Genomic DNA, 72089 nt, shown 5'->3' on the forward strand with positions numbered 1-72089 from the left:
TTGTTACTTACAATGTTCTTATCAATGGGATTTGCAAAGAAGGAAGGTTGGATGAAGCAATCAAGTTCTTGAACAACATGCCATCATATGGTTGCCAGCCCAATGTAATTACCCATAACATTATTTTGCGGAGCATGTGTAGTACTGGGAGGTGGATGGATGCTGAAAGACTATTAGCTGAAATGCTTCGCAAAGGGTGTTCTCCTAGCGTTGTTACTTTCAATATCTTGATAAATTTCTTGTGCCGAAAGGGTCTACTGGGTCGAGCTATTGACATCTTGGAGAAGATGCCTAAGCATGGTTGTACTCCAAATTCCTTGAGTTACAATCCATTGCTTCATGGATTTTGCAAAGAAAAGAAGATGGATAGAGCAATTGAGTATCTGGATGTAATGTCGTCTAGGGGCTGTTACCCTGATATTGTGACCTACAATACTTTGCTCACTGCATTATGCAGAGATGGGAAGGTTGATGTTGCAGTCGAGATACTTGATCAGCTAAGTAGCAAGGGTTGCTCTCCTGTTTTGATCACATATAATACAGTGATTGATGGACTTTCAAAGGTGGGGCAAACTGAACGTGCAATAGAACTTTTGGATGAGATGCAAGGAAAGGGTCTTAAACCAGATATAATCACCTACTCCTCACTTGTAGGAGGGCTTAGTAGAGAAGGAAAGGTTGATGAAGCAATCAAGTTTTTTCACAACTTGGAGGTATTGGGTCTCAAGCCCAATTCTATTACCTACAACTCAGTCATTTGGGGACTTTGCAAGGCTCATAAAACCAGCCGTGCAATTGATTTCTTGGCTTATATGGTATCTAGAGGATGCAAACCTACTGAAGCTACCTACTCCATTCTCATTGAAGGCATAGCTAATGAAGGTTTAGCGAAGGAGGCTTTGGAGCTACTGCATCAATTGTGCGCCAGAGGGGTTGTGAAGAAAAGCTGGGCAGAACAGGTAGCAGGCAGGATGTAGTCTGTAATGCATTTCATCTTTTTCTCTTGGATGACTGGTCACCGGTGGCTTATGCCCCTGGATTTTGTTAGCCTCAATAGTAATGACTCCTTAAGATTCTGAAATCTATTGGTTTCTTATTTGCTTTGCCGGAAGGAGAGAAATCATAGATCAATTTTGGTGGATAGTCATGTAATCTTGTTGTCACTCTGTTTGATCTTTGGGTTATGCTTCCTCTACCTCTCATTAACATATATGCACTTGTTTATCTCTTTTTAATATGAGTTATATATACTTCTGAAAGTTGCATCAGTCTCTTAGTTAATATTGATGCGGTAATCATCTCAGACACTGCAGGAGTTTCCTGTGATGACTTTTGCTAAAGTATATATAGTCGTGTTCCACCATATCGTGATTCTATTTTATATTAGGAATCTTCAGACTTATCATTTTATTTTTACTTATAAAAAAAAAGATTTATCATTCTATATCCATGAGCATAGAGCATTTGCTTGGTTTACCTCTAGATACTCTGTATTGGTTGGAGGTTACACGCATAAGATTAATATGATATGCGTCTTAAGCTAATTGTTGCTTCTCATGGTATTTAAAGTATCGTATTTAAGATACGGATTGCTTGTATTGAAACGTTCTCAAGTACGAGTTAGGTGTTATTTGCAGCACTCCTGCTGGTCGGTTCAATTTCAGTTTGGCGTTTTGTGTGTGGCATTAGATGATTAGAGACTATTTATTATATTTTACTTGTAAATCAATCATCTAATGTCACATCATGGGATGATGAGAAAATAGATGATGAATAGATTTGTTGTGTATATATATATATATATATATATATATATTGCCAAAACAATTCCTAGACGTGTTGTGCTGCGATCATGTTGGTTTATGTGTGTTTTGTATTTTTATGGCATGATAATATTACAGATTTTACAATAAATCCTGCAGCAGCGTGATTTCTTGGCAATTGGCATGCTGATTTTTGGTAGCTCTTGCCAACTTCTTGGTGTGCTTGTCAATTTTTCTTATTTTTTATTTTCTGATGTCTCAGAGTAGGTAAAAATTATTGCTGGTCGACATCATTTAATGGAAGGTGGAAGTGCGTGTTCATGTGTAGCTTCTTTTCCCTGCTGATCCCTCTGCCAGCACTGGCTGGATGGTTGGAAATTCAATTATTCAACGGCTAACATTTAAATATTCACCTATCCAAAAAAAAAAAAAAAATCTTAAGATATTTTTCAATATATCATTATTCATGATATGTTCTCAAATCTTACACGGAAGTATTCGCGTTGAGAATAATGAGAGAATGATTAACAAAAAAAATAATGCGGAGCATTATAAGTATTTGAAAAGTTTTAAGTCTACACATAAATTTTACACAGATTTTCATGTTGATATGATTTTTGTATGTTGAGATAATCTCAAATGATTTATAAATAGTAGTAAAAAATAGTAAATAATTTATAATTAGTAATAAGTTGAGACTACTTCACTTAAGGGTGAAAACTGACAGTTATAGTTTGGTTTCGGTCCAAAAATTAAACCGAATCGACAATTTTTAAGCATTTTAAAAACCGGCCGGTTACGAGAGAGAAAACTGGTGACATAGGTCTCAGCGTGAATTCGGTTGGTTCAGATGTCCTATCGATGGCGTGATGAGAGAGAGAATGGAGAGAATGTCACGATGAGAGAGAGAATAGTGTCACACTGTCGCATTTACATCATGATGAGAGAGAGATGAGAGGTGGGATGAGAGAGAGACGAGAGGTGGCCCTGCTGCATGAGAGAGATATATATATATATATATATATATATGCATTGCTGCTAGGTGAGAGTCGAAGAGGAGTGAGAAAGTGAAGAGAGAAATGAGATTGGAAGAAAAAGAGGAAGGAGAGGGGCCAAAGGTATTCAAACTCTAATTCTAAATGAAAATGACATCATTTTATTTTAATTTCTTTTCTAAACAATATATATAAAATGATTTTGTTTCATTTAAATTAAACAACATTTTATTGAAAATATATATATCATAACGATTGGTTCAATGGTTTGAATCAGGTTCAAATTGAGACGGAACTTATCAACATCGATTTCATCAACTTTTTACTGCTGGCCAACCGATTCTCTATCGGTTTAAGCTGATTCACGTCAATGACAGCCGATTCCATCAGTTTCTGTACAGCACTAAAGTCTTCACTTATCAAATACAGCCAATTCGGCAAATACACTCTAAAATAAAAATAATTTTACCGACCAAATTAAACTACCTCAGATGTAAACTTTTCACAGTAAAATTTTTGTACGGAGCAAGTGTTTTTTCTAGCATTTTATTCTCTGATTAGTCTTGGCTAGGCTCATCATGAGCATGACGAGCCTTCTAACCCAACACACGACTTGTCACAATAATCCACATGACGTGCGAGTTGACACACTTGGCAGGAAGATGCTACAGATGTATTCTACCCATATTCTTCCTTTGTGAGCAAACTCCAATATCCGATATTAGGAAAAAAAAAAAAAAAAAAAAAAAAAACCTCCAAATCCAATATTCACCACTTGTGTGTAATATTACAGGATCTATTTTCTAGACTGACACTAAGACATAATATCTAAGTACTATGTAGTATTGTATAATATGATTACCTAAAACAACTACCTATCTTCTTACGTCGGATCAATCCATATTAAATTATTTTTCGATATGAACTCGACATGAATACAATGCATCTATTAATTAATGGGTTGACTAGGATGGATATCAACCGCCCTAACCTAGGTTTGGAATGTGATTGCTGAAGCCTTTTCAAGCTCGATCTACTAAGAGCACTGGTACTGGTGTCTTTAAAATGGAAGAATATTTCAAATTTAAATGATTTGAGGTTAAAAATGCAGCATTAAATTTGGTAAATAATCAAAACTCTAACTTTGAGTTTACTTTCATTTCTATATTTAAAAACATACTAGTCATGGTCTATTCCCATTATTTCAATTCAAAATCACTTTTTCCACTGTTCATAGTCTATTTCCATTATTTTATTACAAAATCACCATAGATGGATTTTAGATTAATGTCATCACGGTTTAAGTATTAATTATGATTAATTAGATTGAGAAAAAAATTAGTTAAAAAATAATAATTTAAGTATCAAATTAAATTATTAATTAATATATAGCCAGTGTAATTGTAAAATATAAAAAAATAAATTAAAAATATTATTATTAAAAAAATAATATTGTTTTATCATTTTGACTAATTTAATGTGCGGTTATAGGTAGAAAAGTTTTAGATTTATAAAAAGTATATATTTTTTATCAAATTTTGAAGATGATTTTAATGAAACTAATGACAATACTCTTAAAAAAGTTTGGAATTAGCTTTCAATTAATTAAATTCAGTTCTCTAGATTGAGATTGATACGGCATCTTTCCCATATTTTGGATGACAATAGCAAATACTGCATATATATTTGTCTTATATTCCTGGTTGATATGATCCTTTAGATTTTATTATTGAAGAGGTCCAATGGTGCAAAGACAACCATGCACATTCATGCGCACAGAGATTCTCTTGTCAAACCAAAATCAACCAAAAACGACAAATATGAAATGCTCATATGACCTTCTCTCCCAAGTATACCGACCATTGGGCCTCCTTTTCTCTCTTCCACCTTGGGGTCATTTTCCTAGAAACTAAAGGATCATATTCCATTTTGCCTTATATCATCCAACTTCTCTACCACACACTATAAATCCTCAACAGAAACAAGAAAATGGAGATAGAGAGAAAAATCCCCACGACCCTTTGAATTTATGATCATTATCCATCTTATTCATTTCCAAACTTGAAATTAAGTTTCTTTTCAAAAAGCTCTCGAAAATCATGGAGAAAATTACATATCCCAGAAGCAGCGCAGATAATGAAGGGTTACTTTCATGCTGGGGCTGTCTCAAGCTTAAGCTTCCATGGACACGACAAAGATCAGCTGTAAGAAGTAGTACTTGTACAAGAAAGAGAGGTCATGGAGATAAACTTGGTGGCAGATTTAGGTACGACCCTTTAAGTTATGCTCTGAATTTCGATGAAGGTTGGGACAATGACGATGAGGAAGTTTTACAACGTGGATTCTCTGCAAGATATGCTGCACCTTCTTCAAAAACGCCTGGAGATTAGTACAAGGTTTCCTCGAGAGCAGGTTAATGATGCCGTATAGTACTACTACGTTTAATATTGCTGAACGAAACATCAAACTGTATTGGGTTTCGATGCTTTGTAATTTTCTTTTCGCTCAAAGAATGGAAATTAAAGGCAATACAGATTACGTACGGAACAGACATCTTTATGGTACCTATGCATTAATCATGCAGTTTCATGAAATTTTGTTATGACCAGTAGCATTAATTATCATCTGCGGCCTGCAGATTGATTTTTCCTTGATATGTATATGATTATATGTGTTAGAAGGATTTGGCAGTTGGCACTTGGATTCTCTCTGTATCTATATATTTATCTAGCGTTTGTGTAGCCCAGTTTTGTGAGATCAATTAATTTTTCTTTGAGACCGACAAATGTTGGATAAAGGTAAGCAGTTATGTTCATGTTCTTCGATCCTGTGCTTGTGGGGAGCAGTCCTCTGCCATGAATGGACGTTTTACCAATATATTACTGTTACTGGGTTTGTACCTATGCGTTAATGAGTGATCGTCGAGCTATTTGAAGTGTAGCCGGAGATCATTGCACGTTGTTTGCAACGATTTTGAAGTATTGGTTGTATTAAATGGGTAGGAAAGATTAAATTATTTTCACTGTGCCGATAAGACATGCATGTACAAACTACATTAGAAATGATTTGTACAATATAGACAAGTTTCACACAAATTTTTATAAAAAAATATAAAAAAAATATTTTTTACTAGTGAAATCTAGTTTTTAAATAAAAATATTATATAATTGAGATTTATATCTAACATTACTCAATTCATATATATGAAACAATGCTATTTTATAATTTCATACATATTAAGAAAGAAAAATATGTAACATTACAAATTCTTTATTCAAGAAATGATTTAGTTATAGAGAGATTTCATAAAAATAAATTTATAAATTGATGTGACTTCATATAATACGTTAGATTTATTTCTTTATTTGATTTACCTTGACGGCTATGATATTGACAAATGGGAAAAATGATCATTTTAATAAACTTAATTAAAGGCCATATTAAAAAAATGAATTATAGTTTGAAATATGTTTTATGCATGTAAACTTAACCAATTTTGTTTTTTTTTTTTTCCAAAAAGTATTTACCTAGTCCAAGTTCCTATTGTTATGGTTTCAAGATTCTAATTTTTTTTTTTTTCTAAATCAATTGTAATTAAAGGATAGACTGTCCAATAAAGTTTAAATTCTAAAGTTTGTTGATTATGTCCGAGGCCAATGATGAAGTACTTGTCCTCATGAGCATATATAGTGAAAGCGACCTTTATCTGATGAAACTTAACCCCAAAGATTCAAAAAGTAGACAAAAATAAATAAATAAAGAAAGAAATAAGGAAGGTTTTCTTTTAATTGAAAATTGCTAGCTAACCCTTGTAGCGCAAGAGTTATCTCACCGTAATTTAAGTAAGTCTTTTTAATTTGTTTAAAAACTTTTAAAAAATATTTTAGAGATTTTAAGGTTATAGTCACAAAGAAATATCATAAAAATATATTTATAAATTGATAAAATTTCATATAATACGTTAGATCTATTTTATAATAAAAATTATTTTATATTTTAATATAATAACGTCAAGTCAAATTAGTTTGTATGAATTTATTTTTGTAAGGTTTAATACATTTCTGATATCTTTAATTCAAAAATTCTGAAGATATTTACTTGAAGTATAGAAGGTATTTTCAAGTGAATCATTCAAACACTCTGATGGACCTGTCTGGAAATCCCCCTGAATTAGACAAGATTAGATTCTATCACGAAATGATGATTGCGAGCAACTGAGCACGTGAGATAAGAAGAAAAATCTAAAATTCAAATTCAAATTATGAACACAAAAAAAGATTTTTTAATAGGAATGATAATATATATACAATCATTTTAATAACAACATTTTATAAAAATGTTTTCAATTTAAGATAGAGTCTTTCTATATGACATCTACTGTGTAGTGGTGCACTCAATGCACACGCTACTTGGATGCATCTGAGTTTTTGTTTTTTAAAAATCAAGACGTATTTTGAAATTGTATGTTTTGTTTCATCCCATTCGAATTCATGCTGCAAAACTCTTGCTCCATCGCAACCCGCGTATGCTTCTACAACCCAGCACTTCCCGGCCATGCTGTCTCTCTCGTCAGTGCCACCGAGAGGCACTCCTCTGTCTGCCCAGCGCCTCCACTGTCCCGCAAGCTCATTGAACGGATCAAACAATATTTGAATCCCGCGAACCCCCCTTCCTCGCCACGAACTCGCGTCCATCAGCTTCCTCTTGCCAGCGCCACCTCGCGATGCTCGTACGTCTGCCTAGCGCCGCCGCTCCCCGAGAGTTGATTGAACGGACCAAAGCAACGACAGGACCGACTGTTCTATTTCGCCAAATGGTTTGGTAGGTAAATATTGTACTACCAGTTTCTCATCCATACATGCTATGTTCTTCATGTGTAAATCGATATGTGATTTTTGTATTTTCTGAAATGGGTATGCTTAGGGCATGGAGAAATTTCTAGAAAATTAGGGTCTTTAACTGCTCTATTCTCTCTCTTTCTCTCACCCTGAAACAGAGGAATCAGAGTCACTTAGAGAAGATTTTAATGTCACACCACCAGCTCTGAAAACGCCCTTCCCCTTCTCCCTCTCTTTTCAAGATTGTCCCTGGTCGGAAAATTTGTTTGTTCTGTGTTTGCTTGGAAGAACCATCTCTAGTGATGCCCTTCTAATTCACTCACCATATTTTAGCTACCTCTGTTTCCTAGATTTGCTTGGAAGAATGCATGGATAATGCCTTTTCATTACTGAACTAAGTATCTAATTGTACAGAAAGAACTCTATTCCAAGATATTTTACACTGCAAAGATCTCAAAACAATTGTTATGGATATGTCTAATGTACAGATTTTTCATAAAGACATTGATCTCTCATAAGAAAAAAGGATTTCTCATAGAGCACATAAATTTATTTATTTTTATGCATAGATCTTAATAAACTCTGATATTGTGTGGTCATTGAGATGTGTTCTAATCCACTGAGACAAAGAATATGGAAGCCTCTTTTCATAACTAATAACAGGGTTGTATCTTACTTTGAAGCTCACATCCATTGTTGAGAAGGTATTTTTTTGTTAGTACATTTTTTGAGATTCTTGTCTGCTACAATGTGTTTGATCTTTTCATTATTAATTTTTTTTTTTTTTTTTACGTAAAAGTAAATTTGTTGAGGAGGCCATCTATTGTGTAGAATATAGATTGGCCAGACCAGAATATGGCCAGAATATAGAATTTGTTCAGCTCAGCGCAGGTACCTGAGCTGGTACTTGAGCTGAGCGTTTGGACTTTGAGTTAGACTTGATAACATCAGTTTGTAACGCTAATCTTTTGAATTAAATATTTTCATATGAGTATTCGAATGTCCAAACTGGAATTCTTTTGCAACAGACCCACTCTTGTTGCCTTAATTGGTTTTGGCTTGGATTTAAGCACTGTGAATCATATAGGAAACAGTACAGATATGACCAAAGCTTCAAAAGATGATTGAATGGTCTAGCATGAGTGAATCATGAAAAGGAATCATCATACCTTTGGTGTTATGTGCATGTTACAATAGCGAAGAACAGGATAGGTGGAGCTTGGAACGCACACTATTCAATCTCATGGTGCCACTCTTGCATGGAATCACATTTATGATTGGTTTATATTGCTACTTCTTGCCGTGATAGAAGTAGTTGTATATATAATTGGCCCATTTCACCGCTTTGTGGGAAAGGATATGATGATAGACCTCAAGTATCCCATGAAAGGCATCACAGTTCCTGTATGGTCTGTTCCGGTAAGTTCTCTGTCACTGTTTTTTATTTCTTTAATAAAAAAAACTTTTAGCTTAATTTTCATTAAATTGAACTGGCTAGATTCTGTTAATTAGTATTCTGTTTTCATCAACTTTGCAATGCAAGTTTTTGTAAGATTTATTTTAGAAATCTCCTCTTGCCATTTTCCTTCTCTTCTATATTCATAGGAAAAATATCTACGAGGCTAAGAGGGGATCAGAGAGAGGCGATACTATGAAGATGTGCTAAATGCTTGGAAAATTTGTCATCTTGCAAGACAATGTGAAGTTGGCTGGATGTATACATTATATTACAACTACTTCTTGCTACTGTTATTATTATTTAATCAATTTCTATGATTGGAGCCATGATCGTTATCAAAATTGAAAATTCCATTTGTTAGATATGACTTTAAAGTGATGAAAAATATTGATTTCATGTTGAGTTGAGCTTCCTGCTGTCAATGTAGGGGTTTGATGCAATGTTTTGAATACCGTACCGGACAGCGTACCGGTCAAGGCACTGGAACGAAATATTTCAGTACCGGTACTGTTTCGGAATAGCGTTTCGGGATAACGTTTCGGGATAGTCGACCTATAAATAAATTATATATATAAATATATATATATAAATTATATTCTAAAATAATAGTCTATATATAAATAAATTATATACAAATACATATATATAAATTATAAATAGTCTAGTCTGAATTGAGGGTTAAAAAATAAGTTTGTAGTTTGAAAAAATGAAAAAAAAAAAAAAAACACAGGCCGAAATATCGGCCGGTACCGGCCGAAATATAGGCCGGTATAGGCCGAAATTGAGGCCGGTAGCCGGTATTTTGATCGGTACGGAACAGGTATAGTACCTGTACCGGCCGGACGGCCGAAACGAAAAATTTCGATCGTACCGGCTGGTACGGTACGAAATTTAAAACTTTGGTTTGATGTGCATACATAGGATGAAGATTGTTTATCGTGATATAAAGAGTGCAAACTGCCTTGTGAATAAGAATTGGACTGTCAAGATCTGTGATTTCGGGCTCTCAAGGATATTAACAGAATCACCAATGAAAGATGCTTCATCTGCTGCTCATCAAAGAGATGGAACATCTAGATCGTTTAAGAGGGGAATGAGAAAGAGTTGACAATGTTAATTCAGTGTATTATAGTGTTAAGACAGTGTTATATTTCACTTCATAGAAAATGTATGTGAATTTATTGATTCACAGTTTTTCCTTGAAAGAGTAGTCCTGGTCTTTATTTGCTTTTCTTTTATTTTTCCTTTCTCATATTATTCCAAAACTAAATACAGACTGTATTATGTTATTATTATTCCGTTTGCATGAAATCGAAAACTAGATACAGACTTTGTTGCAATCTTGATGTAGCCAATCCTTCTAGTTTTATTATGTTGGGTAACTAAATATGTTCTGATTGGGTGCCAAGATTATGAGGTCAAAGAACAAATTCAAATTGTGACTAATTGCATATTTTTTTAAAAACCAGTACTATCAACCTGAGAATGCAAGTGAAGTTAGGTTCATGTTGCACCATTAGCAACAATTGAATCAAAACCGAAATCATTCATGAGATGTGTACAAGCGATTTTCATTACAAAGGTTAATTTAATGAACCTACAGGTACCCTTTTTGTACAATAAGAGTACCATTATAGCTGATCTATTCAATAACGATATATTCCATACATCGTGCTATTTACATACAATTTATCCAGCCAAACCAAAAGTATTACAATTGTGACAACCCAATTTTAGAAATTTGTTTGCTACAATAGGGAGAATATTTTTCATCGTATGTCTTGCTTGTATCTTTCTTCTGCAGCCAACCATTCTTTAACTTTTGTATCAAATGGAAGATTCATAATCCACTAGAAACACTAGACTGCAAAGACTTTTCTTCCACCTGGCTCTTCCATATCTTATGCACATGTTCATTAATTTTAAGCATAACCTGAGCATAAGAAAATAAAAATCAAACATAACTTACTCCGTATGTGTTCAAGAATACTATAGTCAAATGCCATATCTTCAATAGACCATATAGAATGCAGGAACGATGATCTGCATCATACTTGGACCAGGTGTTGTGAAAACATAAACAAAAGCTCACCTCATTAAAGTGATGCCTTCTTCAATGTTTAATTAACAATTCCATCAGTGGCACTATAAAACATATCCATAAGCATTGTCTTCCATACAAAACCGCAATAGTTATTAGTTACTTCAGTTAATTGTATTATTTTCAGTAAACCATTTTGAAACAAGTTAAATGGACAGAGAAACTCAAAATGACTGTAAAGGCAAGAGGCTTAAATCCACAACAACATATTTTGCAGTGATGAATATTGATGGAATGATACATTGGGAGATGCAGTCAAATGAGAAACCTAAAGCAGTTTTTTGTTGGAGAAATCAACACAGCGGAAGGGATAAAAGTGGTAATAAAAGAGTACACTCTACACACTCAGTGACACCAAGAATTTAACGTGGTTCGGCAACTGCCTACATCCACAGAAAAGAGCTTCACTATTCAATAGTGGTACACAAGAAAATATTACAGAGGAGGAGGATCACACTCCACTCAACTCAAGTCTATTTTTTCTCTCAGAGCTCTCCAGGCTCTCTCTCTTTTCTCTTCTCTTCCTTGGGTGTATTTGAGACTCCCGCCAGAAGCCTCAATTTATAGATGCATTGCTTTACGTATGAATGCATTTATTGTTGCATTCAATGGACAGTTGAGAGCTGGGCGTTGGAGGTTGAGCAGCAAGCAGCCATTGTGGACTGCTTGCTTGGGCAGGGAATTCAACAATTCTCCCCCTCCATGCCCATTTACCTATATGCTATCCATCCCAGCTATGTCTCTGCATAGCTCAAGCTTCTCACTTGTAACCACCTTCGTCAGCATGTCCGCTGGATTCTCTTTCGTATGGATCTTCACAAGCTTCAACAGCTATTGTTCCATCGCTTCGCGTATCCAATGATAGCGGATGTCAATATGCTTGGTGCGGGAGTGGTACATTGAATTCTTGCTCAAATCTAGAGCACTTTGACTATCACAATGTACCGTGTAGTCTTCTTGACTAACCCCTAGTTCTTGGAGGAAACGCTTCATCCACAACATCTCTTTTCCAGCTTCCGCTGCGGCAATGTACTCTGCCTCAGTCGTAGATAAAGCAACACACTTCTGCAATTTAGACTGCCAAGAGACAGCTCCTCCTGCAAAAGTGAAGAGAAATCCTGAAGTAGATTTCCTGCTATCCAGATCTCCTGCCATATCTAAATCTGTATAGCCTTCCAAAACTGGTTTAGCTCCCCCAAAACACAAGCACATCTTTGATGTACCTTTTAGGTACCTGAGAATCCACTTGACTGCTTCCCAATGATCCTTTCCTGGATTTGAAAGGAATCTGCTCACCATGCCTACAGCATGAGCAATATCTGGTCTGGTACAAACCATTGCATACATCAGGCTTCCTACTGCTGAAGAGTAGGGAATTACTTTCATTTCTTCAATCTCTTTCTTTGAAGAAGGACACGAGCTCTTGCTTAACTTGAAGTGGTTAGCAAATGGAGTATTGACTGGCTTAGCATCTCCTATGTTGAAACGTCTGATGACCCGTTCAACATATTTTTGTTGTGATAGCCACACCCTTTTGACATTCCTATCACGAACAATCTTCATGCCCAAAAGTTGTTGTGCTGGGCCTAAGTCCTTCATGTCAAAGAACTTGGATAGTTCCTTCTTTAGTTTGTTAATCTTGGACCTATCCTCACCAACGATTAACATATCATCAACATAAAGAAGGAGTATGACAAACTTGGCATCCTGGAACCTTCGAACATAGACACACTGATTTGCAACAAGTCTCTTGTAACCATGACTCATCATGAATGAGTCGAACTTCTTGTACCATTGCCTCGGCGCTTGCTTGAGGCCATAGAGACTCTTCTTTAGCTTGCAGACTAAGTGATCTTTCCTTGGAGCTTCAAACCCTTCTGGTTGCTCCATATAGATTTCCTCCTCCAAATCTCCATGGAGAAAGGCTGTCTTCACATCCATATGTTCGAGTTCCAAATTCAAGCTGGCTACCAATCCGAGTATGACTCGGATTGACATCATTTTTACCACCGGGGAAAATATCTCGTCAAAGTCGATTCCCTTCTTCTGTTGGAATCCTTTGACAACCAATCTGGCTTGTGCTTTATCAGCTTTCCTTGGCCATCTTTCTTCAGCTTGAACACACATTTGCTCTTTAGGGCTTTCTTTCCTTCAGAAAGTTTCACCAACTCATAGGTCTGATTTTTCTGCAAAGAACTCATCTCTTCTTGCATTGCCTGCACCCATAGGCTTCTATCAGCATGAGTTTGAACTTCCTGGAAGCTCTCCGGCTCCCCCTCATCAGTAAGCAGAATATAGTCTGATTCCGGATATTTCATCGACGGAATCAATAGGCGGCCTCTTGCCGATCTTCTTGGTTGAGCTTCATCAACCAAAGGAGGTTCATCACCATCTAACCCTTGTGGTGGTACACCAGCTGCTGGTGGAGAGGGTTCTTGCTCCCCCTGCTCGACACCCTGAGCTTCTTCTTCTGCTTCTGGATCTCGATCCTGCATATCCTCATTATCTGTGGCGAACTGTAATGGTGCAGGATGTGTATAGGAACTAAGCTCTACTGACATCGAGGAAGCTTCAGTTCCTATATGCTGGTTTTCATGGAACACAACGTCCCTACTTCTGACAATTCTCTTTGTCACTGGATCCCATAATTTGTATCCAAATTCTTCATCTCCATATCCAACAAAGATACATGGAGTTGACTTGACATCGAGCTTCTGTCTCAGCTCCTTGGATACGTGTGCAAAGGCTTTGCACCCAAACACTCTCAGGTGAGAGTAAGAGACATCTTTTCCAGACCAAACCTTCTCAGGAACTTCAAATTCCAGTGGTGCGGAAGGTGATCTGTTGATCAAGTAACAGGCAGCACGAACAGCTTCACCCCAGAATGGCTTTGGTAACTTAGCCATACTGAGCATGCATCTTGTTCTTTCAATGATGGTCCGATTCATTCTTTCGGCTACACCATTGTGCTGAGGGGTATATGGGACCGTCTTCTCATGTCGAATACCGCGATCAGCGCAGTATGCAGCGAACCTTTTGGAAACATATTCTCCTCCATTGTCCGTTCGCAGGCACTTCAACTTCTTTCCCGTCTCTCTTTCCACTAAGGTGTGGAAATTCTTGAAGTGCTCGAAGACCTAATCCTTTGACTTCAAAACATATACCCAGACCTTTCGTGAAGCATCATCAATGAATGTCACGAAATATCTGTTACCTCCCAATGACTCTTCTTCCATGGGACCACATACATCAGAGTGTATCAGACTCAACAACTCTGATCTTCTCTTCGTAGAGGAATTGAACGAGACTCTGCGTTGTTTGCCAAACAAACAGTACTCACAAGAGTTTAACGCTATTCCTTTGGCAACCTTGATGAGTGCCTTTTTCGCAAGCGTATCCAACCCTTTCTCACCCATGTGTCCGAGTCTCTTGTGCCACAGATTCGGTGATGCCTCGTCTTCTGCTGCATTGAGGCTATCAGTATCAATTTTCACATAAGTCTTGTACAACGTACCGCAAATATGTCCTCGGGCGATAACCATGGCACCTTGTGACAGCTTCCAAGTGCCATTGCTGAAGTAGCTGTCATAGCCCTGTCGATCAAGGGCTGTTCCCAAAATCAGGTTGAGCCGAAGGTCAGGAATGTGTCGAACATCTTTCAACACCATGGTACAACCAACGTTGATTTTTCTCTGCACTTCGCCAACTCCCACGATCTTCGAGGAACTGGTGTTTCCCATCCTTACCGTACCAAAGTCTCCTGCTTTGTACGTAGTGAAAAATTCACTATGGGAAGTGGCATGGTATGATGCTACTGTGTCTACCACCCACTCAACATCATGGCTTGCAACGTGCAGACACGTCTCGTCACTGGTGGAGAGTATTGCCACATCTCCCGAAAGAGTGACAAGGGTTTCACCATCTTCTTTCTTCAGCTTACTGCTTTGACCTTGCTCCCTTAAAAACTTGCGACAGTTTTTCCTTATGTGGCCTTCTTTGCCACAATGGTAACATTTCATGTTACCCGTCTGCTGGTTCCTGCTACTGCTGGACCTTCCACGTGGTTGAGACTTCCCTCTGTTTCTGCCTCCACTTCTCCCTCTATCATCACCTCGAGGCCTTTCTCTACTCTCGGTGACAAGGACATGAGTTTGATTCATGCTTGTCTCTTTTCGTCTGGCCTCCTCATTAAACAGGGCATCCTTAACCATCGTCATGGTAAGTTTGCCATCTGGAGTAGAGTTACTGAGGGAGACCACCAGCGTCTCCCAACTATCTGGTAACGAACTGAGAAGTAGCAGGGCTTGTTCTTCATCGCCAAGGTTCAGGTTGACGGATCCGAGCTGGTTAACTAGGTTTTGAAACTCGCTAGTGTGCTCGGCAACAGAGGTGTCGCTCTTCAACTTCAAGTTAACAAGCCGTCTCATCAAGAGGGCCTTGTTTCGAGCAGTCTTAGCTTGATACATATCCTCCAACTTTTTCCAGAGGCTATATGCATCTGTCTCCTGGGCCACGTGGTGAAAAACACTATGGTCAATCCATTGTCTGATCTGACCGATAGTCTTCTTGTGCATCTTTCTCCACACTTGATCTGTAACTTCATCTGGCTTCTTTCCTTCATCTTCCAAAGGGTCAGACAGATCTTTACAGTTCAATAGATCCTCCATCCGAGGCCTCCAAAGACTGTAGTTTGAGGCAGTCAGCTTTATCATGCCGCCTGATGCTGAATCCTCCATGGATTTAGACTGATTCTAAATACAAAATGCAAGTACAGGATCTTTGAAGTAGAATATCGCAAAACGGACAACACCGTTGTGTCCGGAACGCTTGATTTTGTTGGAAACGAGTCTTGTTTCGTCAAAATTGGACTCAGATAGCACAAGGAATGAGCAAAAGAACCAAAACAGGAACACTGTCGCGCGTGCAGCACGTGGCGCGACTAACAGCGCGTAGGCGCGTGTTATTCACGCGCCAAGACCTCACTGGAGTGCGTGGAACGCGTAGGCGCGTGTAACTCACGCGCTTACTGGAGTCAGTAGAAACATCAAGCGCTTGAACTTCACGCGCAAGGGCCTCTCTGGAGCGCATGTGGCGCGTTCCGAGAGTGGGTATCACGTGCTCGTGCCTCTCCTGGGCGTGTGAGGCGCGTGTCGAGAGTGAACTCACTTTCCGATATTCAGACGGCGCGTGGAGGAGCGTGCGGCGTCCTTCCGGCCTCTGGTTTTCACCGCTTTTCTTGTCTCGATGAGACGAACACAGTGGTATGCTCAAATTTAAAAACTGAGCTACACACTAAAACCGAGTTTTCCAAAAAAAAACTCTTCCCAACAATCGCTCTGATACCACTTGTTGGGGAAATCAACACAGCGGAAGGGATAAAAGCGGTAATAAAAGAGTACACTCTACACACTCAGTGACACCAAGAATTTAACGTGGTTCGGCAACTGCCTACATCCACAGAAAAGAGCTTCACTATTCAATAGTGGTACACAAGAAAATATTACAGAGGAGGAGGATCACACTCCACTCAACTCAAGTCTCTTTTTTCTCTCAGAGCTCTCCAGGCTCTCTCTCTTTTCTCTTCTCTTCCTTGGGTGTATTTGAGACTCCCGCCAGAAGCCTCAATTTATAGATGCATTGCTTTACGTATGAATGCATTTATTGTTGCATTCAATGGACAGTTGAGAGCTGGGCGTTGGAGGTTGAGCAGCAAGCAGCCATTGTGGACTGCTTGCTTGGGCAGGGATTTCAACATTTTTGCCGGTAAATACTAGCTTTAAAGAAAAGTATTGACTTAAAGATGAATAAATTTTTTTAGCATAATACTGCTTCCAGCATTGGCATATATATATAGTCCTTTTGGGAAAAGAGGAGAAGTTAGACGGTGACCAACAATAGAATCTAGCTTCTTCTCTCGGTTGAGATCTAAAACCCATTTCCCCGCTTCCGATTCTACATTTTCAGAGCTTTTCCTGAGTCAAGAGAAAGTTCTTAAATACGGAGATGAATCAAAAAATTTCTAGAATAGAAAACTTTGATGAGACACAGACAAAGTGAAGATGAAAATAAAAAATTTCACAGAGAGAGAGAACAGAGAGAGTAATTAAGTTCTGCACAATAAAAAAAAATGCAGCAGAAAATTCAAAAGGGCCAGAGAGAAACGTGGTAATGGACGAAGTTTCACACGGACGAAGTGCTGCTGTGGTAATGGCAACTTTGTAGAGGATGAGTGACGGGAGTGAGGGAGAGGATGGGCGAAGGGGAAGAAATTTGAAAAGGGCCAGTGAGAAACGTGCGATAGATAGGGAGAATGAGGAATAAAAAAAAAAAGTCACCTTAGAGAAGAAGAAGAAACCTTAGAGAAGAAGAAAAAAAAAAGAAGAAATCTCAGAGGAGGAGGAGAAGAAGAAGAAGAAATCACATGCGAACTTGAAATCGCACTGCAGAGGAGCTCGGGGCTTCAAGGGAGGAACTCGAAATCGCAGTGTAGGGCTTCTCGGGAAATCACGTTGCAGAGGAGTTCAGGAGCTCAGGGGGGGGGGGGTGGGGGGAGAAGAAGGAAAGAAACGGGAAGGGAGAAGAGGAAGAAAGAAACATAAGGGAGGAAGAAAGAAACGCGGGGGGTTGGGGGAGAGGAACGAAATGCACGAAAGGGACAAAAATTCAAAATGAAAGTGGCTTCTTCCGTTTGGGGGGGAGAGGAACGAAACACACGTCATGTGTGCAAATTGGATGCAGCAAACAATGGCTGCTACTTAAAGTTTTCCTTTAAGATATAGTTGTACGAATATAATTTTCTTTCTAATATTACCCTATTAAGTTATAAACATTATTTTTTACACATCCATTATATCGTTGAATGTGGATATCAATTACGCTAAAAAATGATTGGTATTTTGATTTTTTTTAAAAGAAAAATACTATTCTGCCGCCCCAAACGTACCACTCGGTGAAATTGTTTTTTTTTTTTTTAACTTAATGATGAAGGAAGTGATTTTAAATGTATTGATGTATTTTTTTATTTTTTAAAAATATTTAAATATATTAAAAAATGTGAATAAAAAAATACACAAAAAAAAGTTACTTTTACAACTAACGGTAACACCGAGTAATACTACTCAGACGACAGAGTAGCACCACTCTTTTTAAAAATTACAATGTCCCACTATAAATAATGCGTTACCACCCTGGCTTAAGTGTATCAAAACTCTTTAACAACAAGAGATAACAAGAGATAAGTTTCAGTATCTTTTGGTTTGAGCTCGAGTAATTGTTCAGCAGCATAAAATCCCAATTCTAGATTCCCATATTGACTTCGACACCCGACGATCAAGCGTGACCAAATAAACTCGGCGGGTTCAAAGTCCATTTTCTCGACAAAATCATTTCAAGCGACCCAACATGCAAGATGGTCCATTACAGGCTTAGTCTTATATTCCTTTTGCATCATCTCCAAGTAACTGAGTGCTTCATTGACCATCCCAGACTGGCTACAAGCTGATAGAACACCCACAAAAGTAATCTGGTTTGGCCTAACTACAGGCTCCAGCTGCGCGCTAGTCTCGTATATATCCTCGAAGAGCTGTAGTGCTTGCTGATACCAGCCTTGCTGAGAAAAACCTGTAATCATAGAAGTCAACGATATCATGGTTCTTGTATCCATCTCCACAAAAGCTTTACTCGCTTTCTCAATGCTTCCACATTTACTGTACATGTTAATTAGTGCAGTGCCTACTACTATTACTATATCTGACAAAAACCCAGTTTTAAGGGTCTGAGCTTGAATTTATTCCCCCTGTTCTTGGGCCACCAATCTGCTACATACAGTTGAGATACTTGAGATGGTGAATAGATCAGGTTTCATCCCTGAACGGTTCAATTTAAGGACAATTTTTTTTTTTTTAAGGACAATTTTAAGTGGCCTCGTATCCACTTTTGTGTGCTGAAAGATCATCCCCCACAAAATCCATCGTTGAGCGTGGCCTGCAATCATTGCATTCCATGTAGCCAAGCTAACAGTTTCCATTCCATCAGACGACTTCTGAGCCTCTCTAATCCATCCACATTTAGGTACCGTTTGGATATTAAGTTGAATTAAAATAAATTAAATTCTTTATAAATAGTAATAAGGTGAGATAGCGGAATGAGTTTTATAGAGCCATCTAAGATAAATTTAGATGTATTTGAATGTTAAGATAAATTTTAGATATATTTATAGAAAGTTGAAAAAAGTTATGGATTTCACATATAAAGAAATGTTGAGTTAAAAAAAATTATGAATTTTACGTATAAAGAAGTTTTAAATTGAGATGTATTTAATGATTTGAGAGTTAAATATTTAAATATTAAAATTAATTTAAAATTCGATTGAATTAAATTGATCTCAGTTCAAACTCAACTCCTAACGTGGCCTTAAGGTATAAATATATGATAGAATTTTTAATGGGTAGATATGATCCATAGCCTAGTTTACTGCTTAATGAGTGAATTTGGGCCCCTGCACCCAAGGACAGTGTTGTACAACACAAGCTCAAGACACTAGTCAGCATCTCCGTGAAAAGCCTTAAGATCATTGGTATTGAGTTCATCAAAAACTTAATTAAATGTAAAATTTAATAAATTTCATCAAAATAAGACTATATTAGATTAGTCAAAGATATAAGTGTGAAACTTTAAGCTACAGTAAATAGATAGGTTTTTTCAAATTTGAAGGGTTACTATTCACTCATCAAATCTATTTTTTATTCACTTTTAATCTTCAAAAGTATTTTTTATTCATGTTTAATCTTCAACCGTTTTGTAATAATAATGTAAGAATAAAATTAAATTATTAATTAACATATAATTAATGTAATTGTAAAATATGAAAAAAATAAAATATTTTTATTAAAAAAATAATATTATATTATTATTTTGATGAATTCAATAACTAATTCAATGTGGAGTTATGACTAAAAAAATTTTAAATTTATAGAAATCATGTACTTTTCATCAAATTTTAAAGATAACTTTGATGAAGTCAATACCAATACTCTAATTAAACCCCTTGCAGCTTCCCCATTGAAAATTGAAACTTAACCCCAAAGATTCAAAAAGTAAACAAAAATAAATAAAAAAGAAAGAAAGAAAGAAGGTTTCCTTCTAGTTGAAAATTGCTAGCCAGCCCTTGTAGCGCAAGAGTTCTCTTATTGTAATTTAAGAAAGTCTTTTTTAATTTGCCTAAATTTTTTTTTAAAATATTCTAGAAATATTTTAAGAGAATTGTTACAGTTACAAATAGATCTTACAAAAATAAATCTATAAATTAACATGATTTCATATGATACATTAGATCTATTTTACAATTTAACGTAATGACATCAAGTCATATTAGTTTGTATGAATTTATTTTTATAAAATCTCTGCAAATAAAACATTTCTGATAGCTTTAAGTAGAAACAAAAATTCTGAAGATATTTACTTGAAATATAGATGGTATTTTCAAGTAAATCATTGACTCTAAATACTCTAAATGGACCTGTCTGGAATTCCCCCTGAATTAGAGAAGTTTTAAGATGCCATCACGAGATAATGATTGCAAGCGACTGAGCACGTGAGATAAGCAGAAAAAGCTAAAATTCAAATTCAAATTATGAACACAAAATAGGATTTTTAATAGGAATAATAATAAATATACAATCATTTTAATAGCTCTTTAGATAATCATATTTTAAATTGAGAACATTTTGTAAAATAACTTATATAAATAACATCATTCTATAGAAATCTTTTCAATTTAAAATATAGTTGTAGAAAAGCTTGTGAAAAGAGTTGTACATGTATAATTTTCTTTTTGATATTACCTATTAATATAAGAGAAAATCTAGTTTTGTTTTTTTTTTGGGAACCCCAATTTTATTAAAAAAACCCACACTTGTGGTAGAAGAAAATCATGGTAACAAACCTGACACCTAGGAGTTACATATAGACATAAACACCAAACCCAGACGTCAAACCAATATAAACCGAAAACTATTTTATACAAACCAAATAAAAATTCTATCATGCTCTAATATAAGGTAAATCCTATCTATCAATATGCACAAGACCACGAAACCGACCTGGACCATAATTATCCCCAAAAAAATCCAAAAACACCCACTTAGTATTTTCTTTGGCCAAAAAATCTGCCATCATATTCGCTTCTCGAAAAACATGTCACACCTTTGCATTTAGCAAGAAGAGACACTCTTGAGCTTCCTCCCAAAACTCCCAAAGATACCAAAACCTGCACACTCCAGACAAAACCATCTCACCACAACACTAGAATCCGACTCCACCAAAATATTTTGCAAACCCAATTGCCAACACAGCTTCAAACCATCAACAAGAGCTCTACACTCAACAAGTATATTAGTTGCCTGACATAATGATGTGCAAAACCTACCAATATCCTGCCATTAGGATCCCAAATGCCCTCCCCCTCCACCTCCAGAAGGCCCTGGATTTTCAACAGACCTGCCATCTACATTAAGCTTGAAATACGCCACCTCAGGCCTAGCCCACGCTACCCACTATAGAGTTTAAACACCACAAGAACTACATGACAATTAAACTCTTGCAGCAACAAAACATATTTCGAAGTCAACTTCTTAAAATGTCGAAGTGAGCTGGAAATTTTCATGAAAAAATCCTTTAACTATACGGATAATAACCCTCCAATCAAACAATATTCCCTCCATCTAAGCTGCACATCGAGCTCACCAAATCGCCTAAAAAATAATAATAGGAACAATACCACGTAACCACCCCACTTGAGAATTTGACGTTGCCCTCAACCCCCAAACATTAAGTACTCCCTGCCACAACCTCACTTGCAGCAACCGAACCCCGAAACTAGCTGCAAAAAAAATCTCAAACATTTCTTGCCCCTCACCATCACAAAGCACATGATCTAAAGTTTCAACCTTAGGTTCCACACAATAATCACATTTCGAAACTATCGGCACACCTAGCCCCTTAATAGCCTTATCAATTGGTAAAGCATTAAGCCTTGCTTGCCAACAAACAAGCGACATTTTTTTTTTTCCAGAACTTGTCGCTGCCACAACCTTTTCCTCCTAATACAAACTGTACCATGATGCCTAATTAGGTCCACGCAGACTTGGTACTGAAATTCCCATCCGCCGACTGCATCTGTACAAAAACATCATCAGCTTCTCTAAACCAGACTTGTGCACATCTAATTTTCTCCACCAATTCATCACTTAAGCTCACGTAGCTTACAAAAATCCCACCCAACATCATTCCTCAAATTGCACAGCTTGATACCAGGATCACCGACCACGCCTATTGCATCACCCACAACCCCATCTCCCAACCAATAGTCGAACCAGAAACTGGCATCCCCTCACCTAATTAAACATCTTGTATTACTCAAAACATGAGGTAATACCCGCAACGACCCCTTCCAAAACTGAGAGCCTCTAGTAGATGAAACTAAAGACGCAATATGAGAATTTCCCACATATTTAGCTTTAAAAAACTTAGTCCAAATAGACTTTCCACTCAACATCTTCCATGCAAACTTCATGAGCAATGAAACTTGAATTTCCGATAAGTCAAGAAGGCCCAAACCTCCCTTTGCTACTAAGTAGAAAAATCAAACGCCAAGAAACCCATTTTCGCTTTTTCTTCCCCTCATTTGAGCCCCAAAGAAAATTGGAGAAAATTGTCTTCAACCCTTTGAGAACACCTTTTGGCAAATTATCCTCGAAAGCAAATGTATCGGCATACTATTCAGCACATGTTTTAAAAACACAATCTTCCCACCAAACGATAATAGTTTACTCTTCCATCTCGCAAGCTTTTTCTGAACTTTGGCAAGAAAATGATCAAACATTCTTAACCTTAATCTCCCCACATGTAATGGCACACCCAAATAAATATAAGGCCAAGCCCCTTCCGTAAAACCAGAAATTCCCATCGCTTCTTCCTTCCTTGTCAAAGAAAAAGAAGAGGAAAAATAAATTGAAGATTTATTCGGGCTCACCAATTGTCTACACATATGCTCATAGGATTGCTAAACACGCATAATATTCTAGATGGATTGCTTCTCTCCATTAGAGAACAATAGAAGATCATCAGCATATAATATGACTAATCACCGTTCCACCACACAGATTGAAAGGCTTAATATTTCTCCCCAACACTTCCTTACAAATCATACGAGATAACACTTTCTTCGCCAAAATAAATAAATAAGGGGACAATGGATCGCCTTGCTGAAGACTCCTAGACTATTTAAAAAATTCTTTCGTATTTCCATTCAACATAGTTGAATAAACAAGAGAAGATATGCAATTAAAAATAATCAATCACCCTTTCTCACAAAAACCCAACCTCCGCAACACTTCCATCAAGAATCGCCAACTTAGATAGTCATAAGCATTCACCATATCAATCTTTATCATCACATTACCTCCCCAACATTTCCTATTCATCCCATGAACGAACTCCTGTGCAAGAGTGATATTATAAAAAATGCTACGCCCAAGCACAAAAGCAACTTGTTCCAGAGATACAATTTCTTCAATAATCGGTGTCAATCAAATCACCAAAATCTTCGCTAAAATTTTGTAAGCCACCAAGCACAAATTAATAGGATGGAACTGAGTGAAAGAACTTGGTACATCCACTCAAAACAATATTAGTTGCTCCAAAGAAATTAGTCATGGGCATCACCTCAAAAAATTCACACATCAATTTCAAGCGATCATCCTTTACAACGTCTCAAGAAAGAATGAAAAAACTTGCCGAATAACTATCCAGCCTCGGGCTACCATCCTATGGAATCAACCAAAAAGCATCCTTTACTTCCTCCATCGACGGCATCCTCCACAGCCTCTCATTCGCCAACGCAGACACCCCCAGCTCAAGCAAACTTAACGCCTCATCATCCCATTCAACAGGCGAAGTTGTCAAAAGTTCCTGAAAGAAATTCACAGCACCAGAATGAACATCCTCTGCTGAGTTGAGAATATGTCCATTGGCTAATGATACCCTCTCAATCAACTTATTTTTCTTTTTAACACCCATCGACGCATGGAAGAAAGCTGTGTTCGAATACGCATGGAAGAAAGCTGTGTTCGAATCCCTTTTCGTAAGCCATTTGATCCGTGACTTTTGGCACCCCAAAACCTCCTCCCTATGCAACCATTGAACATGTCTTTATTTATAACATAATAATTCCTGCTCTAATTTCGGAGAATAATTTGAAATGAACGAATCCTCCAATGTCAACAACCGTGATTCAATACTTTTCAGCTCGGAGTCCACTCTACCAAACACCTCCACATTCCACTTTTGTAAAATTCTTTTTAAAGTCTTCAACTTTCCACTTATCTAGACCATAGCATAGCCCTCCCTCGACTCACTCCAACATCCTCTAACAAACAGCAAGAAATCCTCATGCATGCCCCACATTCTCTGAAATCTAAAAGGTTGAATCCCACTTATTTTTTCACGTTGCAAACTGGTTAACATCAGACAATGTTCTTGGAAGATACAATACTCGAGCATCCACAAAAACAGAAAAAAACTGAGTGTTTACAAACACCCTGTCCATTTTAGCCTAAACACGACGATCTCTTAACCTTCCATTACATCAAGATAGTCGATGACCCTCACAAGGCAGCTCAACAATTCCACAGTCTTGAATACATGTATTAAAATTCGACTTTGCACGTGGAGCCCGAAATAAACCACCCACTTTTTCATCATCACTTCGGATAATATTAAAATCCCCCGAGACAAACCAAGGCAAACTCTCCGTATCAAGATTACACAAATAATTCCACAACTCCCTCATTTTCTGCTGGAAACAACTAGCATAAACAACAGTAAAAAGAACTCGAATATCTCCTTGCACCAGCCAACCTGTAGTTGCCTGATTAGAAATTGAAACCACCTCAAAATCAAAATCATCTGCCCAAAAAAGCCAAACTTTGCCACCAACGACAACACTATTAATAGAATTTGGAAGATGCATCTACCTTGCCCATCTCCCACATTTATTAGCTAATAGAAAAAGTTCTAAAAGTGCAACCACCAAAGGACGGTATTTATTCAAAATACGCCAAAGTTTATTTTTCGACAAAAGAATTCCTCTAATATTCCAAGTAAGAATATTCATTACCATTAATGATTTTTATTCGAACGAGTAGTCTTTCTCAAGACTACTAAAGAATTTTTCTTCTTCATCTCCTTGATTTTTTTCAAAGGCAAATTCATTTCCAAATTTGACTCATAGCACTTCAAAGCCATGTCATCCACTTCCTTATCAAATTCCTCATCAAACAGCGGACAACACAAATTCTCCCCTTGTAGATCCCCATCAACACCCATGATCCCATTCCCACCCAATTGTACTAACTCACATTCTAGTGCTTCATCAATAAACTTCAATGAACTCCTTGGCGAAGGCATTTCGACAGAGTCCCCTGCAAATTCAGCTTGCTCTTCCTCATCTTTTGTAAGATCATACCAACTACTGCCATTCTCATCACGTAGGCCCACATGAAACCTACTCTCCATATCCACACCACTCATCCCTTCCACCTCCTTATCACCAACCATTGGCACCTTTACAGAAAGAGACTCATTTTCACAAACCAATGGCACATTCACAGGTTCCGCAATCTCCCCTAGTTGGCAATGTTCAAGAACCTCCCCTTTTGGATCCACATACAACACAGATAAATAATTCTTCTCAGCTTCACTCCGACGTAAATTAATCCCCTGCAGCAAGGCCTCACGTTGCACGTTTCTCTCAAACGGCACCTCAAACTCTACCAATTGTGGATTCTTAGCAGGATGTTTAACGCTTACAACCTTCCATACCTGTTTGGCATGGTCTTTACCCCCTTACTCTTTCCACCAGCTTGTATAACAGTTTTCTCAGAATGATTGCGTCTTCCACATCTTTGTTCTACATGTCCTTGCTTCTGACAACAGATACAATATGTAGGCAACGCCTCATAAATCACCTTTTGAAAATGACTATTCTTAAGTCCTGAGACACCAAGCCAGAAAGAGTGTCTTAAAGGCTTCGAAACATCCATTTCTACACAAATACGTGCTGCCTCCGGACGCGTCACACAAGCCGTAGCATTATCCCTCTTCAAAAACCTTCTAGACCCTCCACCAATACTTTTTCAAAATTAATACATGAAAATAATTCGAAGGCAGACCCAAGAGCGCAATCCAAATTGGAACCAACGGCGAATCATCTTCCTCACTGAAATTCGATGTCCAATGGAACACCCTATACGGCACTCCCTCCTCCATCTCCGCATTTCCCCTTGACATCACCGTCACAAAATCTTCCTCGTTAGCCAATTGCACCAAAACATTCCTGGGATTCCAAAGCTGACCAACCACCGACATCGATTTCAGCCCCCACCAATTTTTAATAAAACTCCTCACATGATCGAGCGAAGGGCGACATCTCAAAAATTTTAAGGCCACCAAAAATCTTAAAGGCTTTGCCTTCTGTTTAATCTCCACTTTGGAGAAGACGAAAAACATCTCTCCATCATTAAAATGTGGTTCACGTAGAGGTATATCAACCTTTGATAAAATTTGCGGCCTGGAGACAACCACTTCAGCAAACTACGCCGCCCTTGAAGATGATTTTCCCCAACCCCTTCCTATCTTTACCTCATACAATCTTGAGGGCCACTAGGACCTGTCGCCAGCCCCTGGTGGGCGACGGAAGCCACCATAGAAATCCTAGGAGAATCGACTATTTTGTCCTAGTCCAACTTCACTTGAGAGGCAAAACCATATATACAGAGAAAATCTAGTTATAAACCTTATTTTTTACACGCCCGGTACACCGTTGATGTGGACATCAACTGTGCTAAAAAATGATTGGTGTTTTGATTTTTTTAAAGTTACAATGTCCCACTATAAATAATGTGTTAACACGCTGGCTTAAGTGTAGCAAAACTCTTAATGTAAACATGCCTTTATTAGTGAAGAGGTACACACCTTTATGTTTGAAGTCACAATATTTTTTAATATGGGGATGACTTCATTACCAATAAAAAGAGCTAATTGTACATATCATGTCATTAGCGCAATTGAAATGCAGTTTACAAAGTGGATTGAGAAGTCATCCCCATAAAAAGAAAAGAAGATGTTAACCCCAAAGGGTAGTGGAGTGTTCTTGGAGTGAGCCGTATAAACCAGACGTCTTGAGTTCGAAATTCTACGTTCACGCTATCATGCATATATACAAGCTTCAAACTTAAAAGAAGCAAGAGTTCTGAACTTAAACTATGATTTTTCATTTAAAGATTATAAGATACATTCGTTTAGTTTCATCAACAATCTAATCCGTTAATCCATAGATTGGCTGGCGAATCAATAAACTAAGATAAGTAGACTTTTACCCCACTTACTTCCTCTTTCTCTGTAATTCTTCTCTCTTTTCTCTCTCGTCGGCAGGAGGGAGGAGTGGTCACTGGAATGAATGATTGAAGTGCAGTTAGATCGGCTGTAATCCTAACCTCATTGTTGTGATGTCTGAGTGTCCTTTTGGATCAATCCCAGATTACCCTCTGCAACATCATCTTTGTCACAGGAAACAAAATCAACGTTTTTTACTCTTTGGATTGGTGATCTTTGATATGCTTGAATCTTTAGTTGGTTTCCAAATGATTTCCTCGAGATTGCAACAAAAATTCTTGTAAAACTGCAACAGGAGAAAACTTCCTTATCATGATCTGAGAGCCAAGAAACAGTAGAGGCGAAGAGACTGGTCTGTGTGGCAACCTGACGTGTAAATTAGATGACACTGACCTTGAGATATTCACTAGCATCTCCAGCTGCTTTCTGAATATCCACCATTAAAAATGTCGGAGCAACTTCAAAAATCTTCAGCCAAAACAGTTGAGTTTAAATTTAATATATTAAGAAAAGAGCAGAAAAGATCTAGAAGGTCATCAAGATGGAAACCTTACTTCCAGAATAACTGAGAATTGACTTTTCTTATTTGCTGAAAGACTTTCCACTCTCATCTGAAATTTAGCACAATTTTAGCATACAAAGATTGGAAGTACTATAGGCAGGATTATTATCCTCTCGTAATGAGCTATAATCTTTTTTTTTTATAAGTAAAATAGTAATAATGAGCTCTAATCTATAGAGCACGATTATTACCACATGAATTATAAATCTATAGAGCAGAAAAGAAGGGACAATATGACAATCATCAGTAGACTGATATCAGTCAAAAAACAAAATTAAAAAGAAAAGAGTGATCAAAGCAGAAAAAACCAAAAAAGTGAGTATCATAACAATAAATTAATGCTGAGAGGTCTACCTTACAGGCACATTTGCGAGTTTTAAAACCCATTGATTGAGCAACAACTTCCATACTTGATAAAACGACCTTTGCGGGCTTCTGTGAAACGAAGCGTGTATGATGCTTCATAAAGCCCTGTCACACAGAGAGAGAGAGCGAGAAATTCAAACAGATCTGATGGAAGTAGAAATCATTTATCAACATATTTCACAAAACATACACTCATTGACTGATGGAAGGTGAAATTGAAGCAAACAGAGATAATAAGTATAGAAAATATTAGCCGCTCCAATTTTGTGTGTGGTTCCTCGTCCGTCATATATGGGATACTTGTTCCCAAGGTCGATTGGCAACATTATAGTAAAGAGTGCAGGTTTGACACCTATTTTAGAACCCATAGCAATGTCCAGTTTTATTTACTATTTACCTAAGAAACACGTAGGTGTAAAGGTTGTTTGCCTTTAATAATAAGTTACCACCAAGTACAATTATCATCATTGTCTCACTTACATGGTTCTCTAACATGCTAAGAAGCACTAATACAATGATAAAAACATCTGTTGATCTGAATTCACAATTGGACATAGATATCCATGTCCATAGTAGAGGTTTCAAGAAGTTGGCTGTAGGACGCTCTTGTGCGTGTCTTCAAATCACCGCTCAACATGTAAAACGATGGTCTACATAATCTTAGATTTTATTCACCCCAAGAAGGAACTGTTCAAGTAGGTATCAGATAAAACTGAATCATAGCAATTAAAATTTCTTAACCCATACCTGGCCACGATCAAACAGCGAAGCAAGGTTTAGTCCTTGAGATAAAATTATCAAGTCAAAGGCATTAAGAATCAAAGGACCCACGCCATCCTTCCCACATGGCTCACATGGCTTCTTAGCCCTTTGTTCCTACAGTTATCATGATTTCGAGAGTGTTAAAAGAATAAAGCATATGATTGCCAAGTCAATGCACGTAAGCAAGGAGCCCCGAGTTGGACAATCACATGCACTCGTGTGTGTATCGGTAACTTGAATGCGTATAGTATCTATCAATGAATTAATTTAATTTGAAACTGAAGAAGAGGATAAAATTTAACAGCATAAACAGTTGTATCTTGACTGATGGTCATCTAATCTGTCATATGGTCATTGGTGATTGAATAATGTTCCCAACACATACAACTTCAACTAAGTGTATAGAGAGGGTATACACTCTCTCAGGGCAGAAACTGATATCCTGAGGGTGAAATCAGTAGCACTATAGACTCAGTAATGACAGCATGACTTCTTGACATTCTCATAAGTTCCAGGGGCAACTAATATACAACATATCAGCATGGGTCCTGCATACACGCCCGCATACCAATACACACCAGGTCAACCTCCTCGCAACACACTAACAGGACAAAACTTATTTTGAAAGCACAAGGCTCAATTGTAAGAATCTGACCCAAGAACGAGAATGTGAAAACAAACTAAAATGAAGGAATTGATCTCCCATCTCTTCATATAAATTAACCACAAACCAGTGCTCTCAACAGTCATCTAAGACGGCATCAAATTACACATGATGTAGAACTAGTCTTTTTTTGCTAAGTATGATGTAGAACTAGTTAATATCACCTCTACACCTCCAACAAATCAAGAAGTCAAACCTTACCAAGTCTATTGTTCACTTCTCAAGCTTATCCCCCAAAACTTGCATTGATAGGATGTCATTAAGTGTTGGATCTAAAGATTCATATTTCTTAATGTTCCAAAACAGCATGAACACCCCACTAATTTTGAGCACTTACGGGATAAGATAGCTCCTATAAAAAATCAACTTGAGATTTGGTAAACTTGATAGGAATAGCAGTGTTCATATTCCAAATGGGCTTGGATTTAAATTGAGAAAAGTAGTGTGTAGGAAAAACTAGTCTGTTAAAATCTGATTTTTGTATATGTATAGAACTCTAGAAAGTAGCGGGAGGAATATAAATCAGGAGAGGAGGATGCCATCTAGAAAAATATAACTGCAGCAGATATTGGATTGAGTGGGTGGGATGGTAGAGATCAGGAATGATCTGTCCCCATCCTACCCTTTGCGCTTCATGAGTAGGAGCAATGATGGGAACCAAAGTGGGCCTAGATTTAAAGATCCTTTGCAAGTTCCAGATAGGCCAATTACAAGATCAAGAGGTAAGAAGATCAAGAAAGCAATGCAAGGATTGGTGCAATCCACTTGGAACGAGTCTAGCAAGAAAAGAAAAGAAAAGAAAATTTGAAAAAAAAAAAAAAGAAGAAGAAGAAGAAGAAGAAGAAGAAGATAAGAAAAGATAGCATATTCAAAGGTTGCTACATAATTACAATATATGTGGGCAAAGCATCCTCAAACCCAATTATTTTAGACTAATTCCTATAACTAATAAAATAAGCCCCCTTAAAGAAATAAGTAAGTCCATGGCCTTCAATCACATAATCACAATAGTAAGCCCTAATTGATTTTGGCTTTCTTGGGTGAGTTTTCAAATTGATTGTGGGTTCAAGGGATTTCATTTCCACGGGTTCATATCAAGCAACACTTATTGTAAGAGAATTTGGCAACAAACTTTCCCAGTTATGACACAATAAAAAAAAATGCAAATCTTCATGACAACAGCAATGAATAGCATATTAAATCCTAATCAGAGCAGACATCATAAAAGGGAAGAATATGTAGCTTTTGAAATCCTTACCAACCTTTCCATCATAAAAAATGGCATCTAGATCATCAAGGTTTACATCTTCATATTCCAGAAGTCCGACAGGAACATAACCCTTCTTAAACCATTCATCATTCCTGATCTGTTCAATAGTAATACGCTGCACAGGACAGAAGGAAGTTTTCAAAAACAAACCAGAGCCAAAAGTAACTAGATCAAAGAAGTCGGCTGCACTGTGACACTTTTACTGGAATTACTAAGATCAGATAGAGGGAACTTACTAGTGAGGGAACCAATACACTAACAAATGTATGAAAAAATGACCCTGTACCCAACATTAGTTATCCAGTGTGATAAGGCAATGCGAATAGGAAACAGATCATTCAAATAACATAAAATGATTAAGCCATTTGATAGGAGATGATATTGTCATGGTTCACCAGGTAATATCATGATAATTACCCTTTGATAGGGGAGAACGAAATTGATGTTACATCAAACTGCAGCTAAATCAGAATAGCTAGGGTCAATTATGGCCCTCCTAGACCATAAAAAGGGGGGATGCTTTATGGTGATTCTGTTGGTATTCTACCATTATCGCTGCTGCAGTTAGACAAGGTATGGCACAGATGATTTTCAATGATGCCAATCAGTCCAATTAGTGACGCCAATTTGGCTCCATCTGTCACCTAATATGACTAATAAATAATGTTTCAAGCCTTCCATTAAGGAAAAGGAAGTCAATCTGTCACTGAAGAGCTATGGATGCTACAGCCAGTCTATTTTTCTAAGCATTTTTATCCACCCTTGATCGAACAGTAATCCCTTTCCCTTCACAACGTGAATTGGTTTTTCAAAGGAAAAGCATAAAAAAGTGATGGGAAGAGTAGAGAATAATAGAATGGGAAAAGTGAAGATGAAGTCAAAATGGGCTTTTCTCAATGCAGGCTTAGAGTTCGGGTCAATCACCATATAGAACAAGTCAGATTTCTAATTACCCAAAGCATTGGTGCTGTTGAGTATGCGAGGAGAACAGTAACAATAACATTCCTCCTTTTGCCTTTATGTTGCCCCAACAACTCATACTATCATGCTTTTTACAACATTTCATCGACTTGATTCCAAACCATATATTGACAATCGCATCTGAGCTTGTCCTAATTATCAGATGCAGCCAAGAGAAAGTGCAAATGATCATATAAAAAGCAATGTCTTGTCAAAGAGCCAATACTTACAGTTCGAGGATTTGGGTCTAAAATTCTATGAATCAAGGATTTTGCTTCAACTGGAAACCAAGATGGACATGAAAATTCTGCTTTCTCAATCTGCAGAAAACAGTTAAAAAGAGATACCGATATGAAAGTCTAATAGCTTTGAGGAAATGCACATTAGAGGAAGCAGGATATCTTCAGATATGGACTGACAAATGAGATGAACACCAGCACTCACAAGGAAGTGCACTTATAACAACATTTAGGGACAAACTAAATTATTGACCAGGGAACATTTTTTACTTTCCTTGCCAGCAAATATTGCAGTCCACAGGACTGCTTGATCACTATTTCCGCAATACAAAATAACCTCTGGCAATTGGACTATTATTCACTCCATATTGTCAAAGTACACAGTTTTCATGATCAAAGGAAATATTGTTTGAAGACTTTTACACTCATTATGAGAAAAACTTGCTGATTACAACTTGCAAAGCCACTTATCTACATGGATAATCATTAAATGGTACTCGTGGCAATAGTCCATGCCTTACTATATAGCGTGGTGAGATCATACTCATCAAATGGAAGATATCCTGCCATCAGAACGTAAAGGATGATGCCACAGGACCAAACATCCGCCGCAGCACCATCATAACCCTTGTGACCAAGAACCTAGAGCAACAAATGAAGATAATCGATAGACAAGCATGCATTTAGAAATATATAGACTTTTAACTCAGATTATGTTAAACCCAATTTAGAAGCAAGCTACCCTTATAATTACCTCAGGTGCTATATAGTTGGGAGTCCCACATGTTGTTCGAAGGAGGCTAACTCCCTATGTGCAAACATTACCAAGTATCAACCCGTTTCATATCAATTCTGACATATATGTTATATTTGAAAGGGAAAAAAACAGAGATACTGATAACTTCAACAATAATCTTACTTGTTCTGGAAATGCACTCAAACCAAAATCTGAAATCTTGATGTTTTCTTGAGAATCCAGTAAAAGATTTTCAGGCTGTAAAATGAAATAAAAAATTGTAAGATTTTTTCGAAACTAAAAATCTACAAGTGCTTTCCAAATGCCAGCCAAGAAAAACCTTCAAGTCTCTGTGGAAGACTCCCTTGCTGTGGAAAAAATCCACACCATCAATGAGCTGCTGAAAGTATCTCCGGGATTCGGCTTCACTAAGTCGTCGATGACGTACCTGCATAATCATTACAACATCATCACTTAATACAAAAGTGAAAGAAAGACAATAAATCATTTAAAAAAAAAGAAAAAGAAAAAGAAAAAGGATCAGTCCATCTATGGCCGTTGATCTAATATTAGGCTACTTACTATTTTATCGAACAATTCACCACCTGTAATGAACTCTAAGATTATATAAATCTTAGTACGGCTTGCAAGAACCTACACAAAAGAACACTATAAGTCAGAGAATGCATAAGACACTGATGAGAAAAAATAATAAACCTCGTGGAGCATTAAAATGACTATATCGTTGATGCCCACAAAGAGAACTTTATAAAACAAATAGTATATGCATACCTCATGAAGACGAACAACATAAGGATGTCTGACAAGCTTCATTATAGATATCTCCCTCTTGAGCTGAAAGATTATAATAAAAAGACATCTCCCTCGTAAACAAAATTTTATTGATCATAAGAATTCTTATAGGCAAGAGCCCAAGTATCCGGGAGATATGCAAGAACATCGCCCACGACAAATGAAATGCAAATTTGAAGCAGACTCCTTCTTAGTCCATTTATGTATTATTTCGTAACTGTTGCTCAGGAATAAAAACTCAAATCGAATGAAAGTATAGATCTTAATTACACTTTTATGTGTTATCTGGAAAATTCAGTACTCGAGCCCTTGTTAAAACTTGAGTGCTGGTCACTGAGCTGGAGAAATTAATCCGATACTTCACAATATTAAGCACACAAAATCTCTAACAGACCAGCTACCATTGTTTATTTGGGTCCTGCTAAATTATTATGTTTCTGCAAGCAAATTTAAAGAAGATTATCTAGACCGTCCGATTTCGTATGATTTTTCACAGAGAGAGAGGCATAGTTCGTCAGAGAATTTCAGTTAGGTTGGTTTGAAAAGAAGAGCAACCTGGTCAATCATCTTGCGCTTGATAATGGTATTACGATCGATAACTTTCATGGCTACGCTCTCACCAGTCTCCGTGTTCTGAGCGAACTTCACCTTGGCAAAGGTTCCTTCGCCAATCGTCCTCCCCACCACGTACTTCCCTATTTTCCTCACCGCCATCTTTCTATCTCTCTATCCCACTCCCAATGTTATATTTTCCCCCCCTCGAACTCAATCTCAGTATTCGCAACAGAAGAACGACATACTTCGCTAAGAAAAATGCAGACGAAACGAAGATTTTCTCAGCTTTAATTAATATTCAATCTGAAGGACTTCTCCTTCGCCGGAGGGTTCGGATTGGAAAATGTGATTGTTAGGTCAGAAAGAGAGGAAAAGCGAGCCGTAGAGAATTGAAATCCAGTGAGTCTAGCGAACAACGGAATAACGAGAGGAATGCAAAAGGTGACAGGTATGCGCGGGGGGGGGGGTTGTGTTAAGAGTGTTCCGTGTTGGGGCCTCCTGTCCTGTCTCTGAATTTATTTAAACAATAAATAGTAAATCGTACGTTGTCTTTCCCTTTTTAGAATATACTATAATCGAAAATGGGTCATGCTACAGTCACATAAACTTTCCACAAAACTTTTTACCGACTGGGAAGGATCCTTACGTGGCATGCCAGGTGAATTAAAAAAAAAAAAAAAAACAACACGAAAACCAACCCATCGTCCCTGTCCTCCAAAACAGACTCCATGCTTAAAAAAAATAGAAAAAAAAAGAAAGAAAAGAAAACAGACCCATCGTGCGGCCTCTCCCGCCGTCATTAGAATTCCTCACCGGCAGACCTCGAGTTCTGGCGCCGTCTTTTGGATCTAGAACGCCTCCCGCCGTCCAAAACTATCCCTCTTCCGAGCAGTAGTTTTTTCTCTATATTTTTCTCCATTTTTTCTCAAAGCAAACAGAACCGATCACTTTTAGCAACATGTTATCATGAAAAAATAACTAGGGGCGGTCATAGGATCAAGATCTTCATATTCTCAAATTCCTAACTTTTTTTTTTTTTTTTTAAGGAGTTTCGTACTTAAACATCAAAATATGAATCCTTTTAAGTAAATATATGGTAGATTTTAGAGATGGCATTGAAAAAGTCTAAGCATTTGAGAGTGAGATAAAAATTTTATAAAAAGTAGTATTATACATCAGCCCTTGAAGCATTGCACTCTTTAAACACCTTATAACGTGGCGTCAATTTTTCCCTCCCCACTCGATTCCCTCTCGCTCACTGTCTCACCCAGTCTCGCCGTGCACCACTTGCAGTGTCATCGCCCACCACCATTGGCTCCCTTTCGTGCCGGCAACCTCCAGCCACATTCAAACCTCCACGAAAGCCCAACGCATAGTGCCCCCATGCGAAACTCAAAATGGGTTCTCCTACACGGTTTGCTGCTGCTATTGCCGTCGTCGTCAACCTCCAACCCCACCGTTGAGCACCACCGAGCCCCTTGACCTTCCCCTAGTCCCGTTGAGCACGACAGCCCTCTCCCTCTCTTTCCCGAAATGGGTTTCACCCATACAGGGTATGCCCCTTACCGAGCTGTATGTCGCCACCCACGGCTCCAGTCACCACCTCGAATCTCCCTCAGCCACCACTAGCTCCACCACACCTCCTCCAGCCCTCCATGCTCAGTCATGCCTCTCATTTGGCCTACGGGGGGTACGAGTGGGGGAGAGAATGCGATGCGAATTGCGAGTGAGGGAGACGATGGCGATTCTGGGTGGTGGGGGTGGGGGGAGAGGATGGGCAAGGGGTGGGGACTCGAGTGACATGGGATTGAGGAGCAAGATGGGTTTTGGGTTTTGTTGTGGGGGTTTTTTGGTCATTTTACTTGGGGACACGTAAGGTGTGATCCGGATGTCCTAAAATAGGGGGCTGGTCCCAATATTATTTCTTTTATAAATAATAGTAAGATAGTTTATAAATAGTAGTGAGATAATTTGAGTTGAATATTTTTTAAGTTTTAGAAAATGAGGGAGAAAAAAGTTGAATAAAAAATATTATAAAGTTAAAATATTATTAAAATATTATTTTATAATATTATTTTTATTTCGGGATTTGAAAAGTTGATTTATTTTTTATTTTTTGTTTGAAAGTTTGTGAAAATTGTAATAATTAGTGTAAGGGGATTTCTCTCCCCTTTTAAACCCAGTAGGCCTGTAAATAAAAGCTAAAGGAAGTAAAACCGAAGGCCCAACCTAGAACAAACAATCTCCAACCTGACCCATGGGGTAGGGTTCTCTGGTCGCAACCTGCAAGAGAAAGAGTGTTGCAGGGGTTAAGACTTGTCTATTTGAAGGCCTCTCAAGTAGTATCCAACTCTCAAGTACCCGTCCGCATAGTAAGCGTAATATGCGGGAAACTCTTGATTTTCTGATAGGAAAGATATCAATGGACCACCAAAGATATTGTCTGAGAAGGAAATCGGAAAACTACTCTGCATTAATGGCACTACTACTCGAACTACATGCCACATTAATGACATCGTTGCAGAGCCACGCCTCATTAAAGAACTTTGACACAGGGAACAGTACGAATGACGCAGACTCCATGGGGCAGGCATTATCTGTCCCCTAGGCTTATAATATAAATAGCAGGTCACAAGTACGAGAATACTCTTTCTGATCCCTAAACTTTTTTTTATTTATTTACAACCTTTTAAGAATATTTATTAATTTTGGCATCATAGACTACTCGGCCCTGAGGCCGCCCTTTCTTAGTTGTATTCTTTCCATCTTTTGTAGGCCAATTTCAGAAGACCTGAATTGTCGGAGCCTGACCCAAATATTTGCAAAACACGATGTTAACAAATGTGTTTGGATAATAAAATGAAATGAGATAATATCTGAATAATAATAAACTGATTTGAGAATAGTAATAAAATTGTTTGAATTGAGATATTTTATGGAATTTTGAAAAATAAGAGAAAAAAATTGAATAAAAATATGAAAGATGCTTCTTGAACCGAGGATTGGGACCATAATCTTGATTCTTGATCTATTGTATTTTTTATTTTTATTTTTAGTTAATAATTAATGCAGTAATTATAAGTGAATTGGTATTTTTTATGTTTTAGTTTTTTTTAAGATGTACAAAAAATAGTTGAAAATAAAACAAAAAAAATAAAAATAAAAAAGTTGATTGACACTTCTCGGTCCACTCTCTTGATCCGAGATGCATTGTCTTAAAAATATTATAAAATTAAAATATTGTTAGAATATAATTTTTGTTATGAGATTTGAAAAGATTAAATTATTTTTTGAATTTTATTTGCAAGTTTGAAAAAGTTGTAATGATTATATAAGAATTACATAAAAAAGTTGAAAATTTAAAATTAAAAAGTATTTATATTTGTGTTGTTTGAATATTAAAATAAAATGAGTTGAATTGAAATGCGATGCTCCTACTATCCAACCATGCCTAAGGTTGTCGATTGGTGACATGTCATCCTATCAATTTAGTTTTATTTTCACTTCAATTCTCTTTTTTTTATAATTAAAAAAGTATTTATAAATCTAAGTAAAATATAAATTTTGACAATACTAACATAGGGTAATGCTAGCGGCCGCCCATGGTTTACCATGGGCATACAACTAGTAAAAATATATTTTATTTATTTATTTATTTTCTTTTATATATTTTTATAATATCTTTAACCATTATGAAAAAATTTAAAATATATATAATTTTACTAATAATTACTTCCTTAACTATTAAGTAAAAGAAAATACTCAAGCAATAACTTTGAGCGAATAACATTGAGGAGCTAAATAACATTTTTCACAAGATTTATTTATTTATTTATTAAAATTGGATCATACCATATTCACAGCGGAGATGATGCACGCGTGATTCCGTGATAGTATTCTAGCAATTCTACCGCGGATTATGTAATAATTTGATAAAATTATAGTATTATCATTATTTATTTCTTTTTATATTTTAATAGAAAAATAATAGTATAACTATCAAATATATAAATTAAATATGCTCATTTATATATTTTATTTATTTTTAATGATTAATGAAATGATTATTAGTGAATTTATATTTATATTTATATCTTTTTTAATAATCCAAGATGTTTAAAAATAATTAAAAAAAGTAAAAAATAAAAAGATTCAGTATTAGTTTAGTTGGCACGTTTGGTAGTTAACCTAGCAGTCCATTTTAAATTTTAATATTGTACTGTATAGAGCGGGGCTAGATTCCACGTGACGTCTGTCTCTCCTACGTTGGACTTGCGAGTTTCTGTTATTCCCTGAAGTCAAACGAGAGTCGGTATAACAACCAGGATCTTGAGGAAAGCCATCGCAGAAACTCGGTTCCCAAACTTCCAAGGGCAGCGTAAGCAAGTTTCAGCGGCTGCACAATGCTCCAAATATGGCAATGGAAGTGGAAAGCAATAATTTTTACACTCCTACTTCTCAAGCTCCTCAGTATCTTTTACCCAATCTCTGTCTTACCAATAACATCCACGACGCTCCCACAATCCTCAAATCCCAGGTTTTCCTGTGCCCCACCGCACCACTCTTACCCCTTCTGCAACACCTCCCTCCCCATCGAAATCAGAGTTCAATCCCTCATAGCCCTTTTGACTCTACAAGAAAAGGTCCAACTCCTATCCAATAACGCCTCTGCCATACCCAGGCTCGGCCTAGCTGCTTATGAGTGGTGGTCTGAGTCCCTCCATGGCATAGCTTCAAACGGTCCTGGTGTCTCTTTCAGTGGCCCAGTTAGAGCCGCGACGGCATTCCCTCAGGTTTTGCTTTCCGCGGCTTCTTTTAATAGAAGTTTGTGGTTTTTGGTTGGGCGGGCTGCTGGGGTTGAAGGGAGGGCCATGCACAATGAGGGTCAGTCTGGGTTGACTTTTTGGGCGCCGAACATTAATATATTCAGGGACCCCAGATGGGGAAGAGGGCAAGAGACGCCGGGCGAGGATCCGATGGTGGCGAGTGCTTATGCCGTTGAATATGTGAAGGGGTTGCAAGGGGAGGATCTGGGTGGTGTGGATGGTGGGTTCATGGCATCTGCTTGTTGCAAGCATTATACTGCTTATGATTTGGAGAATTGGGGGAATTTCAGTAGTTTTAGCTTCAATGCCATGGTAAGGAAGAGGTTCCATTTTTTTTATGTCACCCTGGATTGCTGTTGGAAAAACTCAAAAACCTATCCGAGTTTCGGCTTCCAGCACAAACTCATGGGTTCTTTGTAGGTAACTATTGAGTTATTGTTCAAAATAGCATACTGGGTTTTCTATTGTAGCCTTTTATGGTCTTCCTGTAGTAAGAATCAGGATATAATTAGTGTTATCGATCTCAGTCTATTGAAGTTCTTTTAATTGAAGCCAATCTTGATCATATGCAGGCACATCTGACAGCGCGAACACAGTTCTTCTTGATGTTGAATTTAGTAAAAACAGAAAGTCCTGAATAAAATACACTGAAAGCCTTTTTGTGGTAATGAAGCGGAGGATGTGATTTGGTTTCCTTTTCTTTGTCCTGTGCTGGCTTTTGCTATTTTTCAGGTCTCTAAGCAGGATATGGAGGATACATACCAGCCGCCATTTCAGAGCTGCATTGAAGAAGGCAGAGCCACTTGTTTGATGTGTTCATATAATGAAGTCAATGGAATGCCTTCGTGTGCACATCGTGATCTCCTACAGAGAGCTCGCAAGGAATGGGGCTTCAAAGGGTATGCACTAACATCACAAGCTTGTGTTTCAAAGTTGCCATCTTAATGAATTGGTGATGTGAGCGTTGTGTGTAACGAACTTTTTATGGAAATTTCAGATACATCACCTCAGACTGTGATGCTGTTGCTGTAATTTATGAAGATCATAAATACACGAAATCTCCTGAAGATGCAGTTGCTAATGTCATTAAAGCAGGTCAGGTTTTCGTGTAAATGGTGTGATTAGATTATAGGAAAAAAAAATTCACAATGGGTATGCATTTGAAATTTGATGCTTGTTAATGATCACTGTACCATTACCAGATTCTAGAGGCATGATCATGACTTACAACCCCAAGTATCTTCATTTCCAAGAATTGACTCCGGTGAAATGAGTGGTTGCTGACAATTTATATATTTTACACGCATTCGTGTGTGTTTGTATATAAACTCAAAAACTATTTTGCTTTTGCACTTGAAAAGGTTAAAAATTTGGTGTGACTTAAAAGAACTGAGACCTTTATGTATCTTTCTTTCTTTAGGGGTTGGGAAATTGAAAAAAAAAACCTTTAAAAATAAGTTCTACTTTGGCATATGCTTGCAAAGAGTTTGAAGTAACTGGGTTGGCCAATGTAAGAGATGACGATGTTTTGAGGCTAGCCTTGATGTTAGAGGCAAGCACCTCTTGTGAGCCTTCATCACGAAAAATTAGCCGTTGAATATTTGCTTCTGAAATCAATAAAAAGCACATATTCCTTGAGGAAACTAGTCTTTAGGTTTATCACTGAATGAGGGAGGAGGCCCGTAGGTAGATAGAAAGTTTTTGTGACCATATCCAGACGTTTAATCTAAGGCATGTTCGTTGGTGTCAAACATCCCCACATTTTTTATTCACAAGCAAGGAACGTTTTGTCTCTCTGATACTTTAGTCTTCACACAAAAAGTTTCTGAAAAAGCTTTTGAAACCAGGAATGGATATAAATTGTGGCACGTATTTGTCACGATATACCCAGTTGGCACTTGAGCAAGGGAAGATTCAGGAGGAGGACATAAACCGAGCTGTTTCAAATTTGTTTTCAGTACAACTTCTTCTTGGCCTTTTCAATGGAGACCCTGCTAAGGGTAACTATGGGAATTTGGGAAGAGAAGATGTATGTACTCTGGAACACCGGAACTTGGCACTAGATGCTGCAAGGCAGGGAATTGTGCTTTTAAAGAATGAGAATAATTTATTGCCATTAAATCGAATGGCTATCACCTCCTTGGCCATTATTGGGCCTTCAGCAAATAGTTCCAGCCAATTGGGTGGTGACTACACAGGTTTCTCTGAAAAAGATAGCTTGTCTCCTAGTTTTTTTTCCCTTAAAGTTTGAAGTCAATTTTTAATGGGTTTCATAATGCATAGGTGTGCCGTGTAATCCAACAAGCCTTTTCGAGGGACTACAACACTGCATCAAAACTAATTATGCTAGTGGTTGTGGTGACACACGATGCAATTCCAGTAAGGGGTTTGCAGAAGCTGTTCGAATTTCCAGAGAAGCTGATGCAGTAGTTGTGGTTGCTGGGCTTGATCTGTCCCAAGAAGATGAAGGGAGTGACAGGGCGAGCCTTCTCCTTCCTGGTAGACAGATGGATCTCATCTCTGCAGTTTCTACTGCAAGCGAAAAGCCTATTATTTTGGTTCTACTTGGCGGTGGACCGATTGATATATCATTTGCCAAAGTAAACGCACGAATTGGAAGCATTCTCTGGATAGGATACCCTGGTGAGGCTGGTGGGCAAGCGGTTGCAGATACCATCTTTGGAGAGTTCAATCCAGGTTTGTCACTTGAATGGTGTCTTAAAAGTTAATATTCACTTATTTTTGCCATAAAGAGATTTATTGACTGATGTTAGCAAAAAGCAGGTGGACGACTTTCGATCACTTGGTATCCTGAATCATTTATCAGTGTGCCAATGAATGACATGAGCTTGCGACCTGACCCTTCACGTGGCTATCCAGGACGAACTTATCGGTTCTATACTGGAGAGGTGGTATATGAATTTGGATATGGATTGAGCTATTCCAAGTACAGCTACAAATTCATGTTGGTGCCGGACAAAGTAGTTTTATCGACTGATACCAGCAAGGCTGGTCCTAGTAAAAGAATGACTAGCCAGACATTAGATGGGATCGATTATATGCCAGTTGATGAGATAACATCCTGCAATCATGTAAAATTTGAAGTGCAGATCTCAGTCTTCAACCACGGGGATATGGATGGCAGCCATGTGATAATGTTATTTGGTCGAGCATCCGCTCCAATTAGGGGAGCCCCACGGAAAACTTTAATTGGATTTACCCGCGTGCACACAAAATCTTCGAGTGCTGTCCAATTGATTATGGGAATTGACCCATGCAAGCATTTTAGCATTGTAAATGATCATGGACTAAAGATATTACCTTTGGGAACTTACCTTCTTATGTTGGAAGGGTTGGAGCATTCGATATCTATTGAATTGTAACAAGGGACTCAAAACTCTTTTTCAGCCGGTCAGGCGACTTGCAGCCACCATCTATTGGGATGAGCCTTCACACGGCTTATGATCAGGACATGCTTTTCTGTGGAATTGCTTTCAGTTCAGAGGAGATGAATCTGTACTGGTGCATCAGCTTTCTTCTATTGAATGTTCCTTGTACATCCTCTTTAGCAGCTGACAAGAAGATGGAGAAAGAATACTGTAATCATTAGAGCGGTTCAGGCAGAATCCTTGCATATCTTTTCCCCAATTTTCCCAGAGAACACTGCAGCCTTTTAAATCTTAGTTTCACAAATTGAGGTTGGTTGTTATGCTTGTGTTGTAATTGTGATCAATTTGCTTTGTTGTAGGAACTATAAGAAAGTTGGAGGGTTCATTTCTAACTTCTTGTTGCAACCGGCATTATTTTCGTAACTTCTTTCTTTCTAACAATAATGTTTTTCATTATAGATTTTGTCATCTCCACCAATATTTAGTGATGTTTTTATCTAAAATATACCATATCAACCAGTGTTATTGAAAATAATAAAATTTAGAATAAAAAATATTTTTCATTTCTTTAGTATTTTAAAAAAAAGTTTACGGCTGTGTTTGGTTTAGCTGAGTTCGGTTTAGATTTAGACTATTTTTAATATTTAAACATCCAATTTTCAAATCACTAAACTCATATCAATTCAAAAACTTTTTACATGTGGAACCTATAACTTTTTTCAACTTAACACCTCTTTACACACCGGATCCATAATCTTTTTTAACTTTCTATAAATACATCTAAATTCATATTAATATTTTAACATATTTTAACATCCAAACACATTAAATCCATCTTAAGTGGATTCCACATATTTCACTCTATCATCTCAATTCACTACTATTTATACAATAAGTTCGTATAAAAAAAAATTAGTTCACTGAGACTGAAATAACTAGAATAAAAAAAATCAATTTGGCTGATTATTTTCTGGGGCGCTTCCAAGCCCAAGAATTTCTTCTTTTTGTTAAAACTCAACCGCCAAGAGTTTCGGTTCGGTCTTCAGTAGAGTGAGAGTTATAACGGCATTTCTATCCAGAGCAGCAGAGCTCTCTATTTTGTCAGGACCCATTGAGCCTACGAACAGAAACTGAGTCTGTCAACATGGTGAAAGCTGTGGTTGGAGAAGAAACCCAGCTCAAATCGATCGAGGATCGTCTCAGCCAATCCCGTTTCCCCGTTCAGGCACTCTCTCTACTCTCTCTGTAATTGTATATATGAATATTTGTATGGATGTATCGGATTGTTGGAATAGATGAATCTGAGAATTAGGGTTTTGTTTATATCAGGTGGGGCTGGTAATAGGCAAGATCAGCTCGCCTTTAGAACGAGGTTTCGTATTCGATTTGGTCCCAACCCCACCGAACGACGCCGGAGAACCCGCGTGTTCCCTCCTCGAGACCGTCAAGGACGAGAAGAAAAAGGGACCCAAACCCAAGTCCCAGGCCGCCGATTCTCCCTCTTTGTTCATTGATGATGATTGGGTCGCCGAACATGCTCGTCAGGTCCAACATTTGAACCATTTTTCTAGTTTTATTTAAATCTGAACCACGTAACGTTGCTTTAAAGGTTTGAATTTATTTTTTTTACCGTTTTGTTAATCGATAGGATTTTTGTGAGCCTTGCTTTAGCTCTTATATCGTTTCTTAGGTGGCTAGAATGCTAGTAGGTGGAATGAAGGTGGTTGGCATCTATATATGGGTCACCAACGATGTTTTTAAAAATTCAACCATAATGCTTTCTCAGGTAATTTCTTTTATTTTTCTTTTCTTCTTCTCATTCATCAAGATTTAGTTATAACGTGTGGATTTGTCGATCCACTTTATTAGTACTGTAGTTGTGGCCTTGTTATACTGATGATCGTGGCATAGCATGCCTGCAAAGGTGTACAATCAAAATCGGGCTATCATATAAACTGGATAATTATCATCCTGTTGCCTTGATATTTGGAATTCTTTGTTTTTTTCTTAGCTCTAGATACTTATTGAACTTTCATTTAATTCTTGCTACTGGTCTTTTAAGTAGAAGATTTATAATAGGTGTGTACATATAATGTATATAACATTATAATTAATAAATATTAGGTTCTGATCATATGGTATTCTAGTTTTTCACAGATTGTCTCATCGCCATATCTATCTTATTGTGTTTGTGTCCTGTGTCCATATTGATGCTTCCTAGCTTAATAACACTTAACTAAAGAGCTCATGCAGAGTATAAAGGGAGTTGCAGAAGCAACACACCTACTGCAGACTGATCGGGAGGAAAGACTGCTCATCCATATTTCTTACAGTCCAATCAGGTATTTAGCATATATAACTTAATATATCTGTTTCTCTTTCTAATTGCACATATAATTAATTTCTTAAGTGGTTTTCATGCTGACAAAATGATTGATTTGTATAGGTGGACGTGTCGAAGTTGCACATGGACTTCAAATACCACATCAAGCAGCCTACAACCCTGTGATTTCAAAATGGGAAGGGTCTTAACTTCCCTACAGACTTTCAAGTGCACCTATAATTTTAACCTGAGGTAACATTTGCATTGTCTTCAATATTCTATATTTTAGTTATCAGTGATGATCTTTCTTATTTGATTGTTAATATGGTCTTTCATAACTCTTGGCGATCAATATTTGGTTTTTGGATATTCATGTATCATTATGGTATGTCTAGTAAAAATCTTCTCTCTCACTGTAATTTAATTTTCAGACAGTTTCTTTTTATTATTTCCTCGATGCGAACTGGTCATGTACTCTAAAGGTCATGTACTCTAAAATGAGATGTAATATCATCTTTGCAAAGACAATAATGAGGAAAGAACATGTCAATATTGAAGTCAGTCATGAACTGATAAATGGACCCAAATTAAGTCAATATCTAGCCAAGGTGTGATTATAACCCATCTTGGACATTTTATCATCTACTCTACGAACTTTCAAAACATTTAAATCAAGTCCACTGTATATAAGTTGTGGTTGACGTCAATGTTGAAGTTGGACCAAGTTCTTTCTGCGTGTAAGCTATGCTGACTGCATTAGCTGGTCTTATAAGCATTTCTTGTTCTACAATATCAGGCAATCATAGTTTCACACCATAGTTCAGTCGTAAATTTTCAATAGTATTTTGGTACTCAGTAATTATCCTGAAAACTTGTGATCTGATTCATAGTAGGACCCATATGTCTTATTTATCTCTCATGAGTAAAGCTCTCTTTTCCCAGATTGCTTGTATGTCATGAAAGTGCATCAAATTTACAAACATTGAGTGATATTCTTCGTCAAGGAATTTCTCATCATGCTAAAGAGCTGAAAGATGCCAAGGCAGTGATTGATGGTAATTTGGTAAGACAAACTATGATATACCATATTTTTATTATAAATATCTGTCTTCGTTTGCTTGCCTGTCTATTTATTTTTTTGATAAGTAAAAATATGTCTTCGTTTGTTTGCATGTCTTCATTTGATAAGTAAAAATATATGTCTTCGTTTGATTAGCTGTCGATGCATGAGCTTGCGCCATGGCTAAGAATTGTCTAACACCTTCATCATACTCAGTGGAATGCAATCTGTCTTCAATATGCATCCAAGCCTTATCCATCTTATGCAGCTGCCCAACTAGTGGGAAAATGCTAATTAGGATAGCTTTGGCAGATTGTGCAATGACCTTCGAATAGAAAATTAATAAATATTAGTCTTCTATCATCCAGAGACCAGCTTTGTATCTCAATAACTCGGAACTAAATACGCATAGTTTTGTATAACAAGAACATCATCATAGTTACAACATCAAATTAGCTAGCTGGATTTAATTAGTGTGACGGGACTGGCTTAAACTAAAGAAACAACTTGCTGCCAATGAACAATCCTTACTGCATGTTGATGATCTATATGAGTCTCAACTTTAAATAGGAATTGCGTACTAAACATTCATCAAATTCTCCTTTATACTGCAACAATCAGAACCGGAAGTAATAGGTTGAAGTGTATGCTGGAACAAGATCATAATATACATGCCATGACTAAAACCTGCATGTTGTGTATGACATAGTAGTATGCATTCAACTCAAATGATGCAAAACACCTAGTCTTTTTCAGCCCACGCTTAGAAACACAGAATAGGTGGCCATAATAACTAGGAATTCAAGCTTTTCCAACTTGGGGAAGCAAACTATGTATGCATGAGTGAGAGAAATGCTAATTTAAGATTTTGTCAAGAAGCCATTGCCTCTAATGCTCTAAACACAAAACATGAACAGAACATTCATGGACGCCGCTATTCCTTAACATACACTTCAAGGTTTCCTACATTAATTATCAAGCACGGTAATAGTAAGCAAAAGCTGAATCTGTTGGAACTTATAATGACAATACCTATGTGATAACCAAAGCTGATGCTCACATTCGACTTACAAGTATAAGAGCTAACTATAGTTGTGGTAGAAGTATATGAAACTAGATCCAAGTCGATATGACTAATGATTATTTACCATTAGTCAACTCGACTTGGAATGTACAATATTCTACATAAGGGGTTATGTTGGGATAACGTAGCCTTGAGAAGCAGTAAAGCATTGCAGTGAGAACCATATTTTATTCCTGAAGCTAATTCAATAGATAGTGTCATGTCATGACGTGCCACCATTGTGGATAGTTTGAGAAGGGGCAACAGTTTACAGACTCTACTTCCATGTAGGTAAAATTTTAAACACCATTGTAATTATTTTTTAGTATAACCATATCCATTTTAGTACCATAGCCTACTTTGTCCATGGTAGGGCTCCCTGTGAATACTGTCACCTCGGTTTTCAAGTATTAATGAATTATCTAAAAGTCTTTTTCCCAACTACCGCAAGATATGAAAATGACTACAATAGATGTTTACATAATTTATAAGACTTAAAGTGTTTCCCCATCCAGCCTGGCAAAGTTGAATTTCTTGATATTTTCAAAAATGCCTAAATTGGATAATACTTACTAAAGACTACAACTCTTGGCCTTACTTGACTAGTCTTTGGGTTGCCTTGAACTGAAATGGAATTTCCATAAGGGCAGCAAGTGCAAAGGCTGCTTGCTTTTTTAATGCTTCTGTGTTTTCAGACATGACTTTTGTGAAGTTGACAAACTGCACGTGGGAGTAAAAAATAAAATTGAAAAAAGGTGTCATATTTTTGTCCACAATGAAAAGGAATAATTCAATAGGCAAAATGGAATCAGATATCCATTCTCCAGAGGGAGTACTCAGCATGTGAAAACCTTTTGCGGTGTTAGTTTCATACAAGTAGGATTAAGGGATTTGAGTTTAGAGCTGGTAATAACCAACTGACATGGCAATGAAATGATTTTTCTTCTAAAAGGATAATTTTTAGTCGATAAGTCAGTCATCCTCTAAACCCCAAAAGAGACTATCTCAACTAACCAAAGGGGACCATATCTATCAACTGCCTGTGTCTTCATACGGCATGACTGTTTTTTTGTTGTATCTCCTAGATATCTTTAACCCAAATGCAAGGTGCCAAATAGACCATAGATAAAATGCAAAGTAAAACTCATCATGTTTGACTTGAGTAATAATAATATTAAATCAAGTTTAAAAAAACTATATACAACATAATTTTCTAAAGAATAGAGCTTTGCTCCTATTGAAAAATCTCTATTTCATATCATTTCAAAGAATGAATCTTTGTTCCTATGGAATCATATCATCAACTATCCCACTATATTATTATTAAATGACAACTACTGTTATAATACCACATATCCACTCATTCGTGTTATCACGAAATAAAAATTAAATAATATATCATTAAGTTAAACTTGTAAAAAAAAAAAAAGAATATATCCTATTAAATGCCTAATAAAATAAAGTATTAAACAAAAGTTAGTTTATTTAATTGGATTACTAATAATTATCCACATAATTTAGTTTTCCTAGTGTAGAAATAAAGGATAGTACTGATAAAAAAAGAAAAAAAGAAATAAAGGATAGTAAGTGATAGAAGATTTAAATGTTCAACCGAGTTTTTGGACACTTCTTCTTCTTTGTATGTATGGGACATGAACACCATATATAACCACAAGATAAAGAAAAAAATAAAAGCCATTCAGATTGTGTTCTCTCTTTTCAACATATTAGCAAGTACTTGAAGTAATTAACAAAGACATGGAGAAGAAGTTCAACAAAAAGGTAAGAAAACTTAAAAAAAGAATCTTTTGGCCCAGGTATTAGCCAAAATATCTCGATCCTTATGTAAGAGCATCCATGGGTTCAATATTTTGCATTTTGTGGACATATCACTGAATTTCTTTACCGTGAACCTCAAAACTTCCCCTGATTTCTAACAATCCCAAATACCAGGTTCAATCCCACTTGACTGCCTTCATAACCTCTCTTTATTAGAGAGACTAGAGTACAAAATTTGTAAATCTGAAGTAGCAACTTGATAAGCTCCTTTCCAAATAGGCAACACAAAAAAACCAGTGAATTAGGCATAGCCAAAAACATTTGAAATAAGTAAATAAAGGGCAGACCTCTCTTGGAACCTTAAAGCATAAGAGTTGACCAAATCTAAGTCTCACCATCCTCGTACATGTGACACAAGCCAATGTAAGCGTCTTCTTCACGTCATAAAATTCTCATATAACACAACTTAAAGCCGCAGACCAAACCACCTTGCAAGGAGCAGCACAGGCAAATTACTCTCCCAAGGAAAAACTCAAACTGTAGTTGCTCAAAATGCAAGTACAAAAAGATCTAAACTGAATCTCCTTACTTTTAGAGAGTCCCAACAAATAATATCCTTGCGAGGATCAAAACCAACAATAATGTAAAGAGTTCAAAAGACAACATCCACTGACTGTACCCACCAACTTAAGTAAAAAGGAGGGCTCCAACATGCAGCAGAACGATCCAACAAGCCTGAACAAGGACTTGGCAACAATTTCATGACCAGCAACCAATTTTATAGTTAACTTTGAGCATGCATGTTGTCTTTGATGTGTTTTCAGTTTCAATCCAGCACTGTGTCAAAGCTTACACAAGATGAACGCAGGCAAAGACGGACAGGAAAGGAACTGTGCTTCATTGGTTAAACAAATTCACTATATATCCAAGTATTTAACCACCCATCACAATTCAATCCTTTGGTCAGAGCTGACGTAATTGCAAAGTTGTGGCAACATAGAAACACTGACGGAGTAAGAGGGACTTGAGAGAGAGAGAGAGTAGCAAGTCGTAAAGGTATATAATAACCATATTCATGAATTGACCTCTGCACTGTTTTATGCTCTGTTGTATTCAATCAAATTGAATGCAAAATCACTTACTCCAGAAAGAGATGACTACCAGAACTATAAACAGAATCCACAACAACAAAATTCAATCATATCGATCAAAGAAGTGCAAAAAACACGACAGCAGTATCTCAAAACTATAAGCAGAATAGATGGAAATAAGATTAGAAAATCCATGCAGCAGAATATGAGGAAAATAAAACACGGCAAAATCCATGGAGCAGAATAACAAGCAAGAGATTACCACCAGGAACGGCATGTAAATCGAACCCTCGATTTGCATGAAATGCAACAAGGAATATGGGAAAACGAAGCCACAAATCCAACAGAAAATGATGGAAAACTAAGCCTAAAATCCAACAGAAAATTACATGGGTTAGAGCAATGGATTGAAAACTTACAAATGATGGGTGTCGGGGTCCGCGCGAGGAAGAGCAAATCCACGCGTGAAGAGGAATTCCTTGGTGGAAGCTGGGCTGCGCGAAAGGGAGGTGGTGGGGAAATCGGGGTTGCGCGGGAGGGAGGGGGTGGGGAAATCGCAGCGAGAGGGACGAGGGAGATGAATTGGGTATGCGAGGGAGGGGGTGGCGATTTCGTCTATGTGCGACAGGGAGGAGGTGGGGATCAACGGCTGCGGGAGAGGGAGGGGGTGGGGATATTGGCTGGGGGAGGGGGAGGGGGAATATCAACTAAGGGGGGAAGACAGAGGGCAGGGTTTCTGATTTGCAGGAAGATTCCAAATTCTATAGTTAATTTGGAAGAGGTGATTATCGCGGGGGCGGAGGAATGTATAATCACCTAGCTAGCGACGAGAAACAGTTGCCGGATTTAGGCAATATTTCACCCTAAAAAGTTTTTCCCGAGAACCAACAAATGGCATTAGGATTTTTGCATTCCATGATATAAACTCGTGATGAAAAATTGCTTTCTCGCTACATAAGGTTTCTTCCCACCAAGATTTATCCACCACTACCATCTCATGGAAAAAAGCCTGGTCTTACTCCCACCAGCTGTTTCCATGCCAACAGCCCACTTTTTGCCACTAATGTATACCGCTTTTTAAAAGAACCCGTGGCAAAAGAAGCTATTTGTTGTAGTGTTTATACACTCGCACATACTTCAGTATGTGGACATTTCTGTGATACAATGGATTAGCATTTCATCAGTTGCATAAGTAACGCAGTTTGGAGAACTTGATCCTTCTTGGCTGGTTCATAGAATTGTGCTACTGCATGGTAGTTAATATCTATAAAATTGGAATGGTATTATGGAAAGGCATTTATAAGTTGACTCTGAGAGGGAACGAGCTCCGGGGGTCCTTTGTAAGTTGGACATGGAAAAAGCGTATGATCATGTAAACTGGAATTTTCTCTTGTATATGCTTAGAAGATGCGGTTTTGGTGATAAGTGGTGTGGCTGGATAAGTCACTGCATTTCCACCGCCCGATTCTCAGTGCTTGTTAATGGACAGCCTTGTGGGTATTTTCCGAGTTCTAGAGGTTTGAGGTAGGGGGATCCCTTATCTCCCTTCTTATTTGATATTGTTATGGAAGCATTAAGTGGCATGGTGGAGGCAGTGGTAGGAGCAGGTTTTATTTCGGGTTTTTCAGTGGGTACTAATTCTAGTGGCCCTTCTACTATATCACACTTGCTTTTCGCTGATGATACCCTCATTTTTTGTGAGGCTGTTGGGGAACAAATTCAAATTTTGAGGGCTGTCCTGCTTTATTTTCAAGCCGTCTCGAGATTAAAAGTGAACTTAAGTAAATCGGAGTTGGTACCGGTGGGAGAAGTCCATAATATTCATCACTTGGCTGAATTTCTGGGATGTAAAGTTGCATTTTTGCCCATAAAATATTTGGGACTACCGCTAGGGGCATCTTTTAAGGCCAAACACATTTGGGACGGGGTGATCGAGAAGATAGAGAGGAAGTTGGCAGCATGGAAAAGGACTTATTTATCTAAAGGGGGTAGGATTACTCTTATAAAGAGCACTCTCTCTAATATTCCTACATACTTCCTGTCTTTATTCCCTTTACCAGTTGGTGTGGCCAACCGTATTGAAATATTGTATAGAGATTTTTTATGGGGTGGCTTGGGAGAGGTGTCTAAAACTCCCTTAGTGAGTTGGAAAAAAATTTGCTGCCCAATTGCTGATGGAGGACTGGGTATTCATAGGCTACGCAGTTTTAACAATGCATTGTTGGGGAAGTGGCTATGGAGATACCAAGGGGAAGAGGAAGCGTTGTGGAGGGGGGTGATTGATTGTAAGTATGGTAGTGATTGGGGAGGATGGTGTACCAAGGAGAGCAGGAATTCGTATGGAGTGAGTCTATGGAAGTTTATTAGAAAAGGTTGGGGTCGTTTCCTAAAACAAATTTACTTCTCGGTTGGTGATGGTTCAAAAATCAGATTTTGGTCTGATGTTTGGTGTGGGGATATTGTATTGTCTCGAGCATTCCCGATTGTTTTCAGATTGGCGACTAATAAGCAAGCTGCGGTTTCCGAGATGATGGGTTCTTCCAATGGAATGGTGCTTTGGGATGTAGGCTTCTCTAGATCTGTTCAAGATTGGGAAGTAGAGGAGGTCACTGATTTTTTTAGACAGTTGTATTCAGTGGAGATAAGAAGACAGGGCAGGGACCAACTATGTTGGAGACAAACAGCCTCTAAAAAATTTACAGTTCGGTCATTTTTTAAGGAGATACTTAATCAGCACCTTATTGGCTTTCCTTGGAAGCGGATTTGGAAGGCTCATGTTCCGTCAAGGGTGGCTTTTTTTGTTTGGACAGCAGCATTAGGAAATATTCAGACTATAGATAACTTGAGAAAGCGCGGAATGATTGTTTTGGATTGGTGCTTTATGTGCAAGAAAGAAACGGAATCAGTGAACCATCTACTACTTCATTGTGAAATGGCTAAAGTGCTGTGGGATGGTGTGTTTGGAAGGGTTGGGCTGTGCTGGGTTATGCCAGAAACAGTGGTTGATCTCCTAAAAAGCTGGACCAACTTTCAAATGCATACTTGTTCCCAAGTGGCAGCTGCATGGAAAATGATACCCTTGTATATTATGTGGTGTATTTGGTTGGAGAGAAATGAGAGGTGCTTTAATGATCAGGAACGCAATAGTGATGCATTATGGAAGTTTTTTATAAGCACACTACTTTGCTGGTTCTCTGCTATTGTACTCAAGGGTGGGGCTGTAAATGAGTTCTTGTCGTCGTTTCTCTAAGTTTTAGAATGTAACTAGGTGTTTCTTGTGTATACTTCATGTGTACTCGGGCTTCGCCTATTTCATTATGTTTAATAAAGTTCTAACTTATCAAAAAAAAAAAAAAGTTGACTCCGAGATTTTTTTTTTTATTCAAAATATATTAGGTTGGGTGGAGCTTCCGCTAGTTGATAGATAAGATCAAGTGTAATTTTTTTTCTATAAAATCATTAAATCCTTTTTGCTTAAAAATCAAGCATTCGTGTTAGTAGGTGAAGTTGCTCCACCCAATTGTCTTTGGAAGGCTTTGTCATGATATATTAAAAATAGCTGTCAACAAGTTGTCCAGTCATTTAAAAGGTGAAATATATTAGATAGTTCAATGGAAGATATAAAAAATAAAACTACAATATAGCTCTTTTTGTACTTTTCTATAATTTGTCAAGTTTTTCAATGAACTCGTTTTATTCGTGGACTCCTTTATTATCAGATTTTTATGTATTTTTTGTTTTGTGTGTGTGTGTGTGTGTGTGTGGTTCTTCCATAATCCCAGGTTGTTAATGATGAACCTTGCACATTAGATGGAGTACGTGAAGTTGAATTGCTTTTACCATTCATGAAAGATACATACGCAGAAGGTTTGCTGTTTTTTTAGTTATTGATAAGGTTATTCTTCGTGATGGTTCCATTGTTGTGCATTATAACTCTTGTATTTCATTTTTTTTTTAAATGTTGTAAAGCATGCAGCAGAAAAGATGCTCTGGGTGTTCTTGTCTTCAGTGGATCTGTGTGTGCTTTTGCATACTTGAACTCAAAAGAAGCAATTTCACAAGCTGTCTCTGATATAAAGGTATTCAATAATCAAGTTCGGGTTCTATACCATACAAGTATAATCTGTTTGTACTTTAGTATTAAAGGTTTGTACTTTTTTTTCCGGTAGTATTAAAGGGTATCCCTTTGACATTTTAATTGTATTTAGAAGTATAAAATGCTTAACCTTATGACTACGGTAAATGGTGTCTGCCACTGAACGAGTGTGCCTTTTTCATATGCTTGCAATTTTAAATAGGGTTTTCTCTGGCCAACACATCTTTATTTATTTCTTCTATATGCTGGATTACAATTGTCATAAAATATGGAAGTTGCATCTACTTTTTATACCTGAAAAAAAAATTTGCATTTACTTTTGAACTGTAATACTTGCATATGGCGATCTATGTGCATGTGTGTGTGGTGGCTGATCACTAACAAGAAGTGGATAAGTATGTCTACATTTCGGCATTTTCTTTAAACCATCTTTGCATCTCATATGGTTGCTGCAAGTTTCTCAAAGTAGAACCTCGGTTGCTTTTCATCAACTGCTTTTGTGTTTCCTATGAATTGTAAATTTCTTTTTTTGTTTGTTTTGTTCTTTTACTTTTTGAATTTTCCCGCTGGTGAAATTTATAGTCTTTGCTAGTCTTAACCTTATGAATTGCTTGTGGTTGTTGGTTTGCTGTCCTCTGCAATTTTCACTTGCTTTTTTGTGTGTAGGGGGACATCATCACGAGCCTACAAAGTCGATTAGACATCATTTGTGATGAGGCATATGGAGATGTATGGCCAAAAGATGATATTAGCCCAGAAGCAAGTGATGGGACATCAACTGATAAACCTGTTTCCCAGCTTGTCCTGCATTTGTTAAGGTGTTACTTATATATTCATATGTATTTGTTTTGTTTATGAGGATATGTTGCTAGAAAATTATGTTCATCGTTGGTGCATCAATGTTCTGTGGTTGTCATTCCCATCAGTTATTGTGAGACATGTTGGCATTATTTGACTGATATTTTTGCTACTGCAATCAGTTTTTCTCTGCAACACCCACCTTTCCCACCCCATCAGTTTGTTTTTATTGGGTTAATCTATCTTTTGTGAAGCAAGAGTTTGAAAGTTGAATCATCGTATTTAAGGCATCATTCTTGATTTATATTTTGCTTTTCATGTTTGATGGAACCCGATCCCAACACTGACTGCAATTTTTTATTATATTGTTGAGAACAGAAAAGAATGCAGTCTTTCATTTCCTCGAAGGGTATTTGTTCCTTGGTTGGCAGGCACCTACATATGTGACTACCTACAGCCATCTGAGACTCTTGAGGTGTGCACATCTGACGTGATAAGTAAAATATCTACTAATGTCTCTACTTGTGTCATATCCCACCTACTAATGTATCTACTTAATCTTCTGTTGAATGATATTGAATGATAGAAGATTAAATGGACATGTATTTCATGAAGAGAAATACTTTAGCCACAAAGGGATTACACAAAAGTAATCCCAAAAACTGAGGTTGCTTGATATGATTCGTCATATTGTCAAATTACTTATTGAAAAGTAGATCTAACGGATCACATAAAGTCACATTAGTTTATGAGATTACTTTTGTGTAATCTCTTTGTGGCTATAGCACTCCGCTTTCATGAATAATGGAGTTCTTTCTTGGATCTGTTCGTGGGGTGTGCATGATCTGGACTATCCTGCATGATATTTTTGAATAACTCATCTTGGTGTATATCAAATGACTGGTATAGTTTACCTCTTAATCATGAGCATATAGCACACCAGATTTTTAGTATTGATCAACAAAATTGACGAATCTTAATGATCTCGAAAACAGTACGGCCTTCTTCCAAAATGGACTTTCCATATTCTGATAACCTATATTCTTACCTAGGTTCTAAAAGATCATTGTGTTGAGTTGATGTCCATGGAAGCACCAGCCAATGCCTCAACGATTTTGGAACCTGAAATAGAAGCAGCCCCATCTCTGGTCACCAAGTCCTTCTGGGATGCGGCAAACCCATTTCATCCAGCATCTAGCCTTCCCTTGGAGAAAAGTGGAGGTCACGCTAGAGAGGAAAATGGAAAAGAATCTACGAAGTCGAATAATGTCAACGTCAGGGCCGCTATTTTCTTCCTTCTCCTCTCTATCTTGGTGGGGTTTGTGCTCTATGTTGTTAGGAGATCAAGATGATAGTCACTAGTCAGTCAAGTTGATGATTTTGCTGTGAATGTCAAATGTAGCTTAGTTTTTGTAGCCCCAAAGATTGCAGATCATACAGGATTTCGTTTTCAATCTGACGGCAGGGACAAATATATAGCATAATCATGTGATCATTTTAAGTGCCTTTAAGCGCACGGAATTAGGACTATTGGTATATATTAGATATAGCTCATATATTACCAAAAAAACAAAAAGAAGCAAGAAATATGTAATAATAGAAATTAAAAAAAAAAATTAAGCAAATTTTCATTCATGATGTAGTTGATTTGATGATTTCGATCTAGGTATTTTTTTCTTCTTCAGATCTTCTGAAATGCTATATGTATTGATATTGATCATCTCTATGTGCAAGATAAATTCTATATAATATAATATAATTTAAAAATAATTTGATGCTACCCGCGGCCTACTACAAGTTATAAACCTCATGTTAATTTTTCAACAGATCGATCACAGCTAATCATGATGAGTGTATCTTAACCGTACGATATCTGGGAATGGATGCTCTGAAACTCATGGTCATATATGCATATACACGCAGCAAATTTCTGTCCACAAATTATATATATAAGTTTGGTTGGCAGAATTAATCATGAACACCTTGGCCCGCCTGATAATTAATTTCAAATATCACGCAGTAGTACGTAGTACCTATATATATATAATATATGCCTAGCTAGCAACCGTTAAATTTGGATCCTTAACCAAATAAGCCTTGATATTATATTAATTAATCCATGTTTTGTTTTTCTTAAAGCTAGCTCCCTACCTAACTTGAGTGGAAACTTTTGGCATTAGATGCATGCATTCATCATGATCGTACGTACTGAGACATGAAATCTTTGCACATACAATATATATCGTAATTCCCAAGATACGGGTGCTTGCTTATTTTTTATTCTATAAATAACGCACATATATTTGGCTACAAATTATATATTAGCAATGCCGTATGCATTCTAGTCTAAGTCGATTAAGCAAATTAGTGATTTTGGATCCATGCATGCATGCAAATGCATTGCGTTGAACATTAGGGAAAAATCATGCATTAATACACGAGATGATCATAGATTCATTGGGAACGGGGCCCCTCTGATCTCTCGTCCAAAAGCTTATCTTATATATATAATTTATGTACCACTTTTGTGTACTTGTTTATACACTCTATTAATATGATTTATTATCTATTTTTTAATAAAAAATAATTATTTTATTCAATCATATCTGTAAAATACGCTAGCAAATAAAAGTATATATGCAGACGGCGAGTAATTTAAGCCTCATTTGCATTCACAATCTACTTCAACTCATCTCATCTCATCATTACAATTTTTTCAAATTTCAAAATAATTTTTCTAAATACTAATACAAAATATAATAAATAATTTAATTTTTATCCTATTATTCATAAATAATGTCAATCCATTTTAATTCATATTAATTTATCTTTAAATTCAAACACAGAGAGAGAGAGGGGAATGGTTTTGATGAAGACAAGTACCCTAGAACTTCGTACTGGATATTGTGGGCTGCCAAGCTGCATGTAGGAAACTGGTTTTGAGAAACCGTGCGCTGTATGCATGTGTGTCGGGAGGGTAGGGGGAACCCCGCCGCAGTTTTCTCACGCCGCGCGAAAATCGTCCAATTCCAATTATATATATATATATATAAAAAAATTATATACATCGTACTATCATCTCATTTTTATTTTATAAATATAATATGATATATTTATCACTATTAAATGATCATTTATTATATATTTTTTTATTATTTAATAATAATAAATATGTCACATATTACTTAATATAATAAAAATAAGATGAGAATATAATATATAATATTACTATGTATATATATATATCCTGTGATTCTGGATGGATCGTACGTGGCCCAGCCAGTCATGTTTGTCTTTCCTAATTACCTTCTCATAATTTCTGATCTCAGCTAGTTCCCTGCTAATTATGTGTTTGGTGGGAGCTGGGAGAGGAGGGTTTGGTGGTAACCCCGAACTCCATACACGGCGCCTCCCTACGTACCTTAGACCTAATTTGAAAGGCATCACTGAAAATGGTATACCCAATTTGATTTATATATGTGCTTTTTGTTCAATTATATGCATATATATACGAGTGTGTCCAATTTAATTAGTAATTTGCTATATTCATATATAATATAAAGTGTACGTAAGAGGTCCTAATTAATTAACCAATAAAATACAGGATATATATTTCGTCATATATATATATATATATATATATTGAAGTTTATTAATTAAAAGTTGAGTTTGTTTTAATTGTTAAACTAATTTGTTGATAATCATTCATGAATTCCTGTAGCTGCTTGCTTAATCATTACGTATGAAGAATATAAGTAGCCGGTTGCTATATATATGCATGCTAGCTAGACAATATTACCAGTACTTGGCCGGAGTCACACCGGCCCCCGGCCTTTATAATCCATGGAAAACATGCATCATCCTAGCCAGTTCAATATCAATCCATCCCCTACACCATAATCGACAGGATCTCCACTTTTCATTACATTTTCCAGGTCAATTTCTTAATTTCCGGAGATGCAGCAGCTGTTTGCATCAAACGTCAATTGATATTCTAGACCTAATTATTTTCCTGTTTTTTCAGTGGGACACTTTTAAAAAACCGATCGAGACGTTCCTTCATTAATCTCTCTGTTACTTTAAGTAATAAAAAGGGGATCACCTTTTTCCTCCTTGGTTCACGCAAACAGCTAGCTCTAGCTACCTGCCATCTAATTCTCAATGTAAAGGATCGATAAAGGTGTATATATATATTCATTAATTTATGAATCATGCATGATGTATGCTCCCTTGACATTCATGCACAAGCTAGGTCAGTAGCTTACTAGCTAGCTAACTAGATTCAATCCCACGTGCATGTAAGGAAATTTCTTTCTTATTGCTTTGATTAGTGTATTCTTATTAGATTGGTCAAATCAATATTTCAATTTTAGTTTATCAAAAAAAAAAAAATATTTCAATTTTAGTTAATATAATATAAATTTATATTTGTTTATTTTATTTAAATTAAATTTCCATATTATATTATTTATTTAGTCTCTATATAATAATAAAATATTATTAATTTAATGATGAATTAATTAATTTTATTTTTATCACATTTTATAGTTTTACCAATTAAATGTTAATAATAATTATATTTTAAATGTTAAATATTAATTATATTCTAATTAATTTAATTTATTTGTTTAGAATGAAAAACTAGTATTTTAAAGGCATCGTTTGTTTTCAAAAAATATCTCATCTCATCTCATTTCATCATTACAACTTTCTTAAATTCTCATATAAAATAAAATAAATAATTCAACTTTTTCAAATCTCAAAACAAAAATAATATTAAAAAATATATTCTAACAATATTTTATTTAACTTTTTAACTTTAATTTCAACTTATCTCATCTCATCTCTGAAAATAAACAAACCTAATGTTTGATGAAACAATTGTAATTGGTTATATTTGATGAAGCACTATAGTTGAAATACAAATTATTATAGAGATACTCGATCCAATGTGAGATCTTTTTTCTACAAATTATTTAAATTTTAACCATCTTTCAACTTTAATCAAATTAATGAGGACGCTCTTTACATATATATATATATATATATTTACAGCTCGATCGCAGCATGCATGCATGCAGCACATGATTATAATCTTCTTAGGGTTTGCGAGCATTCACGTGCAGGACTTAATTCACAGCTATAATAATGCTCTAGAGTCTAGATCATTCAAATATTAATTAACCTATATATATATATATATATATATTTGTGCTCTCATTCCTCATGATCATGATCAGTCTGCTTCACGTTCAAGCCGCTCCAAATGCATGCTAATAAATATTGTTCCTTTATATATATTTTACTAAAAGCGTACTGATGATCATTAGGAGCCAAAATAGGCCATGGGGCTTTGGCTAGCTAGCTATATATATAGGCATGTATATATATATATATATATATATATATATATATATATCCCTCTTTTAATCCATTAATTAGGGGAACATCCGCACATGATGCATGAATATCGATCGATGTTGTTGGACGACAACGACAGGACATGCAGTGCTTTGGTTATAAATAAAATGACAAGAAGAGCAATATAAAACAAGAAAATTTGCAATATTTCATTGAATCTTGATTTTTCTAATGTCAAAAACATCCTTCTCTATCCATATATATGTATGTATGTATGTATGTATCTACATGGACGTCGAAATGCTGATCCTCGTAATCAAGCTGCAATCTAGCTAATGGCAGTGAATATGATTCGCATCAGCCAAAACAGGTCGTTTAAGATGAATGTCACCCCAGTACTTCGGTGACTCGGTTTGATATATCTTGATCCCCAGACTAGAGTCTCATGATCAAAGAAAAATTGCTCCCTACTGGTATATATAATAAATGTGGGTATATATATATATATATATAGCTATCTTAAATATATACTTGGAAAAAAAATAATAATAAGAGCAAGTTGGGTACCAATACACACATGACACACACCTGTGAAGTTAGAAATGATGAGGAAAACGTAGAAGCTGGAACAAAAAGGCGCACCAACTCATTTGATTTGTGAGCTAAGCTCAATTTTGGAGGCATTAAGGCCGCGGTATGGGACCCAACTGAGAAATTTTTCTTGAGAGAGAGAGAGAGAGAGGGGTGGGGGGGGATGCCGCGTTTGTTTGTTTTCCGTGTTCATAGCCAATTAATGTTACAGAGGTTGAGCATACAAAGAACCTTATCGATCGTGTCTATGATGCTAATTAACTGCATCCATTCCGGTTCAGACAGATGATTGGGTCTAAGTTTTCTGAATATGCCAATTAAATATCAAGTTTGTACGATTGCAGAGATCTCGGTGAAAAAGACAAGAAAAAATTATCACCCCCCATCAACCACATACATAGGGGAGAGAGAGAGAGAGAGAGAGAGGAAAAATCAGATTCCATTTCAATCTTCAGATTTTGGTGCTAAATACTAAATAGATACAGCATAGTGCGTACTATAATCCGATATTATTATTTTAGAATACTTCTGTTTTGTGTGGTCCTATATATTCGTCAACTTGATGCAGCATTATGGATTATCAAGGTATTAACATTCCGGAGAGAGAGAGGGAGAGAGAGAGAGAGAGACTCACACATTCACAGACAGATCGGAAAAGAGGGCTATATATGGAGCTGAATGAACAATGTTTCCTAGAGGAATTACTAGCTCTAAGAGGGGACACTTCGAAAATCATCCCAGCACAGATGAATGAGGTCTTCTCTAATGGTTGCAGTACTTTTGATTACTTTGAGCAAAACCCAGCCATTTCTTTTCCAGAGTACTCCTGCTGTGAAGGATTCTCTCCGCAGCTTGAACAAAACTTGGATACCTCCTACATGACTTTCAATCAAGGCTATTGTCCATTTGGCAATGAATTCTCAGCTCCACAGCTTACTGATTCATCACTTGACACACTGCCTTTTCCTGTTCAAGAAGACTATGATCCATTTGCCATAATGGAAGAAAAAGATCAGCTGGGTATACTTGGGAATGAGATTCACAATTTGGAGCTGCAAGCTTCTTGCAAAGCTGAGCCAATCCAGTCCCCAGAAGCTCAAGTTTTCAGCATGGGTGAGTGTCTCCAAGGAAAGAATCGAGCTAAGAAGCTGCAGGGCCATCCATCAAAGAATCTAATGGCCGAGAGAAGAAGAAGAAAGCGGTTAAATGACCGCCTTTCAATGCTAAGATCCATTGTTCCCAAGATAAGCAGGGTAAAGCAGTAAGAGCCATTTTTCTAACTTCTTTTTGGAGAACAATTTCCTAAGCATAAATTGTTCATATTTATATGGAATCTGATTTGCTTTGTTTGGATTTTGATCTCAAAGATGGATAGGACGTCTATACTTGGAGACACTATAGATTACATGAAAGAACTCCTAGGGAAAATCAATCATTTGCAACTAGAAACTGAAGCTAATCCAAACAGTACAGAAATTTCCAAGAATGTAAGACCAAATGAAGTCTTGGTTAGAAATTCACCAAAGGTAAGGACTAGATCTGCATGTTCTCTGCTCATAACAATGTACAGATTCTCAAAATTAATCAATAGTCAATTTCCAAAACTTGCAGTTTGATGTGGAGAGAAGGAATGTGGATACCAGGATTGACATCTGCTGTGCAGGGAAGCCAGGGTTGCTGCTACTGACACTGAGTAACTTAGACGCATTAGGCCTTGAGATTGAAGAATGTGTAATTAGCTGTTTCAATGACTTTACAATGCAAGCTTCTTGCTCAGATCAGGTACTTAATATAATTATCTGCCAATTTCCATTCGGTTGAGGTTTTTGGTTTTTCTTTTGTCATTGTCTTGATCACTCTTGTCATGGCAATAACAGGATATGGACCAGAGAGCCCTACAAAGTTCTGAAGACATAAAGCAAGCATTGTTCAGAAACTCAGGATTTGGAGGAGGTCTTTAAGGATAAAAGAATACAGGAAGAGAAAAATAAAACACTGGGGTAGAATTTTAGATATTGGTTTTCAAGTCTCTGTATTTTGAATGAGCTTTTACAAGTGAGAGGTTGAAGTTTTCCTCTTCCATCTTTTGTTTTTTGTTTCCTACCTTCGAATAAGACTTTTCTGTCTCTTGAAAGCCATCAGCTGTGTAATTTTATCCACAAAACTGTTTTTTCTACATTCAATCGCAACATGAGGTGAGATTAATTAATGTTTTGGGGATTTTTTTTGGGACACAGATCCCACAGTATGGCACAGGAACGGCAATGCTACCTACAATTGTGGAGTGCGTAAGTATCGTATAATCATTTTAAAAAAGAATAGAATTTATTATTAAAAAATTAATTAATTTTTTATATAAATTCTATATTTACTCAATTTTCAAAGAAATTGCACGGCGTCAACGCATTCCATTATTACAAATATCATATCTTAATCTATAGAAAAGTCCTGCAAAAGTTGCTTTCCATGCCATAAGCTTCACCATCAACAGCAACATTAATACCGTTGTCTTTGCCAATGGTATTTGCCCATAGATGTTGTGCTATGCCCTGGTGTGTAAATGTATTAAGATTTTAATAAAAAAATATTACATATTCCATAAAAATAAATCACTAATATAATTTTATATGATACGTTATATCTATATTTACAATAAAATTAATTTTATTATCTGACGCACCACGTTAAATCATATCATTTACTTTTATGAAATCTGTTTATAACTAAAACATATGGATTTGACAAACGAAGGCAGAGTTGAATTACATGTTATCAATTATCATAAAAGTGTTGGACCAGCAGCCAACAAAAACAAGAAAAACTGTACTCAGATTCGGAGGATATAATAAACTTAATTAATTGCCTTTTCGTTCTTATGGTTAAATCAAAACAAAAGCTATATCGAATCCGAGGATATAAAAATATGCATGATCAGGCCTTTTTCTTCTTCGAAATCTTATCCCACAATTAATAGTACTACTTATATTATTATTAATAATTATATTATTATTATTTTTCTAATTATAGGAGCCGAGGAGGGCCTCCTAAATCGACTGTCTAATCGATGGGAATCTTTTGACATGTCCAGAAATTTTTGGAAGAATATTGAACATCGATCCTCCTCCATAATTGCTGCAAAAAGTCCCCAGCAATTTAAAGGAAAAAAAGTACGTACTCACGAGACAATATAATTTCCAAAAAGGATGCATGCAGGATGATTGATGGCCTTTTCTTTTTTTCTTTTTTCTTTTTTTTTTTTTTTTGTTATTAATGGGTGCATCTGATCAGGATCCGACGTTCAATATCAACAATATTGATGGCCTTCCAAGGACCGATGGCCCATGTCAACGTAACAAATACTAGCAATGCAGTTGCTATGGTATTAGACAAAGACTCAGAGCCAAACAAAGCAAAAGACCTCTCGGATAAAGCTAAGATTGGAAAAGGAAAAGGGATTTTAATTAAAGAATCAAAGAGGTAACACGCCCTTTATTTAGATTCCTACAAGGGTTTCATCCTCTAAAGATCTATTGACAGGTAAAGGTTCACTTGGTAATACTGGATTTCTAGGGCATGAAATCAATTCCAGAGAAGGGAAATTTGCAGGAATCATGACTCAAAGGGGAAATATCACCTGAAGGAACCAACGGAAAATCAAACAGTTCACGACGACGCCAAAAATCAGAGGGTAGCGAAACTTGCTAGCGGCTCTTCCACCAGTTCACCATCCCTCATCAGATTACTGTAGATCATAAAGAAGATCCACCAACAAACCCGTTCCCCTTTACTCCGGAAGTTAATACCTTCCCACCAAATCTGTTCACATCAGTCAATCCAAGTGTATTCACTCAATCGTCATGAGCTTTAGCTCACCAAACTCAATGGAATGAGTCCCTTAATTCCCATCTTTCGGCCCATTCGAGTGGAACTCCTATGAGCCCAAAACTGGCTCAGACTTTTATGGGGACTCAAGACTTCCGAGCCACACAAGCCTCTCAAGGCCATATTAGTACAAACTCGGGCCAACTCAATAAAATGGTCTCATTTATTCAAGCAAACCCAATTCTCTCACCTATCTTTAACAACTATCATGGGCCCCCAAGTCTTATGAAAGGCGCTCAATCCGTATTGAGCAAGTTTCTGAACCGGTCTAGCTTATCCGAGTAAATCTTGGCACCCGGATGAGCTAGACTTGCGATCCCAACCCATTGAAAAGGAACCTGCCAAATTAAATTTACCACCATTTAATGGGAAAGAATAACTCATCCTTACCATCTACCTTGTAATCGCCATAGATGAAAGTAGACAACTTATAACTTTTTCATAAGGTGTGAAGGCGTTTTTCATAAGGTGTGTAAGTGTTTTTTATAGGATATAAGGTGTGAGATGATGAATAGTGATTGATAAAAAGAATTTTTCTTATAATAAATATAAATGAGTGATTAAAGTCAACCATAAATACCAATTGCATCTATAGTACTGCACGAATAAAGTTGTAGGGAAATCATTTTTGTATATGAATAGTGCATTTGTGCACATACCTGTACTTTTTTTCTCAGAGAAAAAAAAAACAGCTACAACTATTGATCAGTTTCTGCTAAAAAAAATGTAATGAGTTGACTTGGAATCATAAAAAACAGTGTTTGGGCTTAGATTCAGTAGCACATGATACCACTCACACTAGCAAAATAGAATGTTTGAATGTGAGACATTCTTTATTTGTAAAATTTGAGACCACACTCGTAAATTTACGTGATACATTTTATTTTTATTATAAAATATATCTAATATATCATATAAAATCACGTTAGTTTATAAATTTAATTTTAAAAAATATTTTTATAAATTAAAATATATAAAGACTACTGCACATAAAATTTTTATTTATTTTTATATGTTTTCGCAGCAAATAGAGCTCAGCTTTCACTGACTTCTAATCCATACGTGGGCTTTCTTTGATGGGCCCATGGGAAAGCCCGCGTGATCCATCAGCTAATTTATCGACTCGGGCAGGCATGTCACGTAGCACGGCAGCAGACATATGGGTTCCTAGTAGTTCTCTTTGGTCGGGCCATTTTTTTTGTTTATATGTAATGGCATTATATTATTCGAAGAAAGCAATAAATTTTTAAAAAATTCTACTGGATTGAAATATGTCCGAGTCCAGAGTTCCGTTACGTACAGTCGGTTTTGCCTTTGCGCACCCCCGACGGAAGTGGCAGAATTATTTTTTTTATTAAAAGAATAAGAATTCTATTTTTATGAATTTTTTTATTTATTTTATTAATATAATTGACCAAAATAATTATTTTATATAAAAAAATTAACGTAACCAATCATTAATCAAGTGCGAAAAATGCGCACATAGAATTTTTGAAAAAATAAAATTAAAAAACAAGCTGAGAAAAAGACGACCGAGGCAAACCCTGAGAAGCTCGGCTCCATTTTTCCCCTGCATTCACTTCCCATTGTCTCCACATACGAACTCGCCACAGCCACGTCTCCGCATACGCACTCGCCACCGCCACTCAGGTCAGATGCTGTGGGTTTTTCCCCTCAGATGGCACTCAAGACGGCGACGTAGAGAGGAAGAGGAAATAAGACAAAATCCAGAAGCTCATTCATTTTCGGTGTCGGAAAGCTGTTTCTGGAAATGGGTTCGGCTCACAATCTGGTATTTCGCCCTCTCTCTCTCTCTCAATAAATTAAGTTTTTCCTTTTTCTTGGCGACCAATGAATTAAGTGGGTTGGTGTTGTTAAAAAATATATGATGGGAAATTATATTGATGAAAACAATCTGTGCTTCTTGTTTTATGCGATGTATATTAAAAGAATTAAAGTACTGGTGATTTCTAAGTCATATATATATTCTTCAGTGGTTGAACCACTTTTTCATGATGATTAATGTGTTTTTCTGTTTTAGATAATAATTTTGGTGATTGTATTTAATGTCAATCAGATGCAGATAGATCTGCTTGCCTTTTAACCAATTGAAAATCAATCTTGCTTATATGAGTTCATTTTGATAGGTGTTGGTGTGATTTTATATTAGTATCAGGATGATAGACGTGGGTGTACTTTTTTTTTTTTTAATTACTTATAAAAAAAAAATGTGGGTGTGCTTTTGTATTTGACAGCTTGTAATCATATGAAGTGCTATCAGGTTGGTAGATGTCGGTTTGTAAATTTATGAACCTGGAATGAGATGGTCATTTTGCCTGCAAATAATCTTGTGATGAGTTGGTATTTATTTTCCATGTAGGGGATACAAACGTTTGAGAATGTGCAACTTTCTATGTGAAACAGTGAGTAGTGCCAAAAAGACCCTATGCTTCATACACAGCAATACAAAAACAAAAAGAGTCTATGCGTCATTCATGGATCATCTCACTATCTAAATGAGCATTTACTGTTGTTAATAAATTGTGGAATTTATCTTCACTTACTTGTTAATAATAGTAAGGTTTTCAACATTTATTTCTTGTTTATTTGCACACCAAGGCAACCAAAAATATAATATATATATATATATATATATTTATTTATATAGCATAAAGCTAGTAATTAAAAACCTCAAAAATCCATCCACCATGGATTTGTCCTATAAAGTCCATAGAACTTTGAAAGAAAAAAAAAATAGAATTTTTGTGTTTGGATGTTGAATTAAGTTGAGTTAAGTTGAGTTGAGATGATAAAATATTATTAGAATATTATTTTTTAATATTATTATTATTTTATGATTTGAAAAAGTTGAATTATTTATTATATTTTGTGTTAGAATTTGAAAAAATTATAATAATGAGTTGAAATGAATTGAGATGAGTTTACTTACCAAATGAGAAGTAAATATCTCAGAAAGTGGCTTTAACATAAATGAGAATTGTCAATACTAACATAAAATTTAACAACATTCCAAATAGGCCCCAACATTCGCTATACAAAGTTTTCATTGAGTGCAGTTGTCACTTTCATTGTATAAAGTATAATGACATTAATATGGTAATAACTCAATACACGAAGTACGATGTGCTCAAGTCAGATTTGTGCTTGATGCCTTTGAATTACGACTTGATCGTTGTAGGCTCCCAACTCCCTTTTTAGTACTCTTCCTCTCTTCTTTTAATCTCTTCCTCATTCCTTAATAATTCAGGCTTTATCTTTACAAATTCATTCTCTTTGTCTTCGTACTATCTACTCATTTGAGCTACCAACATCCATGACACACGACACTAGCTTCCTTTAAGCTACCAATAATTCAAACGAAGGCCAAACTCATTTTAACCCATCCGCCAAGCAATGAAAAACATTCAATTGGACAAGTCAAATAAAACAAAAAGAAGAAAAGAAGAAATTATCTAACACCCTATATCCATGACACACGACACTAGGTGCCTTTAAGCCGCAAATAATCCAAACAAAAACCAAATTCAAGTTTACCCATCCATCAATAAACTGAAAAACATTCAACGAAGAGTTTGAGAAAACTAAAACCAGATAAGTAAAAATTATCTAGTAGATATGCAATGTCAAGGATATGCATACCTTTCATTTTTTGATATGACACCTTAACCACTAATTAAGCTTGTATGGTTAACAAATATATTTGCTCAACCAACTATAAATGGACTGTTATAATAAAATACTTGTACGTTGGGCTTTGCATACTTTTAAGGTGCCAATAATCTCATGTATACTCCTTGTGTATTTGGGTTTTGCATACTTTTATAAATAAAATACCTTAATTACCGATAAAAAAAAAAAAATTCAGTATTCAGCAAAAACACTATCTTCCCTGTCAAAACAAATTAACTATATACCTAGAAGTGACAAATTCACAAACTTGACGATTAATTTTGTAGAATACATCTAGTGTGCCTTTGTATTGGAAACAATCAAAAGGACATATTGCCACAGTACCATGAATTGCAGCACATGTATATGTTGGGGAACGTCTTAGATCGGCAAACATCTATGTTAACATATGGCAAAGGAAAAGTTAATTGACCACATACTGTTTGATGGTATACTTGAACAAATGAGCAATGCCCCTAAGATTGTAAACACATAAGCAAACTGTTGATAATAATTTTAGTAAAGTGAGGGCCTTATAACAATCTGGAAATTCTTGCATTTGACACCTACACTCTAAGGCCTTCCCAATAGCAAAAAGATATATAAAGTGATCAACCCGAGAAAGAAGAGAAAGAAAACCAGAATAAAGAAGCTACACATGCATATGCTCTTATAACATTTTCTCATTGGCATCATTGTAGGTATGGAAATCAATATGCTTGAGGTTTTATGCCTCCTTCACTAATACAAATACAAAACATCATCCCCTTTTATTTTCCTTTAGCATTTCCAGCCATCACCACGACAGACTCATAAGTCATAACACTTAAGGGCCCAAAGCTTCAACCAAAAGTAAATTTGGAAACATCATCACTTCAAACAAACTACAGAGGACCTAACACAGGACAATAAATATGCACCAAATCTTATATGCCATTTGAAATTACAATGGACATACATTTTTCATGGGGTATTCAGGAACACGCCAAGGTTACAAATTTGCAATTACCAGTCATTTTAGGTAAGCCAAGAAACTCTAGTAACTACTCATGTTTAGAGTAGAATATGAATTAAAAACCAACTACAGTAACAATCAATTTACAATTTCGATTCAAACATTGAAGGAGAAAAAAGCTCTAATGATTGAGGAATGTGGTTGCAGAACAATTATCTTTTTCGGTCCAAAATACGCCATGCGACTAATAATATTACTTAATGGATGCGGGTAAGAAACCTCTGCAGCTTGTGCTTGCAACCTTGTTTGAATCATCCTAAATTTATCACAAAATCATAGAGAGAGAGAGAGAGAGAGAGAGAGAGAGGGGACGACAGGTTGACGGAGAAAAGGGAGATTGTAGAAGGAGAAGATTTTTGCATATGGAGGGTGAAGGACGGGGGAATGGACAGCGATTGTAAAAACCATGAGAGCCCAATTCAACTTCTTTTTATTCATGCAATGATGTCATTTTTCAATCTGGATTTTACTATTTTCAATCCCGCTGAATAATGCAGTATATTTTAAGGAAAAGATAGTGTCCGCCCCACTCTTACCGCTCTAGTTGACCGCTTGCATAATTTTTTTTTACTTAGTGATTAAAGAAGTGATTTTAAGTGTATTGATGTATTTTTTTATTTTTTAAAAGTATTTAAATGTATTAAAAAAAAAAAAACTCTGGGCGTACGGTACGCCCAGCGATAAGAGTGGGCAGCATAATAGCCTCATTCTATATTTTAAGTAACACCGGTTACAAATTTCAAATAGACAAGACTCGTGCAAATTCTTTTTAAAAAAATAGATTCCACTAAAAAAAGAATATATTTTTTATATTCATGGTGAAGCTTACTTTTTTACAAATATACTGTGTATGACTTATCTGTTTAGGGCTTGTACAAAATATTACTCATATATTTTCTTGGATTTCATATGTTAATCACTTGAATCAATAGTCACATAAAATGAAATGCAGATGCTCAAGAGTGATAAAGTTTGAGATATAAAACAACATTTATATAATAATAATAATAATAATAATAATAATAATAGTAATAATAATAATAATTCATCAAATGCATACATTTTCAACATTAGGCTCCGTTTGGATATAGAAATATTTTCAACTCATCTCATCTCATTTCATCTCATCTTATTTCACTATCTAAATTAATTTATTGTTGTTAATAAATTGTTGAATTTATCTTCACTTGTTAATAATAGTAAGGTTTTCAACATTTATTTCTTGTTTATTTGTACATCAAGGTAACCAAAAATAAATAAATATATATATATAGCATAAAGCTAGTAATTAAAATCCTCAAAAATCCATCCACCATGGATTTTGTCCTATAAAGTCCATGGAACTCTGAAAAACAAAAATAGAATTCTTGGCTGAAATGGAGACAGGCCATTTTACTCATCCGGAAGTGTTTGAATGGCCAGCCCACTCGAACCCAAAGCCCAAGATGATAACGTGTGGATGACGTATGTGAATACAGAAACGGGATGATGACGATGACGACCATTCCACACACACAAACAAAGCATGCAAATGACATTTATGCATTTATACATAAATATATATTGTTTTTATCAATAATTCTAAACATATATACTTCTATTTAATTAATATGTAATTTATTATTTTTATCTTTATGTTTAAAATGTTTAAATAAAATAATAAAAATATCATATATTAATTAAATAAAAATGTGTGAGATAATGTTTTCTTATATAATAATTATTTTTTGATATATTTAAATTGAAGTGTAAGGCGTGCGAAGGTAGCGACAGTAGTTAATGATTTAAATAGGCAAAAACATATCGACAGCATACACAAACCACTCCCGAGCTATCGAGTGTGCGACGCACATCTTAATCCAACTTTCATTCATTACACGTGATAATAATATGGAGTGTCGTGCGGGAGGGGATCATCCAGCTTAAGAATCTGCAATCCGGGTGTCTGCTGGGTGAATGGCATGCGCGATCGAGTGCGCGTGAGAAGTCAGGCAGAAGCGAAACATGAAGAAGATATATATATATATATATATATTAAAAAATAAAAAGAAAATGTGTCGCGTTGTGAAGGGTGGGCAGGCAATAAAAAATTATAAATAAATAAAAAGAAAAGGCGCTTTCTTGTCCCCCAAAAACATGTAATCGCTTCCCAAAATGTTTTTCTTTGTCCCCCTCTACCACGTAACTTGTGCTCTCTCTCTCTCTCTCTCTCTCTAACCAACTTCTCAAGGGGCACCAAACAGAGGAACTTCGATTTAAACAATGTGCATAAGTCTTATATTATTTAATTGAAAAAAGTTAAAATTTATCATTAAAAAAAATACGCAATCAATTACATTAATAAAATATAAAATAAATTAATAAAAATGACTGTACATAATATTTTTATTCTTTTTGACAAGTATTTATGGTATTTCGGGGATTGAGGTTTTTTTTTTTTTTATTAATGGGATTATAAGTAAGTAGGGGAGTTAAAGCCTCATATGTTTATTTTAATAAAAAAAATAAGAAAAAACTTAAAAATGTCAATAATTATAACTTTTAAAATGTTTAATCATAGTGATAATTTAAAGAAAAAAAAAAGACAATA

The 72089-nt window shown here is 36.4% G+C and overlaps 5 protein-coding genes across 6 annotated transcripts in view; 4 read left to right on the forward strand and 1 right to left on the reverse strand.

The window, feature by feature from the left end:
* The window catches only part of LOC121262879 (pentatricopeptide repeat-containing protein At1g09900), a 2402-nt gene extending 1172 nt beyond the window's left edge, over positions 1 to 1230 (forward strand). The window contains exon 1 of the mRNA XM_041165547.1: positions 1 to 1230. This exon is cut by the window's left edge and continues 1172 nt beyond it. Within this exon, the coding sequence (XP_041021481.1) occupies positions 1 to 977 (977 nt within the window). The 3' untranslated portion in view covers positions 978 to 1230.
* Positions 1231 to 27466: 26236 nt separating this feature from the next.
* LOC121262944 (CBL-interacting serine/threonine-protein kinase 8-like) lies at positions 27467 to 35069 on the reverse strand. Of its 2 annotated transcripts, XM_041165651.1 has the most exons (14): positions 34536 to 35045; positions 33960 to 34022; positions 33750 to 33821; positions 33508 to 33615; positions 33351 to 33425; positions 33186 to 33239; positions 32948 to 33073; positions 32423 to 32512; positions 31225 to 31347; positions 29284 to 29412; positions 28525 to 28641; positions 28163 to 28219; positions 28002 to 28076; positions 27467 to 27894 (listed from the first exon to the last, which is right to left on the reverse strand). In XM_041165651.1, the coding sequence occupies exons 1-14, from the start codon at positions 34692 to 34694 to the stop codon at positions 27793 to 27795; spliced, it is 1350 nt and encodes a 449-aa protein (XP_041021585.1). In that variant the 5' UTR covers positions 34695 to 35045; the 3' UTR covers positions 27467 to 27792. The 2 variants fall into 2 exon arrangements, 1 of the variants encoding a protein (XP_041021585.1); XR_005940182.1 differs by lacking the exons at positions 27467 to 27894; positions 28002 to 28076; positions 28163 to 28219 and having other exon boundaries at positions 31221 to 31347; positions 34536 to 35069.
* Positions 35070 to 38923: 3854 nt separating this feature from the next.
* Positions 38924 to 43170, forward strand: LOC121263213 (probable beta-D-xylosidase 6). The gene is made up of 6 exons (XM_041166045.1): positions 38924 to 39673; positions 40094 to 40260; positions 40359 to 40456; positions 41209 to 41559; positions 41645 to 42058; positions 42146 to 43170. The coding sequence occupies exons 1-6, from the start codon at positions 38939 to 38941 to the stop codon at positions 42742 to 42744; spliced, it is 2364 nt and encodes a 787-aa protein (XP_041021979.1). The 5' UTR covers positions 38924 to 38938; the 3' UTR covers positions 42745 to 43170.
* Positions 43171 to 43736: 566 nt separating this feature from the next.
* LOC121262925 (protein odr-4 homolog) lies at positions 43737 to 56481 on the forward strand. Its single transcript, XM_041165626.1, has 11 exons — positions 43737 to 43975; positions 44080 to 44295; positions 44441 to 44536; positions 45004 to 45092; positions 45197 to 45325; positions 46016 to 46136; positions 53849 to 53933; positions 54036 to 54145; positions 54829 to 54980; positions 55339 to 55435; positions 56013 to 56481. Exons 1-11 carry the CDS (start codon positions 43895 to 43897, stop codon positions 56310 to 56312), a joined length of 1476 nt encoding a protein of 491 aa, XP_041021560.1. The 5' UTR covers positions 43737 to 43894; the 3' UTR covers positions 56313 to 56481.
* Positions 56482 to 61323: 4842 nt separating this feature from the next.
* Positions 61324 to 63198, forward strand: LOC121263004 (transcription factor bHLH93-like). Its single transcript, XM_041165759.1, has 4 exons — positions 61324 to 62165; positions 62280 to 62438; positions 62524 to 62694; positions 62790 to 63198. Exons 1-4 carry the CDS (start codon positions 61485 to 61487, stop codon positions 62871 to 62873), a joined length of 1095 nt encoding a protein of 364 aa, XP_041021693.1. The 5' UTR covers positions 61324 to 61484; the 3' UTR covers positions 62874 to 63198.
* Positions 63199 to 72089: the final 8891 nt, after the last annotated feature.

Source organism: Juglans microcarpa x Juglans regia, chromosome 4S (genome assembly GCF_004785595.1).
Source record: "Juglans microcarpa x Juglans regia isolate MS1-56 chromosome 4S, Jm3101_v1.0, whole genome shotgun sequence".
Classification (NCBI taxonomy): domain Eukaryota; kingdom Viridiplantae; phylum Streptophyta; class Magnoliopsida; order Fagales; family Juglandaceae; genus Juglans; species Juglans microcarpa x Juglans regia.

Bases quoted from the DNA above. Each gene is read 5' to 3' on its own strand.
- LOC121262944 (XM_041165651.1), bottom strand. From the start codon at position 34,694: ATGGCGGTGAGGAAAATAGGGAAGTACGTGGTGGGGAGGACGATTGGC. The intron at 33,240-33,350 runs GTAAGATTATTG...GTTTGCACATAG, and splicing joins TGAGTGCATTTCCAGAACAA to GGAGTTAGCCTCCTTCGAAC. The intron at 27,895-28,001 runs GTCAGTGTCATC...CTCCTGTTGCAG, and splicing joins ATGCTAGTGAATATCTCAAG to TTTTACAAGAATTTTTGTTG.
- LOC121263213 (XM_041166045.1), top strand. From the start codon at position 38,939: ATGCTCCAAATATGGCAATGGAAGTGGAAAGCAATAATTTTTACACTC. The intron at 40,261-40,358 runs GTATGCACTAAC...TGGAAATTTCAG, and splicing joins AAGGAATGGGGCTTCAAAGG to ATACATCACCTCAGACTGTG. The intron at 41,560-41,644 runs GTTTCTCTGAAA...CATAATGCATAG, and splicing joins ATTGGGTGGTGACTACACAG to GTGTGCCGTGTAATCCAACA.
- LOC121262925 (XM_041165626.1), top strand. From the start codon at position 43,895: ATGGTGAAAGCTGTGGTTGGAGAAGAAACCCAGCTCAAATCGATCGAG. The intron at 53,934-54,035 runs GTTTGCTGTTTT...AATGTTGTAAAG, and splicing joins GAAAGATACATACGCAGAAG to CATGCAGCAGAAAAGATGCT. The intron at 54,146-54,828 runs GTATTCAATAAT...TTTTGTGTGTAG, and splicing joins AAGCTGTCTCTGATATAAAG to GGGGACATCATCACGAGCCT.
- LOC121263004 (XM_041165759.1), top strand. From the start codon at position 61,485: ATGGATTATCAAGGTATTAACATTCCGGAGAGAGAGAGGGAGAGAGAG. The intron at 62,166-62,279 runs GTAAAGCAGTAA...TTGATCTCAAAG, and splicing joins TTGTTCCCAAGATAAGCAGG to ATGGATAGGACGTCTATACT. The intron at 62,439-62,523 runs GTAAGGACTAGA...CAAAACTTGCAG, and splicing joins TGGTTAGAAATTCACCAAAG to TTTGATGTGGAGAGAAGGAA.